Source organism: Populus trichocarpa, chromosome 11, assembly GCF_000002775.5.
Source record: "Populus trichocarpa isolate Nisqually-1 chromosome 11, P.trichocarpa_v4.1, whole genome shotgun sequence".
In the NCBI taxonomy this organism is placed as follows: Eukaryota; Viridiplantae; Streptophyta; class Magnoliopsida; order Malpighiales; family Salicaceae; genus Populus; species Populus trichocarpa.
In genome coordinates this window covers 14,186,274-14,258,362 of record NC_037295.2, presented here as the reverse complement: position 1 = coordinate 14,258,362, position 72,089 = coordinate 14,186,274, and the positions used below count along the sequence as shown (strand labels likewise).

At 31.8% G+C, this 72,089-nt stretch overlaps 5 protein-coding genes across 13 annotated transcripts; 2 read left to right on the top strand and 3 right to left on the bottom strand.

The window, feature by feature from the left end:
* Nucleotides 1-23,489: 23,489 nt before the first annotated feature.
* On the top strand, nt 23,490-27,866 carry LOC7455960 (uncharacterized). 6 transcript variants are annotated; one of them, XM_024611755.2, is made up of 7 exons: nt 23,490-23,692; nt 24,631-24,709; nt 24,874-25,298; nt 25,391-25,443; nt 25,838-25,875; nt 26,232-26,667; nt 27,310-27,866. In XM_024611755.2, the coding sequence occupies exons 2-7, from the start codon at nt 24,642-24,644 to the stop codon at nt 27,535-27,537; spliced, it is 1,248 nt and encodes a 415-aa protein (XP_024467523.1). In that variant the 5' UTR covers nt 23,490-23,692; nt 24,631-24,641; the 3' UTR covers nt 27,538-27,866. The 6 variants fall into 6 exon arrangements, with proteins under 6 accessions (XP_024467523.1, XP_002317468.2, XP_024467525.1 ...); XM_024611759.2 differs by having other exon boundaries at nt 23,496-23,692; nt 24,687-24,709; XM_002317432.4 differs by having other exon boundaries at nt 23,490-24,709.
* Nucleotides 27,867-28,835: 969 nt separating this feature from the next.
* Nucleotides 28,836-32,557, bottom strand: LOC7472357 (multiple organellar RNA editing factor 8, chloroplastic/mitochondrial). Its single transcript, XM_002316834.4, has 4 exons — nt 32,109-32,557; nt 30,865-30,962; nt 30,460-30,525; nt 28,836-29,705 (listed from the first exon to the last, which is right to left on the bottom strand). The coding sequence occupies exons 1-4, from the start codon at nt 32,504-32,506 to the stop codon at nt 29,026-29,028; spliced, it is 1,242 nt and encodes a 413-aa protein (XP_002316870.2). The 5' UTR covers nt 32,507-32,557; the 3' UTR covers nt 28,836-29,025.
* Nucleotides 32,558-43,098: 10,541 nt separating this feature from the next.
* On the top strand, nt 43,099-45,249 carry LOC7455959 (ABC transporter G family member 10). The gene has a single exon (XM_024581076.2). It carries the CDS (start codon nt 43,314-43,316, stop codon nt 45,150-45,152), a length of 1,839 nt encoding a protein of 612 aa, XP_024436844.1. The 5' UTR covers nt 43,099-43,313; the 3' UTR covers nt 45,153-45,249.
* A 2,308-nt stretch (nt 45,250-47,557) lies between these two features.
* On the bottom strand, nt 47,558-52,648 carry LOC7455958 (cold-responsive protein kinase 1). Of its 4 annotated transcripts, XM_052456915.1 has the most exons (8): nt 52,478-52,648; nt 51,087-51,210; nt 50,633-50,748; nt 50,310-50,520; nt 50,002-50,239; nt 49,339-49,489; nt 49,046-49,083; nt 47,558-48,161 (listed from the first exon to the last, which is right to left on the bottom strand). In XM_052456915.1, exons 2-8 carry the CDS (start codon nt 51,157-51,159, stop codon nt 47,759-47,761), a joined length of 1,230 nt encoding a protein of 409 aa, XP_052312875.1. In that variant the 5' UTR covers nt 51,160-51,210; nt 52,478-52,648; the 3' UTR covers nt 47,558-47,758. The 4 variants fall into 4 exon arrangements, with proteins under 4 accessions (XP_052312875.1, XP_002316869.4, XP_052312877.1 ...); XM_002316833.4 differs by lacking the exon at nt 49,046-49,083 and having other exon boundaries at nt 47,558-48,160; XM_052456917.1 differs by lacking the exons at nt 49,046-49,083; nt 52,478-52,648 and having other exon boundaries at nt 47,558-48,160; nt 50,633-50,973.
* A 3,446-nt stretch (nt 52,649-56,094) lies between these two features.
* LOC7455957 (protein DJ-1 homolog A) lies at nt 56,095-61,339 on the bottom strand. Its single transcript, XM_052445639.1, has 8 exons — nt 61,147-61,339; nt 60,873-61,073; nt 60,638-60,787; nt 60,373-60,558; nt 59,020-59,100; nt 57,940-58,140; nt 57,711-57,851; nt 56,095-56,471 (listed from the first exon to the last, which is right to left on the bottom strand). The coding sequence occupies exons 1-8, from the start codon at nt 61,306-61,308 to the stop codon at nt 56,265-56,267; spliced, it is 1,329 nt and encodes a 442-aa protein (XP_052301599.1). The 5' UTR covers nt 61,309-61,339; the 3' UTR covers nt 56,095-56,264.
* Between the last annotated feature and the right edge of the window lie 10,750 nt (nt 61,340-72,089).

The following is a 72,089-nucleotide window of genomic DNA, read 5'->3' as shown; positions in this document are numbered from 1 at the left end:
AGCATTCTACATGTTCATGTGTTCATAATGATGGAAATTGTTCATGCGATTTTTTTTAAAATTAGCACTTTTAAAAACAATTGATGACATAATGCAATTTGAAAATTTCTGGGTGAAATAGCATGATGTATACATGTCATGATTGAAAAACACAACTTTCAAACTTCTTGTTATTCATAATTGTTAAATTTCAATAAATAATTTGCAAAAATTGTTGTGTGTGAAGAGAAATAAGGGAAGAGAGAGATAAAAAATTAAAAAAAAATTCTAGAGATACAATGAAACTCCTATTACGATATTATTAATATTCATAAAAAAATTTTAATGAAACGAATCTAATAATATCATGAAAAAATCACAAACAATAAACAGAGTATACTATACTTTCTGTCAAAGACAAGCATGGCACACTTAGATTATTGTTGGAGTCATTTCTTGATATTATTAGATTCATTTATTTAAAATCTTTCTCTTGCAATCTAAACTTTGGTTTGCTTTTAAAGTTTTGTTTTTATTTTTTATTTTTCTCTCTCATATCTCCTCTATCCTCATGAGCAAAATTTTATAATTTTTTTTAAGTCACGGTTCTAAATAACAAGAAGCTTGAAATATCATATTTTTTAATCATAATATGTAAAAATTTTGATATTTTAATAATTATTTTAAAAAACTATATTATTTCACTCATATTTTTTTTATATAAAAAACATGCTAATAAAAAAAATATTCCTTTGAATGTGGGGTTCCCAAGATTTCATAAAGATCCTCTGTAAATTTCAAAAGTTCGTATATCTTTTCCTTTTTTTAATTATTTTTCTCACGAATAATTTATTGCATGAAAATGGAGGAGGGCGACTAGTCATTAATTTCAAATTATAAAAAGCAGTATAATTTTGTAGGTGAGTGGGGATTCAAAAGTTCGTATATAGATTTTTTTTTTTCTTTTAGTCCAACCGTATTTTTAAATATTTTTTAAAAAATTAGTTTTAAATTATTTTGATATATTAATATCAAAAATATATTTAAAAAATAAAAAATATATATTTTTTAATATGTTTTTTAAAAACAAATATTTAAAAAAATATCTTCCGCCAATCTCCCATACTTGGCCCTGTTCCTGCCAGCGGGTCAAAGTCATGCTAAAACATTGAATATTGACTAATTAATTAGCTTGGGTAGCAGTTTGGTTCGCTAAACAACAAAAGTTTGTGGTAATTACTTTTATAATAAATATTTTGAGATTTATTATAGAGTTTCACAGTTGAATAGTGAACCTCTCTTTCTCTTTCTTTTTCTTTTTAATTCAGTCTTCTTTTTATTTTAATTTTTTATTTTAATTTCATTATTTTAATTTTATTTTCAAACTTTTTTAATAATTATTCAAGTTGTTTTTGAATTAGCTAAATTGACTGGATCATATTAAGTCAACTCTTATATAATTTAATTTTAAACTCAAACTAAATAAGAAATTAGGTGAAGAGATTTTTTATGTTAACTTCATCATTTTCTCTCTCAATTTCATCCTCATATTTTATTTTATCAATTTGGTCGGATACTTTTAGACCGACTAAGTCGATCAGATCACATAAAAACAACTTTCACACGGTTTAATTATAAATTTGAACTAGATAAAAAACCAAATCATGAGGTTATAAGATTAATCCACCGGGACAAGTTTTATAAAAATACAAAATAACTCTTCACGACTTCAATATGTTTTGTTATACTAAAAAGAAAATTAATCCGACAAGCAACATAACATGTTATGTTCCTGTAATAGTAATTGACTAGCTAACTAACTAACTACCGAAATATATATATCCTGAAAATACTGTAATTATTAGATGCCCTATTTAATGACATTTGCTTGCTTTAATAAGGTGCACACTGTAGTTTCTATTGTTTGTATTATCAGTATTATTTTTTTTTAAAAAAATTGTTCTATGATGCTGTAGGTGCAGATTCCTATATATGGCGAGTTACCATCAATAATATCGGTCGACTATCATATATTAAAAAAAAAAAGGGTACAGATTCCTTTTTTTATCAACTAATTAGAGAGAGCTTTCATAGTTTATTATTGTAGAGCATACAACTTCCAATCGTGGTCTAACTGCCATATATATCCTCCATTCATGCTCTTTAATATAAAGAATGGCATTATATTATTAGTGGGTTTAGTCTCGTTAATGTCACGAATGGCCCTAATCCCTAAGCCACTGTAAGAGCATAATATTATATTTATTCATTACTTTAATATTACGAAACATTAATGGATAATTTTTTTTATTAACATGGATGTTCGGGCCAGCTTGCGCACACATTGACTAATCCCACGAGCCCTGAAGTTAACGATCATATAATCCTCTAGTGGCTATCATATTAGCAACCACAAGACTTGAAATTATAGTAATGATCGAGATGATCTTCTTTGGCATATGCCATAACATCCCGTCTTCAATTACTACTGTTCACAGGTCCACCATTCTAAAGCTTGTGAATGATCAAATCCCTAATCTTTAATATGTGATAAAGCATGAAAAAAAAATGTGTGTATAAGGTAGCAAAGCCCTAAGAATGCAAAGGCCGAGTTTAACTACCTAGAGTTGTAGTGCACTTTATTTCCGCAACTTTTAATTATTTGTTTTTCTTTAATTAGTCTTTCAGCTTTATTTTATTAGCTAATTAGGTTTAGGAAAGTAAATTAATGAGGAAACCGGAGATGAACTTGAATAAACTAGAACAATGGCGTCGGCAGGTGTACATTAATTAATCAACAGAATGGTGGATTTTATCGATCCCACTAAGCAATGCCTTGACCTTGCAGAGAGAAACTATACTTTTTTGAAGGGCTCCCACGAAATATATATCATGCAGATAAACACATGTGCTGTTTCTCCTTTTGTTTTGTGCTTTGCGTGAGTGTTCCATTTTCACAGCCTTTGGAGTTCATGATGATGTATGAACGCTCAGTGTATATAGTAAGGAGCACAGTGTGCAAAGCTCTTGTGTTATGGATCGAGGCCATTAACATTAACCGACCCACCTGTCTGTGATATTAAAAAGTATTCTACGTTTCAACTGTGTATGCATTATCTGTTGAACGTACAAATAGGTGCATGTCGATCGTGGCCGGTCACTTCACATAATTGCAAGTTGATTGGTGTTTCAAGTCGTAATCCATCCATCCATCCATCTATATATATATATATATATATATATAATTAAAGGAAAATATATGAGGTGAATAGTATGCAAACGTGCTGTTTACCGCCTCATGTTTTAACGGGGATAACACTAGTCATTGTTTTTTTAAATGTTATGGTATAAATTTAAGAGGAAAATATATAATGTGAGCATTGTTCCCCCTTATATTTTACAGTGGATAAGTTAATAAAATATTAAATCTGATTGAGTTTATAGTCCGGGTTCACCTCACAAGTTTTATTGTGGATGACACTTTTCACTTTTTTTTGTTTAAGAAAAATTATTTTCTTTTTTTTTGTTTCTATTTTTTAAAATTAATCTTAATCTTATTTTTATTTATTTTTAGATTAATATCTCGTTTTTTTTATGTTATTTAGAAATCCTATTTGAAATTATAATTATTTTTTAATCATGCATTTAATTTTTGAGGAGGTTTTTCTGATTAATCTATATTTTTTTAATCTTTTTGTATAGATGAACTTTATTTTTGAAAATAAAAAAAAAATTTATTTTCAAATAATATTTCTAATATGTGCATTCTTGTATATTATTTCTTTCCTTTTATTTTATTCAATCAATTTAATGTGTATCTATTTTTATTATCGTTTGATTGAATAAAAAAATTATTTTATTAACAAATTTAGCAAACACAATCGTGTAAATATCACGTTTTACGAAATTAAATATCTTGATTGACATATGTTTCTTGATTTTTTTTTATTTTTAGTCATCATTTATGGTTCTTTTTCACTTATTAACACATATAGTTCTTAATTTATTTGATTGCATGTATGTATAAATTTGTTTATTTTCACTTAGATTTTTTTAAATAAAAAAGGTGTTAAAAAAGTCTATATATAATATTTTTGTTGAGAAAAAAATATCTAACCTGCGGTGAAACACATGTCATATATATATAAATGGAGAGATCGTATCACAACGTGGAGCATATTTAAATTTTCTATTCTTCTTTTTTGTGAAAATTGTTTCTTATACATGTTTATATAGACTTCATGTCTTAATTATGTTAAAGAGACCTATGTTTAGAATAAATTATGTAAGATAACTTTAATATATCAAGCATATAAATGTAGAGAAAAATTAATAAGATACATCTCTTTTTTATCTTTTTTTATGATTGATTAAGTGTTGAACCAATTATCCAAAACAATTTATACCGTAAAGAATAAAGAGTCTTCTAATTTATACCAAACTTTATGGTTATTTTGTGTGGATGAAAGACATACGACTTTTCATCAATTTTTTTTTTTTTTGTTTTTTTTTTTTTGCTAGACTAGAAACCCTTTTTATATAACGTAATTCTTATACTTTCATCCATCATGGATGTGTTTGGCCCATTGGGCTCTAATCCTTAATTATCATTTAATTTAAAATCTACATGACATGGAGACTACCTTAAGAATATCTTTGTAACATTCTCTCACTTTGTCCATATGACGTCACCTTAAAAGTGACAATATCTTTATAGAGTTCAAAATATATAGTAGGTGGAAATACTCACACTTAAATAAAGAATATAACATATGAATCATAACAATCATATTTTATAATCAAGTGCTTCCTTTCATGTATTATAATATATTGCATCCTTAAAATAAGCACTTAATGAGCAAATAAATTTTATGAAAGAACTTCAATAAATGATGTAAAACCATCAACCCCATTACAATTATCTATATTGCATAAACTTTTGGGTGAATTTCGATACATTCATGAATGATCATCCATTACTTATATTAAACCTATATAGAATATTGATGACAACATGTATTAATTAATTATGTAAACTAAATATATTAGATAACATTGGTTTAACTTAAACTTATTCAATCTATTTTAATAGTACTCTTAAATCATTATCAACTATCTATATAAATTCACATTCCTACATATTTACCGAAATTTTCAACTCAACAATAAAATTAACAAAATATAAAACATACCCATTAAACAAGTCATTATTTGTTTCATTACAGAACACTTAAGTTACAAATTCAAAATCAATTTCATCAAATTATAAATAAATATAAATTTTCAAAATCTCAAACAAACCCTATCATGTACAAATCATATTCATACAAAAAATTTCTATGATAAAAAGCTATAAAACAAGTAAACACACAAACAAACTACATATACTATAAAAATATGCAATAAAAATTAATATTTTAAAATTGAGTTCAAGCAAAAAATAGATAGTTTTACTTACTTGATGTGGGGATTTTTTTTTAAAATTAAATCAGAATAGGGATACTGATAGATTAAGTGTTGGGGTGGCTAGATTTGTGATAGAAGGTTGATTTATGATAAAATAAAAGGGGGTTATGCTGTTTTTTTTTTTAGAGAGCTAATGGAGGAAGATAAAGAAATGAGAGAGGGGAAGAAGGGGGTCGCTCGCCAATTCATAACTTAATTATTACAATTGAAATATTTATGGATCAATTTTACTAATGAGTTTATTTCATCGATAATTCCATCTGTATAAATGAACTGTCATTATAACTTTTGGCCTTTTTTTTCATTATACTTTCCTCATTATATACCGATAAAATATTTTTGTCAGTATTTACTGAAAGACAAAGGAATAGACTGTTTTGTTGGTAAAGTTCACCGTAATCTACCAACTGAAATTTATAGTTAATATTTATGTTTGTATTTGTTAATTTTCTAGTTTCTGTGTTAACACAAGAATTACATTCTCATTAATAGAGGCTGGTTGAGGTATAATAATTAAGGGGTGAATTAATATGATTTGACAAATTATTGATGCCCGAGATCCATGAGAAGTGGAAAAATTCACGTGATTATAGTTATGCAGTCGACATGCATGGGATCTATCACATTATGAGAAATTTATCAAGCTTGACATCTTCGATTACAAATAAGTGAGGTTATATAATTATTTTCCAGAATTGATTAAGTCGGCACATGAGATATGTTTCCTTGGAGATTTTGATCGATTATGAATATATTTAGTGAGGGAAAGTCATCAATTGATGATTATATAGCCACACCCCCCCGTCAAATTAACCTTCCCCAAAGAAAACAAAAAGGAGCTTCAATTTAAGAACATAAGTACTTGAAATTAACACATTGATTATACGTCCTTAGTCTTTCAATGCACTAAATGCATGGAGAATAAATAAACCTACGGACCTTTTGACGGTTTTAAAGGATCGATGTTTAATTAAGTTGGATAATGATTATATATGCTAATTAAATTTCGAAATCTAAGTAATTCAATACAGCATGATCATCTTCCGCCACTGGGGCAAATCACCATCGTAGGGTCGCCGCACATGTAACACGTGCAAGGGACCACATGATTTGGGCACTCTATGTGTAAGGCATGTAGGATTGATCACCGTATGCACATGGTGCCACATGCTTATGTTTTGTTGTTTTGCCATCCAATATTAACGATCTTGATCAATTATTGTCAAGCAAGAACGAAGAATTAATGGGAAAAAAAAATCGGTGGGGTTTGTATACATCTTTTCTTTAATTAGCATGTTAATGTTTCAAATGACTAGCCGGATAACCAGAGTTTTATTAATTTAATTCTTGGTCAATGGAAAGGGGGGAAAAGAGTTTGTTTATTTCCTCCAATGGAGTATTTTATAACAAACGAAGACTTAAAAGGTAAGATTAGGTTAATCTGAATTAGGGTAGTTAATCAGCAAGCGTGGAAGTTGGGATACGAATCTTGAAATATATTGTTTTAAACTCCAATTCTCACTTGCTTTTGTATTGTTTGAACAGGATCTTTGACGATGAATAATTCATTGGAAACGGTCTCCGTTTATCTTCCATCATGTTCCCATGAGAAAACAAATCTTACAATGCATGAGACACAAGAACACATACTCTAATATATATATATATATATCGCCGCCAAAACCTTAAAAAGCGACATGAATTTTGCTAGATGAGTGTCTTTCTCAATTAGTTAATTGAAGTTCTTTATTATGCAACTTGCCATTTCTCTATCTATCGATAGCTAGCTAAAAAACTACTACGTACAATATATATATATATATATATATATATATATATATGTCTTAGATAGATAGATAGCATATAAGGTTAGTGTCTCTGGTGGTTATGGACAAGTTACCCAAAAAATAATTGGAGATAGCATTTTGTTGACGTTGTTGGACCAAACCGACTTTACCTGAAAAAACTGACTAACTGCCAAGACCAACGAACCTGGCAGGACCTCGTTTTTGTGTACATAATTAGACTGATCTATGAACTAATCATGCCGTTCCTTTAGACCACATGGAACGTTAATCTCTAAATTAATTTCCGTTTCTTTTGCCTGAATGGAAGGCTACACGTAAGGTTCAAGAAAACCATGGGTGCCTGCTCTGTCTTGGGACTCCCTCACTGAATATGTACATTGCATCATTCTGGTTAGAGAGAGAGAGAGAGAGAGAGAGAGAGAGAGAGAGAGAGATCAGGTGTCAAGACATGGTCTCTCGCCATGAGGTGTCAAGAAATGGTCTATCGATCGCCATGGCCCATTTGAAAGGATTGTTGTGGAGATCAGGCACATGGAGGGACAACAAAAGGAAAGGAAATGTGAGGTGGTTGGATATCTGAAAAACAAGAGTGGGGGTCTCTTTCTCTGTACAGAAAAGATTATTATTTTTTGACACGAGGACAGGTGAAGGAAGAACTCACTTATTAGGCTTGACGCAAAATTCATACAAGCATGTGTACCAAGTTTCAGTCAGTAGCAGATTAAAATACAAAATTCTGTGTGCCAATCATCCTATATAAACACATATAAGATTATTTTTTATTATTATTAATGTAAATATTCGAATCAGCTTGTATATATCTTAATTACGATGATGATATAAGTATTTAATAACCATAAAAGGATTATTTCTCTTTTTAGCTTCGTGTGACGTTGCAATCCGGGCCTTTGCTTGATTTTTATGGAAGGAAGAAGAGAGTCACTTGATTACGTTAATGAAGTTAACTTCCATGGATTGCAATTGAGTGGTCTACGTGCCATCAATAGCCAATATGCGATTGCCACATGTATGAATAATTATGAAAAAGAAAAAAAAATGTTCATGATCGTAACACAACACTACAAAACATATAATGCCAAGGTGTTTACGAATCCTGTTGGTCAGTCCTTCCAAGTGTCGAAGAACTTGCCGCAAGCCTACGTGGAAATTCACTTAGGTGGCATGTTGTCGTCATCCAATAGACACGTGGACGTCCCACTTTACATAGCTTTAGCTAGGCGATACCTAACTTTCAGTACTTCTCCGCTTCCCTATTTCTTGATGCAACACAGAGCCGGCTTCTGCTTTCAACTTACCCGCTTATTAAAATATCCTAAGATATATTTATTACTTATACTTTATGAAATAAAAATTGTTTTTATTTAATAATAAAAAAAAAAGAACACTACCTCCCAAATGAAAATCATTCAAGACCCTGTTCTATATCCATAAAAAATAATAGAAAAATATTTCTTAAATATTTTAAAAGATTTTATTCTGACCAAGACTCCTTTCCATGCCTAAACCGATTGATATTCTAGTTTTTTTTTAAAAAAAAAAGAAAAAGAAAAGGTAGGAGAGATAAAGACATGAGCATGCCGGGCGGTTTAACTTGTTCCAATTCCGTCCATACATGAAATGAGCTATAGGTGGGTGATGAGTGAGTATTGGATAGAAATTGTTTTGTGCTATAAATGTTTTTTTTTCTTTTTTTATGGGTTTGATATTTGGGTTACGTTTTTCATTGGTCTTCAGCAAAATGATATAATTGGGGGCAATAGCAGAGTGAGTGAGTGAGTGAGTGAGCATAAAGGCATATGATAAAATTGGACCTATCCAAAGGGCCAAATTGGGCTTCCAGATGCGGGTCCTTTGATGTCGAATTTTTGTCTGGGGGCCCACCTATTAGACTGTTTGGATCCGTCCGGTGGAATAACGGTTGTTTTTCAAAATAATTTTTACTTTGAAAAAATATCAAAACAATATGTTTTTATTTTTAAAATTTATTTTTAATATCAGCACTTCAAAACAATCCAAACACATTAAAAAAATATAATTTAAAAAAAAAAAAAAAAACTCAATTTGTTTTTTTAAAAGACAAGTTAATACTAACTTCCAAACATCCATTGTATGAAGTCTGTTCAGATGGTAAGGGTCATGTTGTCAGCTTTCTGTGTAGCGGCTATCCCTTCCCTTAAAAGAAAATATCGATGGCCCACTTTCTACTTTTCCAAACAGCTTCAACCTTCTTCCCCTTTTCCTCATGTTCATTGCTTTTAAAAATAACACACTCAGACATGTATTTGTTTTAAATTTGCAATTGCTAAAGCATTCAAATCAAATTTGTTCTTTGGATCATGGATTGTATAGTAGGAATGATCTCCTCTGTTGTATAATAATCAAAGCATTCAAGTCACTTCATTGAAGAAAATCATAAATTATATCTTCTTTTTAGAGGGGTTTCACAAAACTAATTATTCCTTCAAAATGACAGACTATATGAAGATTTCATTGTAATTTTAAATTATATCATTGAAGTCTTAAAACTAGAGTTTTTTATTATCTCAAATTAGCATAATGAACAAACTTATTTCTCAAACTAGCACAGTTAAAAATATAATTCTTATTTTAGTATAAAAATAATGGTCACGCATACGTGTCACCACCCAGTTAATTATTTTGAAGATAATTTTCATTTCTTTTCTTCTCCCCTTACTTCTTTCTTTTTTCCCATGCTTCTCCCTCCTCTCGGCACCACTCTCAACTTAGACAAGTTGATCTCTCTCTCCACCACATAAAATTGTTTCCCTCTCTTCCCTGCAACAGACCTCACCTTTCTCTCTAGCCATCTATCAGCGACAACCATCAATTTCTCTCCACCGTTGCCACCACCACCACCCATAAGCGCCTTATTTTAGCAATTTGATGTATATTCACCTTCCTCTTTATAAATTTGTTGTTTTACTTGGTTAATTTTTTAGGATAAGGGCTTTAGGGTTTATGTTAGAATTTTTGTTGATTTTGCCTAATTGAACTATAATTTGAGATTAACTACATATAAAATTAGTTAAGTGAGTATATATATTGTCTTATAAGTAATAATTTAATCTTTTCTAATATATTAGATGATTTTTTTAACCGTATTTATCATGCACGACGACGACATGTTTATGGTTCTGACGGTGCAAGCCCTTTGACGGGCTAGTTTGTTAGATGTTTAACTATGTAATTTAATTATTTTTTAATTGAATTGATATTGTTTATTGTAATGAAATATTTTAGTGTTGAAAATTATAAATTATTTTCTATGAAAATTAGGTGATTTTGTTTGCTTGAACTATAAGTGTTGTTTGTGTGATTATGTAAAACTATGTTTTTACTAAATTGAATACACAGTGGGGTGGAATTTTAATAAATCATGCATGTACTATGTGCACGAATTAAAGTTGCGCAATTGCTATATGTAAGACCACTGTTTCTGTAGTAGAATAACAATTATTATTTTTATACATGCTAGTTTAAGAAATAAATTTGCACACTGTTCTAACGATGAAAAAAAAAAACTATCTAGGTGGTGGTCCAGTGATAAGAGCTTGGGACCAAGAGGTTTGCTCCCCCTGTGGTCTCAGGTTCGAGTCCTGTGGTTGCTCATATGATGGTCACTGCAGGCTTACATGGTCGTTAACTTCAGGGCCCGTGGGATTAGTCGAGATGCGCGCAAGCTGGCCGTACACCCGCATTAAACTAAAAAAAAAAACTCTTTAACACTGTGCATAGATGTCACAGCGGGCAAGGCGCCTGTTATCTCTGCTGAAATGACCCTATAGAGCACCCATTCTGTATTGCTGCCATAGACTTCATGATAATACAATGGCCGGGTCAAATCATGGCAAGTGCTGCCATGAAAGAGGTAAAGCTAGTTTGGTCGGAGAATAATTCTACTTTCTTGCACCCAAATATGTTGCGATTGCCCTTGCATAGTGATTTTTCTTTTTCTTTTATTCAGTCTTCCATGGAGATCAATGATAGAAAATGAAAATCCATGTGAGAGACAACCTTGATATGTAATGGAAGGAGGCTCCACTCTCTTAGAAGCAAAAACCTTTGACACTTCAATTCTGTGATTAATTTGGGCATGTATAATTCCTCAAAAAATAAAAATAAAAATAAAAATAAAAATAAAAAGAGAAATCGATGAACTAATTATCCAATATTTTAGTGTTCATTTTTATAAATCTTCAAGTGTATAGGGTCATGGAGAGAGTGGCAGACTTGTAATGCAGCTAACCTAGCATGTATGTAATGCTTGTTAACATAATTTTAAGGAATGTAATTTAACTAGTCAGATTCTGAATTTGTTCATTAAAAATTATAAGTTAGAGTTTCATAAATCTCAAAATTAACTTAAGTTTACAGTTAGTTACATGAGCTCTTTTAAGTGCTACCATCAAATTCATATTAAAACACCATGCTCCTTGGAATATCCTGCTATTGATTCCATTCTAATCATGAAACAACGAGGGCCTCTGCCAACTTCTGCTTCAGACACGTCCATTATCGCACCAGACAAATTACCGTGCTTCCATTATTGTACACTTCGATCTCCGTCTGTAGTGCTTAATGTTCTGTAGTTATTCTCTCCAGAAAATAAGAAAATCGGAGCAGACAAATTTCCGTGCTTTCTTATCGCAAGCTTGGCTGCACTAGCAATGGAATCAAAGCGTACAACATTTTCAGACAGAAGCAATAAGGACATTTAGGATAAGTTCAATTCCAGATGGAGATGGAGGAAGCACTACTTGTCAACGAGGCTTATCTATCCTTTCGCTATTTATTATATACTGGTCCACCTATAGTAGATGATTCTTAATATATATCATTTAAATAATATATTTAATTAAATCAAGAGTTATTTTGAAACACACTTGAGGATATTTGAGAGTTTTACATTTATGGATGAAAATTATTTTCTATATGAAAGTTTAAATTATTTGGTGCTGGGTTCATTTTCATGGATAATCAAATCCAACATTGATTTTCTACGGAATATATCATTAATATATTAATTAATATATACTATAAGCACTTGACTTTCATAGTAGAAATGAATAGTGAAAAGTCAAGCTTTTTTATATTTTAATTCTATTTTTTTTAATTTTATCCTTTAATTTTGAGTTTATTAAGTCCTATACCTTGTAATATTATTTTTTACAAAAAAAAGAGGTTTATAAATTATAAATTTTTATACTAAATATATTGAAAGATAAAATTAAATTAAAAAAATCCTCATAAATTTTGAGGACTAAAATGTAAAAAGAGCCATTGTTCATTGTTACAATGAAAAGTCAATCACTTTTAGTATATGTTAATGCTATAGTGAAAAGCCAAGCCATTTTACTATATGTTAATAATTTGTTTTGAATATTTTTATGGGGTTATTCTGGTTTTATGATGCGAGACGCAAGTTTTGCAAGTATGTCGTGTTGACTCTGGTCATTTTTTTTTAATTGTTTTTTCTCAACTTCATCTTTTAACATTAAATTGATTAAGAATTAGGTTTTATAATTTTATTTAACTTGCGTTTTATGGATTTATCTCGATGTACTAACCCATGTTTGGCAAGTTAACCTAAGTTGACTCGATGTTTTTTTTGTTCCTTTTTATTTAATTTTTAATCTTTTTAATATTGGATTGATTTAATTATGATTTTGAATTTTTTTTATTTTTTTTATAAGGTTTTATAGTCTTATGATCTAGGTCATGAGTTGATCCGAGTCTATAGGATTATCAAAGTCTCATAACCTGAGTAGCAAACTTAACAAGTTAACCCGAGTTTATTCAAATAAATCTAATATATTATCGTTTTAATATTTAAAAGATATGTGATTTTGATTTTCTTAAGTAAAACTATATTTGTATTAGTTTTTTATATATATATATATAAAATGAAAATTGATCCCACACCTTTTGCGCGGGAAATGATCTATTACCACATAAACTAACTTGTTGCGACTTTTTAGAATCGTTTTGCCTTTTGAAAACATGATGTAGATTAATTTAACTCGTGCATTTTTCGAATCATTGGAACTCGATTCAATCCGAAAGATTTCAGAAAATCCCATCTATTCCCATTAACATTTACTTTATTTTAGTGTTTAATTAATCTGCATCACACTTCCCATATAGGCAAAATTAAAATAAAATTTGAAGTTAAAAACTAGTATGCTGACTCTTTTAAGATGGCCATGTAGGTACATGAGCTTATGTGTATACCCGTAATTAACTCTAGTAGGTTAATTGCAGTATAAGATTGCATTCTATATCATAATTCTAAGATTTGAGGATCTTACTAGATCAAGGTCTTGTGTACCTATAAAACTACATTATTTTAATAATTTATTATTATTTTTTATAGGGTTTTATGATCTCGTAATCCAGACCACAAGTTGATCTAAGTTTATAAGGTTATCAGAGTTTCATAACTTGGGTAATGAATTTATTTAATATATTATCATTTTAATATTTAAAGAATATGTTATTTAATTTTTTTAAATTAAACTATATTTTAGTTTGTTTAAATTGTCTTAAATCCTAGTAGGTTCACTAAGTTATATCAAATTAATTTATATATTAATCACTCGTGCCAAACTTAACATATTGTCAAATCAATGCTAAGCTAGACAGAGTTTAACAACTATATATTACCAAACTATGTGACCAACTAGATTGTCGTAAGGGAAGAAGAAGAGGATAGTGGCAAAGGCTCATTGTATTGGACAATGAACATATGTTACCTACCATTCATTTGAAAAGTTTCTATTAGGAAATGTAGGCAGTAGTTGTCGGATTGATCCCGTTCAATGAGTTGAAAATCAATTGAAGACCACTAATTACTATATATATATATATATATATATATATATATATATATATATATATATATATATAAAATCTTCCTCGCCTAACATCTTTATGAACTCCATGGTCATAAACTCGTGTTACTGCGATTTAGGAATATATATTATTCCACTTAATAATTCCTCTTTTATGATGACTCGAAATAAGAAGCTAATGATGAAGAAAAGAGAATAATTAATATGAAGAAGACGAGATGAAAATGAAGTTGTATTTGATAATGATATTTAAATAGAGTGGGAGTTTTTATATCATATTTGATATATAAAACAATATAAAATATAAAAATTGTTTTTTATCCTTTTATTATTTTCTCTTTTTATAACATATATATCTGAAACACTAGACAAAATATTCTTTTCTCATTCATTTCATTATTATGTGTGCTTTACTTCATTTTTCTAATAGTGACATGTTTTTTCATTTCACTTGCTAGCTAAAAATAAACTATATATTTTATAATTATTTTATTTTTAATGTAATCTTATAAACAATTTATTTATCTTATAAATGTATTGTAAGTTGTAATTTACAATGATTTTTTTTAATTGATCTAAATAAAAAAAATTATAATGCACTTTAATGTGTATGTGTAAATTTAGAATTGGTAGATAAAAAGAGAGAAAAAGATAATCAAGTCAAGATATGTTTGAGTTAAAAAAGACATATAACACATAGTTTATATAGTTAAAAAGTAGATTATTTTTATCTTCTATCTTGTCGGTCTTGTCAATTTTTAAAGAGATTCATTAGAATCTGACAAGTGCAATATCAATCATGAAAAATCAAATTTTTATTATTTAAAAAAAACAAAACCTTGAAGATATCTCAATTGTTCTAACCACAAGACGTACAAAAAGAAATTCTCAACACTTGAAGGCTATTCATTCTGTGGGAGAAAGGGACGAGGAAACATAATTATAACTCTAAACTCCTTTTCACCCTCTCCTCCCCACAATCGAGAAGAGAAGCCGAAAGTTCTTGAAAACAATTTGCTGCTCTCGCCTAATAATGCTAGGCATGTCCTTTGCTTTCCCCTAATTGTTAAAGGACATTAATTCCTTGTAAAGACTCGTAAAATCCCTCAATAATTAATTTTAACCCCATGCAAAATCGGTCCCACTTTATTCCCATTAAGATTGAAGATCAATCAGATGGTTTTCTCAAATCAATTTCTTGGAGACAAACCATACACGCTCTTCCAATCAAGATCGTTAATCTCAAGATATTTCCACCAAATCAATCCATTCCAAGGTCCAATCAAAACATTCCAAGAGATACTCTCTCTACAGACTCCACTCTCGTGGCCAAGCAAGCGCATCATGGCTGTCCATATCTTTGACCAGCTTCCCTGACTGGAGGACCAATAATTTCGCCCTTCTAGCAAACGTTAGAGCACTTCACAGCTTAAGAGTCAAAACTGCCGCCAGAGATCATAGTCGTTAATTCCCGCCACGTCAATCTTAGATTTTCCGACAATAATTCGACACATGGAAAAACGTGTCCGAAAATTTCAATAATCATACGCTTCATGACGCGTGTCCAACGCCGTGTTCTTGGCTCAAACTGATAAGCATGGGAACGCTTAATCTTAGCGATACAGTTATTTTTAAAAATATTTTTTAGTTCTAAATTATTATTTTTATTTTTTATTTAATTTTTTTTATATGTTGATATTAAAAGTATTTTTTAAAAAATATATAATTTTAATATATTTTTAGATAAAAAAAATATTTTAAAAACAACTTTTCTTGCACCGGAAAAAAAAGCACTAAACCAACTTTATGTAATGATTACTGTTGAAGAGAAAAAAAGTATGTACTGCTGTTGCCTTTATATACCGACCACACTGAGATTTGCTCCTCTTGCTAACGTTGGAGATCATGCCAGGACACACATTTGCACAGTGAAGGATGTTGATTGTTTTTTTTTCCTCTCCCCCTCTTTCTTTTATGGCCTTTACCTACCTTGATTTGGTCATTTACGAGTCTTTATAATTATATTTATGTTACGTTATTCTTTGGTGGCAGCAATTTTGGCTTCGGAAGTTTCCGAGAAATGCTCGTTGAAGGGAAAATAATTCGATAAGATCAATCAAATTCTTAATTTGTTCTATAATTTGGTATACATTTTGCTTGGTCTCACAAGGAAAGCTGTTTGAAAGCTACTCTTATCTCAAGATTCCTTAAATCCGTATTATAATAATCCATCTTGTAATAATAATAACAAATATAGTTGTTATGGATCAAATTATAACTTGAGTTGCATGGTATTTGGACATATAATAATCTATTACATTACGTACGTTTTCATACCAGTACTAGGAATCCGAGTAGGAGCTATGAATCCATTGAATTTTAATTTATCTTATCTAATATATTGGAAGACATTCATCAGAATCTCGGCATCACCAAGGACTAACCAAATGGATCTTTTCAACTTCTTAATTAGTACACGCAAGCTCTGTTTTGAATGTGTTTTGTGCGAGTTTTAGGTCATGAATTAGCGTATCAACTTTCTATACCTTTGACTATGTTTTTCGTCGAATGAAAATCTTCCTTGGACGTCAAGAAGTAAATGGATTTGTGCGCAGGAGACTAGTGAATGAAATGTCAAATTAGAATCCTTCACACAAACTCCTACATCTTTATATATGTTCTGGAATATTGTGAATTGGCATCCACTTAGGTTTCTCTCCTACCCATTTGTCCAAGCTCTAGCCTTTTTAATGGTTTTATTTCTTGAATGGAAAGCCTTACTTCGAAAAGAAAGACGTACAAATTAAATGGATTTGTTTGGGGGACTAAGAGAATATTTCAACGTTCACATGTATCTTGGCCTCCAAACCGTGTTAGGGGAAAAGCTCTAAAGCAAATGCAGGTGTGTGGCTAGTCTTGGTGGAGCTCCACTATGCCGATCAATGGATCTTTAATTATTTTGCTTAAAGTTGTCATGCTCTTGCTTGAGTTTCAACCAATGTATTGCTGCCAAATGTTTTCCAAGAAAGCACTGATCAGGAGAATTTGGAATCAAATATGCTACGTTTCTGACATTTCTTGGGCTCTTTTATTCTTACTGTTCTTTCTGGAATTTGGTCTTCTCGGTTGGTTTTACCTTTTCTATATTTTCCTTCCATGCGAGTTGACTCTTCCCGTCAAAATAGTTGCTAAGGGCTTCAAGATTGCCAAAAAAAAATTGGTTTTGAAGACAAAATTGACTGAGTATCTATGCTATTATCATGCATCGACAGGTTTGAAGTTAAGTTTTGAGATCGAGGATATATACAAGGTGCGGAGAAATATCCTCCGATATATAGTAATTAAGACGCTTTGGTCTTCTCATTGAAAAAGTAAAAAAGCTTACCATGTAATCCAGAATTACAAATAATCTTGGGATTTTCCACCCTTGGATCAAAAGAGACAGTTGCTTTATTATTTGTTTCAGGCCGGGTGACGGTTTTTCTTGGTTCACGGACGTCATGCATGATGTGATGCAGCATACTTTTGGTCGCTTCTAACATATTTTAACTCCCAAGTCTTCAAATTTTGATTTATATATTTTCGTTGGCTAAGAACTTTTTAAATGGATGAAATTCATATCTCATTGGCTAAACAGCACGTCTTGTTTGTTCTTTGATGGCTTTCCCCTTAGTTTAGAATGCTACTTAGACAATTGGCTCACGTTCCATTTCCATTGTCAGTTGAATTTTTTTATATAAAAAAAATCCAAGCATGGATAATGTATGTCCTAATAAAAACAAAGAAAAAACAGTAAAAAATACTAATCACTCATCTTAATTCATTAAACTTTCACTTTACATCATAAAATCAAGATAAATTCATAGAAAATAAATAAATATTAAATTTTATTTCTAATAAATCTAATATTGAAAGCTGAAATTAAAAAAAAAATCCATGAAATCGATATATAATTCAATACAAAACAAATAAAAAAAATCATAAAATCAAATTAAAACTTTGCAATTAGTGGCTCGATGCATTGCGAGAGCTTTGTTTTTTCATGGGATGAAATCCTTTCGTTAAATGAAATCGAAGCGGCAATTCAGGAACCAGAATTGGAAAAAGAAAATGAAGAAATATGTCCATTAGGCCCACATGGAGATATGTTATGCTTGGCTTGGCATTATTCTCTTTGCTTACTTTAGGTATCTCTTTCACTGAGTGAGCAAATGATGAACTGCCTTCGTTTTCAGCCATTTTCAACAGTCAAACTCCAGGCCTTGGGACAGCCCAGATTAATCGGTTTCCGGGCAGATGTGATCCACCCCATCAACACTAGAATTTATTAAAGGAATATAAGTAATACTCATTTTTTACCTTTATTTAAAAAAAAATACACTTTCCATAAAATTTTCTAAATTTCTCAAAAAACTCAGTTATTTCATAAATATTTTTATCTTTTTAGCTCATTTTGACCAGACAAGTCTCTAATGGAGTCGTCATCCTGTCGTGACATGCATGACGTCAAATGACGAATCTGCCTACTGGATTGAAGGGGATGTTTGGGGTAATCATAAAGTTATGGTTAGAGGGAGTCGCCACCTAACATCGTAGTTATTAGAAAACCTATGGCCTGAGAGAGTTTGGGTAAGGGACTAGTAGAGCAAAAGAAAAATATATTACCCCTAATGTACCTTAACAATGGTAAGTTGCATAGTTGATTGATTGTTAATCTAAGATATATTTCTATCTGTTGGTCTCATCTAAGGTTCAAGGTAAATATCTTATCGTAAAAAAATCTCAACCTTATCGGGTTAAATCATAACAGTACTAAGACCCAAATTTTAGTACTATATTTATTTTTTATTTTTGTATCTTTAATACCTGAGAGTATACTTTATAGTGTGATTTTACACCCAAAATATTTAGTCTATAGTTAAATCCTAACACTCCGAATATTAATTAAACAAATTAATTACTGTGGGATTTTTGGTATTTTGGTCAAATCCTAATGGATAATCATAAACTGGTTATGATGTTCATTTTGCATGACAAAATAAGATTTTGTTTTTTTAGAAAACATGTATGAAAAACCTTTTAGAATTTGGCCGTATGCATAAAAATAAAATATATTTTTGTGTTTTTGAAATGACAATTTTTTTTAACTTTTTTAGAATTTTTCAAAATTTTAGAGACAGCTAAGTATTTTTAATATCGAGTCCACATTTTACAATGTTAGTCTACAACCTAGTATTAAATGAAATTCTTAAAGAAAAATATGTTTTTGTGTTTTCTGAAACAAGGGAATTTTTTTTTATTTTTTTATTTTTTTTGAAATTTTTGTAGAATAATTTCAAAATGATCCTTGAATTTTTTTAGATTTTTTTAAAAATTTTAAGGGATTATTTGGCTAGACACAAAAATATAGACAAATTAAAATTTTTTAAAAAAGCTTAAGGCGTGCCAAACACAACCTTATTTCTTAAGGAAAAATGGGGCAGGCCAAACATGCTCTCAAGTCTGGGGTTGGGCTTAGCCCAGCCACGTGGGCTGAGGCTATTGGGCATGAGGCTATTGGGCATGAGGCCCAAGCCCACTCTATATGGGTTGGGATAAAGCCCAACCCAACTCATTTTGTTGGGCTGGAAAATGACCTGGCTAACCTTTTTTAAGAAGTGGGATGGATCCAGCCCAACCAGAAATGGTGGGCTCAAGTCCTACTTACAAAAATTGGTCACCGATCTAACCTGGTGACCAAGTTCCTGGCTTCTGCAGAACATGAATTATTTCATGCTCTGCATAAAACAATAAGGAATGAAAATAAAGAAAGAAGGGAAGTTACCTGGCCTAGAGGGGGGACGTTGTTGCGATGTTGTGGTGGTCAGGTGGAGGCGTAGTTAGCGGTGTTGGTGGCAGTGGAACCAAGAGAAGAGAAGGAAAACCCATGGGGTTGTAGGAGGAGATGGTGGTGGTGTAAGATGTTTTTTGGGTTCTTTTAGGATGGCGTGAACAATGGGTTATTATAGGGTATGGTAGAGGTGGTTTGGTTTCAGTTTTTTAAAGGTTTGATATGAAAGAAGGGCTGTCGGAAAATGGTGGCTTTTGGCTTTTTTGGGTTGGTACAGGGTCCTTTTTTATTACCCCTTTTCTCCTTCCCTCTTGCATGAAACTCACCTCTATTTATAAGAGGTGAGAGAATAGCATGAGGGGTTTCATGAGCATAGTTTGTGGTCATTGATTCGCCTAAGAAGGATCCATTTCGTTGGCCACAAACCAACAACCTGGTCCTGCAAAACCACATTGTAAGGCTGACCGGGTTAGGGGATTCAGGCCATTTTCCATTGATTTTTTGGATGACAAATCGACGGTTTTCGAGCTGAAGGTGCAGTACATTGTCAGGTCACGAGAGTGGTGTGTTTTTTTTTCTTGTATGGTGAAGGTATGAGAGGGAGGGAGGGAGGGAGGGAGGAGGGGGAGGCTGAAATGTGGCATCTGAGTTGCCATTTTTGGGTTCAATGGGGAAGATGATGAATAGTAGTCAGACAATGCGTCGTCTAACTTTTATTTTTGACTTGGCGTTGACCGAAACGACATTGTTTGTAACTAAAACATAGCCAAAACGTACCGCTTTATTTAAATGAATCAGTGTTGTTTTGGTGTTTAGTGTAAAATTAGGTTTTAAACTTCCTTTATTAATTTCAACCATCAAACTTTTAATTATTCAAGTAAGTCAATTGAATTTTGATTCTAAAAATCAATTCAATTTCACCTTTGTCAAGTTTCAAAAGCACCAACTAATTTCAATGCGTTTTTTATCTTGGTCTTTGGTTTTGGATATTTTTAATTTTATCATCAATTGACCTTCAAACTTTTAATTTCTTCAATTTCACCCATATTTTCAACTAAATTTAGTTGTTAAATTTGTGCACCTTTTCAAAAAGGTCCTTGGTCTTAAATTTCTTTAATTTGGCCCTTAATTGACCCCTAAACTTTGATTTTCTTGCAATTCTATCTCTGGTTTCACCCAATTGAGCTTAAAATAAATAAATATGATCCTCTAAAATTCCAATCTTCTCAATTAGATCTAAATTAAGCTTCCAAACTTAATTTGCCATTACATTTATCTTTGAATGGCATGTTTGGTCAAAATTCAGCAGAGCTCTCAAATAATCAATAAGCCTTTGAGCTTTATGACTTCTTAATATTGTTTTTTATTTTTTTTAATACCAGTCATGAGAAACTGATCAGGAGGGGCCTGCTAAACTATTCTGGTACATTCATCTTCTTGTAATCTCCATCGCTTATCTAGGCATTGATGTCCCTTTCTCAATATATCATGATGGTTACTTGATCAAAATGAAATGATAAACTCGATCCTTGCAAAATAAAAACTTGTTTTGGGTTGCCTATTGTATCCAATCTTTGTTGATCAATCCATGTTTATATTCATGATCCCCCTTGACTATGTGTTAGTATAAAATGGTAGTTTGACATATCAGTTTTCTACCATTTTCAGCTTATCCAATGATAAAAAAGCAAATCTCGACAATATGGGAGCGTGGGATGGATACGAATGATTTTGATACTTCTCTTGGTCTAGACCTTTATGAGGAAGAACTATTGGTTTATTAGACCAACTATAAGCTATTTTGTCCAAGGTGAATTTAGATAAAGATTAAGAGGATAGACTAGTAAGGAGAGACAATTCTATAGGCAAATTCGTTGTTAAATCCCTCTATGGTTTATTAAGCTCCTATCCTTCCATGGACATTATCTTATCCTTTGCTGGGATTTGGAAAAGGGATCATCCCACCTAAAGTAGAGGTCTTTTGTTGGATGTCCATCATCAACAAAATAAACACCAGTTGTATATTGGTCAGAAGAGGTATATTGGATGTCTCAGCTGTTAATTGCCCTATATATTTAGTTAAGGAAGATTATTTAATCACATCCTTGTGCATTGCCTTAATCATTACATCATTTGGTCCAAAGTCAATAATTGGTGGGGCTTAGCGTGGTGTTGCTTAAATAGTTTGTCAACCCTTTTTTCTCAGTGGGATTCTTTGGTCAATGACAAATTCCAAAAAAAGACATGGTTGATGCTATTTTTTTTAGTTTTATGATCCATTTGGTTATTTCGTAATGATGTGATCTTCAAGCAGAAGACCCTGGATTACGACACACTGTTCTTCCTTATTATTACTAGACTCTGTTTGTGGCTAAAGGCTATAGATTCTGATTTCCTCTATACGGCTTCAAATGTGTTAAGATTAGTAGATGGACTAATCTCCAAAAACATAGGTTGGTTGTCATATGGTCTCCCCCTAAAGCCAATAGCTTTAAATGGAATGTGGATGGATCTTCACTGGGAAAGCCTGAACCCTCAGGTATATGTGGTGAAGTTGCTACGAGTCAATTGGAAAATCGTAGTGAAGTTTTTTTTGTCTCATTGAAATCTCTCCCTTTACATGTATTATCCTTTTATTTAGCTAGGAGTCTCGATTAAGGGAGTGTTTGAGAGTATGATAATGATTGAAGTTTAAAATGTTTTTAAACATCATTTCACATGATATTATTAAAAAAAATCAAACTGGGTCATAATTAATTAAAACAATATCATTTCAAGATTTGTTGTTTTAAAACAAATTAAAATTATTTTTTTAAAAAATCAAACCAAGTTTCACATGGGTTTTGACATAATTAATTAGATTATGAGTAAGCTCATCGGATTAACTGGGTCAACTCCACCCAACCCAAGCCAGGTATGTCTAACTGGGTTTAATAATATTGGTTTTAAATGAGCTTAGATTGACAACAAGAGGGTGTTGCGCGTTTCTTGTTTCATTTTTAAATCCCAAGTGACATATCTCATCCTTTCTGGCTACAGCAAACCAAGATTGAAAAATTCTACAATCTTCTAAATTCAGAATAAAATAATAATAATTTTAAAGATATGTTTTCATAATTTTTCTATTAGGATGAAAATGACATGATTAAAATTTTAAAAAATTTATGATACTTACTAGATATTTACAGTATAAAAAATAATTATATATATATATATATATAAAGAAGAAAATAACAAGAGAGAATTAAAAAATTTAAGCTCACATGTTTTTTTAATCTCTTTTTTTATATTGTTCTCTCATATATTATAATTATCTAATAGCCACAGTTTAAACATCATAAAATTTGGATATAGAAATATCAGGATTCATATTATAAAAAAAAGAAGAAAAAAAAGAAGAAGAAGAAGTGTAAGCCGTGGGAGAAGGCCTGATACAGAAGCATAATAGTAAGCATTTGATGATGCAGGCTTTGGTACCAAAACTTTTGTCAAGCCCATTGAGAAAGATACCCAATCCTCGAAATGTTTGGACAATATCAGTTCCCTCTCCCATTCCTTAGCTTCACTATCTGATCTCCACATTGCTTCTAAAATTAATAAATTTGTTTATAAAGTTTCAGTTTTCCAGAAATGATCTCTCAACTGGAACACTAACTCACTCTCTCACTAGGTTTCTGGAGCAGAGACAATGCATTGAGAATGCCATTCTTTCATTTGTAAGTTTCTGTCTTGGTATACTTGAAGACTTGTTTCTGGAGATGGGTTTTCTGTAAATTCTGTTCTTGTTTCTCAATAGTGAAGCATTGCTAGCTGAAGACTATAGGTAAAGCGAAAAGGAATGATTAGAAACTTCAGTTCATTGAAATTACTTAATTACTATTCTCAGGTCTTTGTGCTCTAAAAGGTTCCTTCTATTTCCATCTTGAACATAAAGAAACGGCCTTTAAGTCCTTCTTCTTTTCTTTTAATCTTATGGGTTTTGTCTATTCTTTGAAATGATGAATGGGCTTCTTCTTTTTTGTTACGATGAAACCACAAATGATTTATGCTTTTGCTAGCATTGATAGCGTGATGCTTTGCTGTAACTAGAGGAACTTGACTCTCTTAATGTTTTTAGTGGCATTGTCTGTTATGTTTGATTTGTAGTTTGAGAATGAAGCTGTCAATTTCAGATATAACCATAGGTTTTGGTTTCATGAGGTTCCATTAGCACGAGTCAAGTTTTTTAACATGAAAGAAAGAAGAGAGTGTGCAATAAATGGACCGGAACTTGGAATTCCCTGTAAATTTTCCCCCATTAGTGGATCTTGATTAAATTTGGCGATTTTAGTTAATTTCTCTGACTTCTATGGCACTTGAGAAACAATTTAACTACCCTTAAAGGAAAAATGTTTGTAGAGCTGATCATGACACATGGTCATCCATTGGAACACTATTTAGCTGCGCTGCTATTGAAATTGATGTATCTGCGGAACTTAAAATGCCACCCATAATACATATAAAATTAGGTTCACGTTTTGTGATTTCAGAGGCAATGGGCGATTATTTGGTTGTATTTGTCTTTCAAATCTCCCATTAAGTTTTGTGTATATCATTCATCAAGTTCTCATATACAGGGAGATGTCATTTTATTGATAATTGTTTGCATTTGAAGGATTCAATTGAATGATTTATCCAGTTTGTTGTTTTCTCTTGCAAAATTCTTTGAAGGGCTTCATCAGATTGACATCATGGTAAGTTCTAGATTACTTGTCTGCGTCCCTTGCAGTCATAGTAATTAGGGATGTCTGCAACTTGTATATTTTGAATGGATGGTTCTAATTAGGATGTGACAATAGTATCTGGATAGGTAGTTCTATAAGATGTGTGACTCTGGTTTCTTTCAACCATCTGTCAGGAGCTTGTCTGTTCCACATCTACCATGCAACCATGTCTCAAACAATCTTTTGTGGCCAACTCTGGGTTATGTGTTGGAACACACACATTTTCAACCAAATGTACAGCAGTCAAACCATCGTAACTCTATCGTGATGAACACATGTCCCATATGTGCATCTATTAGTACCTTCCCAAGAGTTTATGATTCTGCAGCCTTGCAAATCAGTGTTAGTGTCAGGGAGACAACAGGTTCTAGCAAGCATTTCCATTCAAAAATTAGCCTAGATTCAGCTGAGAAGCAGACTCTCATCAAGGAGGTTCAACTGGATGGGTACCGTGACACTGCAGAAAGTATCAATGACCTTCCCAAAAAGGGAAAAGGAAAGAAAAAACATGGGAACAAAGGGAGAATTCCCTGGAACAAAGGCAGAAAACATACTTCAGGTAACTCTCATTTCAATTTTACATTGAATTAGTCCCACTGAGGCTTAGTGAAGTTGATTAATTCTGTGGTTTTAATTTCATTTATTGTTTAGAGACCCGTGCACTCATCAAGCAAAGAACAATTGAAGCCTTGACAAACCCCCAGGTGAAGTCATGTAAGGATTAGTTAGTTTTCTCACAGTTTGTCTTCTGTACATGGGAATTCTTGGAACAGTATGGGTTCCTACTGCATGGTTTAGCTATAATACTACACAGTTGTTTTCTCAAATTTTGGATCTTCATTGATGAGTATGGTCACTCGGAGATGTTGCAGCTCGTAGAATAGTAATAAAACTTACTGTTACTACTAAAAACTCTTTTTTTTTTCTCTTGACAAAAGCTTTGAATTTGTTTCCTGCTTGATTTATTCTTTATTTCTCAGTCAGAGACAGTGATGAATAATCCTCCCTCTCTCTCCTCTTAGATAATTAATTGTCTTACATTGTATATTACTCTTCTTTTTCGTCTAAAACTTCATCTCGTTCCATTGCAACTTTCAGGTTAGGAAGAAGATGTCAGGACATCCCCATGCTCATAGGTACAGTTGATGCCCTCTGGTCACAATCTTTATAAATATACTAAGCAATGTTGTGAAAGTTGTATGTGGAAAAAGGGGACTGCCAAATAGATGATGCTCTACATAAGCCAGATTTCTGTTGACATCCACCTGCAATTACATGGATAATGACTGCAAATTGAAGCTTATAATAACTTTGGATATGGTCTATGCTAAATTAACTCAGTAGATGATTTTGTGAAAACTTGACTGTTTAAATGGAACTTTAAGGATTACTGGCTTTAATATTTGCTGGGAGTATTCTATAACCTCTATAGGCTCTGCAACCACACAAGTTTTTCAGACTGAAAATCACAATTCCAACCAATTCCTTGCAGCGAAGCGATCCGGGCAAAGATAAGCTCTTCACTCAGACAAATTTGGGGTAAACGTTTGAAATGGAAAAGGCTGAGAGAGAAATTCTTTCTTTCATGGTCTAAAAGCATAGCAAGAGCAGCTAAGGAAGGAGGCATTGACCAACAAGAGCTAGACTGGGATGGCTATGATAAAATAGAAGAAGAAATAACTCTCAAGCAGCTTCAAGGTGCCATTGAAAAGGCAAAGGCAGAGGAGAGAGCAAAGAGAACAGTTGAGAGAGAAGCAAAGGAAAGGGAAGAAAAGATGGCGAGGGTTGCTCAAAAAAGAGAGAAGCGGGAAGAGAAAGTGAAGGCAAGAGAAGAAGCAAAGAGAAAGGCACACAGAGAATCAAAGAGAAAAACAGAAGAGTCATCATCTGTTGCCAGAAAGCTGACACTTAAGCGGAGATTAACAAAGGTAACATACAGGCTACAGTGCAACTTGAAAAAACCACACTACCAATTTGAGGATTAGTGTATGACATTTATATTTTGGGATGCACATTGATTCAAAGAATTGAATTAGGAATAGTTGATTCTGATTGACTCAGTAGATTTGGAATCATGTAGATTGACTCAATAGATTAGAAATCATATTTTTAGAAGTTAACTTGGAATTAATTCTTAGAATGGTACAAAGTTAATTGGTAATTCCATAACTGTTAGAAATTGATGCAAAACAGTATTAACTGGTAGAAGATACAAAACAAGACAAATACAAGGAGGGGAATCTTATGAAATGGTTTATATGTTGGAGTCGCACCATGGAAGACGTTTACACTGCAGACAATCTTGTACACTGTTTAGCTATTCATATACTTCAACCCTTTTTGCTAAAACCTAATATATAGAGGCTGGACATGCTATTACGATCCAATTGCTATCTTTGTTCTTGGTATCTTTCGCATGAAACAAGCAATTCCATGATGAGACCATGCTTTGTGGGGTTCCTATACATCAAATGTTGTTCACATTAATGTTTATTGTTTAAATATTTTTTGTCTCTTTCTCTTTTTTTTTTATATGTTTGTCATAACAAGGCTATATGTTTTCTCTCTAGATTCGAAAAAGAAAATCCATTAATGATCAGATGATTCGCCAAGGGGCATCATTGACTTCTCATAGCCGAGCTTGGGAGAAAATCGATGTAGAGATTAAAAAGAGCGAAAAAATTCAAAGAGAAGGCTCACTTGCTGAACAGATCCGAGATGCCAAGAACAAAAGAACTGAATCCATTACTAGGGAAGCTTTGGCAGAACCATCTACGCAGCATTTATTTGCTGGGTGATGAATGCAGTAAGAGTTGCATTATGTGCAGTAACAGAGAAACTCAAGTTGCACTTTTCTAATTATGACTTCCATCTACTTGCTGTTTTTGCTTATGGTTGAGCAATTGTCAGCTGCGCAGAAGCTCTCTGTGAAGGGATGAAATCTGGGCCTTTACTATAAAGGATATGTACTAGAGTTGACTCTAGATCTCAGATTTCCAGCACTAACAGTTGTTTCTCTTCCATGTCCCATGGCAAAAATTTGAGCTATATTTATCGTTTTTCTTTTTTTCCCGTCACCTTTTCACAGAAATAGGAAGTTAGCAACCCCAATTTTTTATTTTTTTTTATCTAAATCTATTTATTTGCTAATTTTGGCATTAAGTGGAATTCCAAATCATCCTTTTACACTACAACTCAGTTGAGGAACTTAAGCTGTTGTGTTCACATTTCTGTCGGGAACAAAATTCAAACCATGTATGAAAATATTTAAAGAAGCGATTTTGGCAGCACAGCAGGAGAATGTAGCCCCAGGCAGAATCCCTGGATTGTAATTTTGACGAGTATGTTACTGTTTCAGCTAATTTTTGAGAATATTCTTGCTGTTCTCTCATAGAAATCTGAAGTTGATTTTTAAGAATAGAAAATACATTAAAATAATATTTTTTTATTTTTAAAAATTAATTTTAATATCAAAATAAAAATAAATAAATTTTATTGAAACTCCAGTACAAATAATCAAATTTTATTGAAATACTGGTACAAATACAGCCCCAACAGGGTCAAATCGATCAAATTAATAGTATGGCTTGCATAGCATGCACTTTATGAATCACAAATGATAATAATGCATGAGAAGAAATCAGGAGAGATAACACAGCAGTCCTGCACCACTCTTGGGCTCGCAAAACCACAATCTAATATCCCGAAAGCAATTTCTTGCACTTTCAAAAGCGTCCATCATCTGTTCCTCCCACATTCAAGGAGATAGAAGATACGCTCAAGAGCAATCTGAAAGAGATTTGACTGCAGCAAACAAGGGAGCTATGAGTTATACCGCTTCAGGACTGGCTTGTACTTGTGGGGAGAGGCTTCCTTTTTTTCACTGATGATACTGGATCCTTTCCTTAAACTTATAAGCTACCAATCCGGACGTTAAACCAGGTCTTAAACAGCTTCATGACAGGCAAATATGGAACAGACTAAAGGCAGCAAAACACGGGGTAGACAACAATAATTCTATCCTTTTTAAATGCTACCTCGTACCTGCTGACAGCTTTCAATATCCAACAGACAGACTAGGCACTGAATCCTACCATTAAAATCGCAAGATAGAAAATCAGATATTAAAGCATGCCTTAAACAGCATCGTGCCAGGTAAAGTGAAAAGTACCATCAACACCACAAGTCCTAGAAATTTGAAATATCTTGCATATCTACACAGCATCAAGAATATGGTCTATTCAGGGGATTATATAAGCTGCATAAGTGTTTCAACCATGCATGCTTCAATCCCTGCTTGGAGGGTAGCTGTTCTGGTAGTTTGGTGGCCCACCTTGATAGCCTCCATCATTAGGCCCACTCTGGAAGTTGTGCTGCATGTTCCCAGGCATGTCACTGGACCATCCTCCCATGTTGTTCTGTGGAGGCATGTTGTTCTGTGGGGGAATGTAGTTGTTTTGAGGGGGCACATAGTTTTGCGGCGGCATGTTGTTCTGCAGGGGCATGTTGTTCTGTGGTGGCATGTAGTTTTGTGGTGGCATGTTCTGTGGCCCTCTATTCATATTGTTCTGTTGCCCACCTGCATAGTTATTAGGCCGTGGTCCACCTGGTCCACCAATGTTCGGGGGTCCACCCATGTTATAGTTGTTAGGCGGTGGTCCACCTGGTCCCACCCTGTAGCTGTTCTGTGGCGACGGTGGCAGTCCACCTTGTCTGCCCATGTTTTGTGGTTGTCCAGCCACATTGGGAGCAGGGTTTTGCATAGCCTGATTAGCCATAGGAGGAGGCGGAGCTCCATCGCGCTGCTGCATGTTTTCCCTTCTTCTGTCGAAATTTCTTGATCTGTCGACGTTACGAGGTCGATCATTGCGCCTATTTCTTTCATTTGCCCTCGCATTGTTCCTTATCCATTCCTCATGATATTTTGGGTCATAGGGCACAGCTTTCCCATCAATAAATGGCTCCCCTAAAAGGAAAAAAGCCATCATGCAACAATCAAGTACAGTATAGTGTCATGACTTGCTAATCACAGAATAAATAGTAACAATCATGACTTAAGGATAAAAGGAGGCATTCATCATCACAGTTTCAAATGAAAAGAAATGATCAATTCTGAAACGTGCGACTCTGCAGAAATAGACCACAATCCTAGCAGTATGAAAACATAATCAGGGCACCATCATCTTACCCTAACTCGGAAAAGGAAAACATGCTGCTTTCTTTGTGCACTTGCATTTAAAATGAGGATTGTTAACCTTTTATTAACAATTACATGCAATCGTTTGACAACTGTGTCAGAGACTATTTGGCGAGATACGATCTTGATGGAATTTTGCATTGTTTATCTTCTATTTTTGAAAAATAAGGAAAACCAAGACTGGCAACTCAAATGTGATTACCACAAAGCAAAGCCAATCCAGCAAAATATTGCCTGCAGACCCTAGTGAGGTTACAGAAATTCTAGTACAATCCTCATTTGGTCAAAGTCTAAGGTTTAAATAGCTTCCAACCTAACCAGAACAAGCTTCAACAATTGTAGATTGAGAAGCAAAATATTCAAAATGATTTCTTGGTGCACAAAACATTTAAGCCAGAAGTTTCCTTAAGGATAAAAAAGATACTAAAAAATAAGATGCATGTAGTACTACTAAATGCAATAAAACACGCATCTACAACAATATAGTGGTATCACATACAAAAAAGGGGAAAATATCCCTTACCTCCATAATCTTTGTTCTTCACATCTAAGTATGAATCTGGAAGAACCCAGCGAACATTTTTCAATTCTGGAAAAATGACCAACAGAGCACATCCATCACATTCAAACTTCAAAAAAGAAACATCCTATACCAATCAATTCTATGCAGTGGCCATTTTTGGTTACCCTTTTTCAAGATTTTGAAAGGGACCAAATGTCATCTTGATAAGGTGAAGGGAGGTAATTTACATCTAGGATTTAACACAGGTTAAATACATATTTTAAGAATCCAAGTTAAGGGTTTTGTTGGGTTAAAATGGACCAAATGCAAGATATTATTCATGAAGAAGAGGAACAGTTTTAATCCTTGGTAAGGCCAGGGCCAACCCCAGCCCCCCTTTGCCTCACAGCTTGAAAGAAGATATACCTTTGATCTTGTATGAAACCTCTTCGGACACCAGAGCTCCAAAGGCAAAGTAGCATCGAGTAGAAACTGAATAGATCTTTTTCCTCGCTTCTTCCTCACTGTCATACAGCCACAAAAATTAAATAACCAAGACTTCACACGTCACAAAAACCCATTTAATTCCAGATTCCTCCGGTGAGATAAAAAAAACATTTCTACAGCTCCCCTAAACTGAAAGAGCACAGATAGACATGCTAAATATTAAAAGCAGCAAGGAATATTCAAACTCTGAGAATAGCACTCACTTACTGTAATCTAAAACACAAATCAAATATTAAGCTATAAAACACAATTCCCATCGAAGTCAGATAAAAGAACAATTAAGCAATCAAACTCCTGATTCTTAGAGAAGTGTAATTAAAATGCACTTAAACCCCTCTAGCAATAGGTTAGGTACAATTCATAAACCTCAAACACACTTACAAAACAGCAAACTGCAACCTTTCAAAGTATAACTAATCATAAAGAAACCACAAAATACATCAACAACATGGATGGAAGCATGCACAGACCCTAAATAATAAGCAACCAAATGCAACACATAAATACATAAAATACAATAAAAAATGACAAAAACAATTAACTCACAGCTAGCTTAGAACAAATTCTGAGATAAAAATGACATCAATTCTACATGTAGAGGTGATTTATATTCAGTTCTAATTCAATCCCTCCATTTGGAACCAATTTAAATATTATTTGGATTTAGCCTAACACTTCTATTTGATGTAAATTAATAAATAAATAACATTATAATTTGCTGGCAGTGAAGAGCTGAAAGCTATATTTGGTAGGTTTCAAAAACAACGTATTGCGGAGCATTTTGGATAATGGAAATATACAACGACTATTTGTATGGGATTCCAAGTAAATAACACTCTTTTGGGTGCGGTTATGAATTATATGGAAATCACATTTTTTTTAATTCATTGACTTCATTTCAAGATGTAAATTTAGTTCCAAAATTGAGAATTGCTAAAAAATAAAGAATTGAAATCATTTATCGCCAATTCTTGGGTTTCCATACAGTCTGTTAAATTGAAAATGAAATAAAAATTAATCAATATACAAAGCCCATAATTTCTAAAAAAACGAATATCAATATTTCATCTACTAAAACTAACAATTAACACACAAAAAATTAAGTAAAAAAACAATTAAAGTGAATGAGAAATAAAATTAAGGAGTAAACTTTAATAAATTACCTTCCAACAACTTCAGCAAGGGTTTTAATATAAGAATCGATGATCTCGTCACGAGTAGGATCTCCTTCAGGCTTATCCATGACGACGAGCCAATGCTCAAAATCGCAGCCATCAAGCAAGATAGTCTCTTTTGGAGGTCTGTTGGACCAGTTAGGGCTTGGGTCGTTAAGAGAAGACGATGATGGGTTGACAGAAAACGACCTGGATGAAATCCGAGAGACAGAGCGATTGATGTTGGCTGCAGCGGAGAGAGGACGAAGAGCACGGCGGAGGAGAGTGGAGGAGGCGGAGGAAGTGGCGGAGAGGGAAGTGAAGGGTCGGGAGAGAATGGAGGAGATTATTGTTTTGGAGGTGATTTTTTGGAGGAGGAGGGAACGAGTGAGGAGAGAAGTCGCCATTTCTGGAACTGAAACCCTGATGGAGATAAAAGAGGTAGGGTTTTAGATGGGGTTTTATAGAGGAAGATAAGGAAATGCCCTTCCATTTTATTGGAATGGCATTTCGGTGATGTCAAAATTAAAATATCTTATGCTTCTGTTTTTGGTTTATTTTTTAAGGAAGAAGGTGTTAAATTTGAAAAATTATATAACGACCAGGTGCATTTGTTTGTAAATAATTTATTTTTCAATGTAATAAAAAAATCTGAAATTTAATTTAATAAAAAAAACCTAAAAGAAGTATTGTTTTTACTATGCAGGAACTCACAAAATATTATTTTTTATTATAGTTATTTTTTTTAATTTTATCATTCAATATTTAATTTATTGGAGATTAGATTTTATGATTTATTGTGATTTATTTTCTAAGTAATTTCTCAATCTCATAACTCGTGTTACGGGTTTGGCGAGTTGACTTGAGTTTTTTTTTTCAATTTCATTCTCTAATATTGGTTGATTAGGAATTATGTTTCATGATTTGTTTCAATTTACTATATATAAGGTTATCTCAGTCTCATGACCCGAGTCATAAGTTTCGCAAGTTAATCTTAGTATACTCGAGTCATTTTATTACGTCCTTTTTCATATTGGATTTTTTTCTAATTTCATCTTTCAACAATAGGTTGATTGAGAGTTAAACTTCATAATTTGTTTCGATTTTCTTTCTATGGGATTATCCTAGTCTCATGACCCAGGTCATGAGTTTGACAGGTTAACCTGAGTTTACTCAAGTTGGTTTTTTTGTTTACTTTTTATGAGGTTATCTTAGTCTCATGACTTGGGACATAGGTTTGACAAGTTAACCCAAGTTGACTCAGGTCGGTTTTTTTTGTCTTATTTTTTAATTTATATTTTTTTTCAATTTCATCTTTCAACATTTGGTTGATTAAGAATTAGGCTTTATAATTTTTTTTGATTTACTTTCTATGAGGTTATTCTAGTCTCATGACCTAGGTTACGGGTTTGGTTGGTTGACTAGGGTTGACTCAGGTTATTTTAAATTATTTTTTTTCAATTTCATCCTTCAATATTGGATTAAAAGTGAATTGGACCTCCTATTTTATTTTTATTTTCTTTATATGGAGTTATCATGGTTTCATAACCCAGGTCATAGATTTGGCAAGTTAATCCAAGTTAATCAAATATGTTATCGTCTCAATTTGTATGTGAATAGCAAGTAGTAGAAAAGAACAATTTAGTTCCTACTTTACCCTACAAAATCTTTCAAAAGTAACTAAGAAACTTAACATCATGATAAGAAAACATGTTTTTAAGAACCATATGAAGTCAAACTATATCCCTAAAGAATAGGCTTGCTATTTTATGACTGAAATAATCATGTGGCCCTACTCTCTTATAACTATGGATCTTATGCTATCCAAACCTAGCACCTTATTCATGATCAAAATCCTCAACCTCTTAATCTATATTTTTAGCTATAGATTCCACCAGAGGTGAAATAGTTCTTCTTACATGTCTTCTACCCCTGAGACCTTTATGGACTAGCCCATCTTGAAGACTAGCTACTTCGGTTCTTAATCCATCTATCCCATTTGAAACCTTTCTAAATTTCTTATTCATCTTATCTAATTGTTGTTGCTTAGTCAAATAACCATATTCCAGATTATTCTTCTACTTCGACGGTGATGATCCATTTTTTGTTAACATCATCAAAATCTAAAAATCATGTTAATAGCAATAAAAAATATTCCCCCGCGCACTTTTTCGCGTGTTTACATTCAATAGATGTCACTCATCTCGTGTTTCACATAATTTTTCTACTTTTTCACTATAGTATGCTCATCTTTTGCTTTTTACCACTTAATCTTAAAAATCTTAGTTCTTTAAAGAACTCATTCACAACAAGTTAGAAAAATTAATTACTTAGTGATGCAATCCAAAAAACATATATAGACTCAGAAAGCAATAAAAAAACCAAAAACTTTTATTACAAAACTACGAATGCAAAATCACGAATAACAAAGCAAATTCATGTGAAATATGAACAAAATAAAGACATGAAAAAAAATTACTAGAATAAGAAAACTAATGAAACAAGACTTAAATAACTCAAACAAAGAAAATACATTATTTTTGGATTGATTTTTGTGTAGCAAACCCGAAATCAACAACAAAAGAATTTTTTGATGCAAAGTTACCCATTATGAATATTTTTTTTTGTAAATTACATTTATAACCCAAAAAGTATATCTAAATAATCCCAGGATCAAGACATGTCATTAAGATATCCCAATAATAAAGAATTTTTATATTTGAGTTGCCAAATCCAAGATTTGAAAAAAAAAAGCCTTAATTTTTTGGCTAAACTCTACTTTTTCCTTGATGAAATTTCTTTGATCTTTCTTCATCTTTTTTTTTTTAATTGTAGACAATTAGATCACAAATAATATTCCATATTTTTAATGTTTGATGCAACCAGGTTTTAGATGGTAACAACGATAAAATAACATGGAAACTAAAAGATAAAGAGATATAACATGATTTTAGAGTCTTGCTCTAACAATAACTAATATGAACCCTATGTATATAAAGATCCAAAAACTCATAGTCAAATTGACCCTTCCCAAGAAAGCTAAATTCAAGTTTTATGATTGAGCTTGACACAATGATAACCTATACTGAGACATCAAAACTATAGAAATCAAACCCCCACCCAACACCGATGAAAAGGCATGAAAAAAAAATATAAATGATGCTACGAAACTTGGTTAATTCTTTGATAAGTCAGAGTAGTTCAATGAAGAATCAAATTAAAAAACATTCCCTCACAATCACATAATAAATTATTTTGAAATCAAAGTCTGTAAAAAAAGACATAAATACAAGCTAAATAGCCTTATTTATAATAGGTAAAAACATCTTAAACGAGGTTGCAAAAAAAAAAAGAGTTCTTCACAAAATAAAATAAAAAATCCTAAATCAATTAGAAAACTAATACAAATCTTGCATGATAACTTATAGACCTTATCACAAGACCTTACTGGTGTTTGATTGACTTTTAACCTAATATAAAACAATACCTCTAAAAACTTCTGGTAAAATTTTAGCCCGATATACAAATCAGATAAAAAATTATTCTTGTCAGCATAAAATTATGCATTAGAAAAGCTAAGCTAAACCCATGAAATAGATGGATTATGTTCTCCTTGTACATTAATTAAATTGATTAAAGTCTAATCATCACTTGTTGAAGATGTAGCTTTCTTGAAAGTCACCTTTACCCAAATAATCTAAATAAGTCTATTGAATGTATCTTTGAGCTTCTTCGTCATTGATCTTATAATTGGCCCAACTGGAACTTTTAAATAATTATTTGGTGTTGTTTAGATCATATTAACAATTTGTAACAATGTCAAAGAGTTCCTTGATATGTTTGATTTTCACATGATTTTTTCATACCCTTACTTTTAATTTTATACTATTTTATCTTAAATATTTTAATTTTATATAGTTTTTATTTTTATATAAGAACAAATAAATTCATGAAATCATGAGCTTTGAAGTGAAAATTCAGCATTCGATCCTTAAATTCTAGCGAAACATTAGCTTGAATTAGATTTAGGCTCATGGTATTGAGGAAGCCCATTTAAAAGAAAATTAAATGAGAAAATATTCTTTGAAGAGTTCAGGTTGAATTGTGTACACACTTTGGAAAAGAAAGGAATGAGGAAAGTGAAATCTCTTATTGTAAGAATAAGGAAATTCCCTTACTAGAAATTTCAGTAACAAGTCTTGATAAATAAGGCATAACTTTTTCTATAAATATCTAAATTAAGTTCTCTTAGTTTCAAAATAACACTAAGAGGAAGATCTATGACTTTTATGTTTATCTTTTTCTCAAAATAAATCGATCTAATGGAGAAAATAGGGTTAGAAGTAAGAGGTCAGAATTTACTAGTTTTGGAAAGAAAATAAATAAACAAGTAAAAGGAGATTTTGGACCAAAGAAAGAGACAAAATCAAGGAAGTGGCCATGACTAAAGCTGATAAAAGATGTTATTTTTACCATTAAAAGGAGAAGAGAGACTAAAAGTAGAGAACCAGAAGAAACTAGGCATTGTAGTGGAGTTTTTCTTCAACCTATTCCAAGCAAAAGAGTTTTATTCTTCACCTTAATTTTCCTTTGATGTATTCCAATAAGAACATGGTTTATAAGAGATTCATTATGAACTAGATTTTATTTTTCTATGGGTTTAATGTAGTTTAGTTTTGATTATATAGTTTAAATTCCAAGTTATTTTATTTTCAATTTTTTCATGTTGAATGTCTATCCTTGATCTTATTGTTTATATTTTTCTAGCCAATTATTGTTTAATCTATTGAATCATAATGAGACTAGGGGTTTTGATTAGAAGCTTTCAAAATTAAACACCATTAGTTGAACAAAAGATAAAGAAACTTTACCGCAATTAGAGTGTGTTTGGTATTGCGGTAGCTGTTGTGGTTGTGGTTTGAAAAAAATTGTTTTATAAAAAGTACTTTTAGTTGAGGTTGGTTTGAAAAAATAGGTGTTTGGTTAAAACTATGGTTGAAATTGAGGTTGAATAAAAAGTAGTTTTAATGTGTTTGGTTAAAAATGCTTTTGAAATTGAGGTTATAAAATAATTTTAATATATATATATATATATATATATATTAATATTTATGGTTTTTAATTTAAATATTATAGATTAACTATTGCTATTACATCATGAAATAAATAATACTTAAATATTTTTTATTGTTCCATTAAACTATCTACAATTCCATAATGTATGAAATACATCCGACAAGGACTACAGTTTTCATAAATTTCTTAAGAGCGCAACAACATCAGGTAAAATATAATCAGAAACAAAATTAGGATTGCGATCAAATTCTGCAAATGCTACGTTTTTAACACTAGTTAATGTAGTGTCATTGAATAATATTTAACACTAGTTTTTCGAATAAAACACAATATCTGTGAAATTTTATTGGATTTTTTTTATTTTACTGGGTCACACCCGGTTCAATGCATTTAGATTTGGAACGGACTCGGGTCAATGCATTTAGGTTTGGATCGGACCCGGTCCGACCCATTAGCCCAGCCCGGTCACTGGCCCAAGCCAGTGACCCGGCTGGGCAAAGCAACACGCGTGTACTAAATTCACGCGTGTTGCTACACTGTTCAAGTGAATTAAAATTCACTTGAACAGTGTAATGGTGATAAAAGCAAAGCGGGAGGAAGATGAAAGTTGAGCACTTTTCTATTCCTCTGTTCTGCTCATTCTCCTCTCACAGTGTCTACTTGGTGCTGGAGTTGGACTCTTTCCCTGTTTTCCCCAGCCCCTCATTCTCCTTCTTCTTTTTCTTCTTCTTCTTCACTTCCATGTCTCCACTGTTCACGTGAACAGTAGAGACATGGAAGTGCAGAAGAAGAAGAAGAAAAAGTGCGCGCCTCTGGTTACTGGAAGGAAGTTCAGTTGCGCGCCTCTGGTTACTGTGCTGTAACACAGTTTGCTAAAAAAGCAGCTCCAAGCTGCTTCTTCTCCCCCTGCGTTGTAAACGCAGAAAACAATGGGGTCCATGCACAGTAAATCCCGCTTTTTCCTTTACCAAACAGCTTAAATATGCGGTTTACTCAAAACACAGCCGCAACAACGTAAACAAACGCTACCTTAGTGTGGTTATAGATTAAGAAAAATACAAAGAATTTAATGAATCTTCAATTAATTTAATTTACATAAATATATGTTGAATTATTAGGTGAAGATATTATTAATGTTATTCGAGAAAAAAACATTAAATAATTAAAGGATCTTTTAATCATCAATATAAAGATTTGAAATTTTATAACAATGAATAATAAATCGTGTGAGATCAATTAAGTGAAATCTAAAGCTCTAGATTTATTTTTTCATTATCTCTACAACCTTAATTTTTATTTTTTGTTCTTTTAATTTATTTTTGTCAAATACTTTAGTTTAATCATGTGCTTAACTTTATAAAACTTTAGTTTTATTTCTAAATAGTGATAATTTAGTAAATTTTAATACTCAATAGAATAATTAGTCCATATGGGTTTAACACTCTAATTGTTCTTTGGTGTTGTAATTCTCACTAATTAGATCAATTTCTTTGTTTTGTAGAATGATCTTTTGTGATTAAATTTTCATTGTGTTTATTGTTTTTTAGAATGATGTTTTCAGAATGTCACCTATATTTAATTAAAATAATAAATAATTAAATTAAATCAAAATTTAGTAAATCATTAATTTGGAGCTTAGTTATGTTTTTTTTTTAATATTGGATCCTAGGTTATTTGTCTTATATATGTTATCTTTAACTTCTAAAGGAATGAATTTATGCTTTTTGACAAGCTAAACTAATATTAAAAAAGAACTCTTAATGAAAAGTTAGCATAAATTTTATATTCATATCTATATAAAAACAAAACTCTTCAAAATAAAAGAATTTATAAAAACCATAATACTAATATAATCATGTTAAATTTTAACAAGGCCCTTCACATCAATTATCTTATATATTTGTTTTATGTATATATCTTATTTTTTTAAAAGAATTTCATTAGACAAAAGTAATTCACAAATATAGTATTATGACAATAATTTTAATAAGAGAATAAATTTTGTAATATTATCTAAGTGTACAAGATCCGATGTTTTTTTTTTTTTGGAGTTCTTTCTCAATATTTTTTTAATTATAGATATCACTAAACATAAATAATCAAAATAAAAATAAAAATAAAAATTAGATCACAGGTCTATTATATTTTTAAATTTTACAATATTTACTAATATTAAAAACCATTTCATTAAACTAAACAAATCATAAAACAGTTAATATATGGGGACAATGTTATGACAAATGAAACTTCTTATACTAAACACAGATGAAACTAATGATGTTTTCAATTAATAATTATAATGTAAATTAGAAAAAAAGTAAAAAATAAAATAAAATAATTTTTTTTCCCAAAGCAACATCATTTTGCATTGTAAAGCTGGAAAATTATTAAATAAAATTGAAAGCCATGAAGCAAAGTTATAAAAATTACTTCAATTCTTAAGTGTAAAACTACATCATTTGTTATCTAAAAACTAAGTGGTTTTGCTATCTAAAACACTGCACTGTTAATATGAATAATGAAAGACAATAATTTTCTTTGGGACTATATTAATTAACTAGCTAGTTGACCATGCTATGCTGCAGTCAAAAAAAAATTCTAATGTAAAAAACATATAAAGATATTATTGACGTGTTTTCTAGCATAAAAAATAAAAATAATAATTGTTATTGAAAACTTGATGCATACATTTAATAAAACAAATAATAGAGAATCATTCGCATAAATGAAAGTTGAAGAAAATTGTTAATGATAACTAAGTATTAAGTCGGGGAGTTGAGAGATAAATATAAATTAAGATATTTGATTTCATAGCATGAGCTCTTTAAAAGTTTTTTGTTTAATTATTTGAAAATATTTTTTAATTTTTTATAAGAAGAGAAATAATCTAAATTCTATTAAAACAAAATAATATACCAATATGATTCCTCCTTTTATTATAAATATTTTTTCCACAAAAAAAAATATAACTTTTTTGTTCTATGATCTCTTTTTAACAAAAATCAAAAGCAATGAAAACATATATAAAAAAATTTGGACAATTGGAAACAATAATAATAAAAAATATCTCTAATTAAAACTCATTTAATTTATTAACACGATCCTTTTTTTTTTTTACATTTTTAACCAAAATATTTATTTGTCAATAAACATCTTTTTTTGTTTTTTACATTTTTAACCAAAATATTTATTTGTCAATAAACATCTTATCATATTCATAAAAGCAAGTTTAACTTAAATAAAAATAATATAATAATAATTTTGACTAATAAAAAATATAAGAAAAATACACTGCTTATGCATTGTCGTGGGAACTTTCTTGCCAGAGTTATTAAACCTGCCTTAGCGGCTTAACATGGAGATCCCCTGAACCATCCCATTACTTGGCCTGAGTTTAAAATCAAATCGGGTTGAGTTTCCCTAACGTGACCTATAAAACCAAGCAGACCTAAACGTGATCTGGTCAACCCTATCAAAACTTGGATTGACTTAAAAGAAATTCAATACAATGTTGTTTGAAATTAAAAAAAAATATCTTTAAAAAATATCAGAATAGGCGAAGCTGAAATTTAAGAAGTTGAATCTGATCAGTGAGAAGAGACTAACAACAATTTGTCATCATAACTTATACCAAAGCAGAATGGCTATGGCATACAACAAGAAGGTCAGGACAAAAGTATTCAAAAAAGGAGACCTGGTATTGAAAAAGACCTTATCAACATCGAAAGAGGATCAGAGCAAATAGACACCAAACTATAAATGACGATATGTGGTGAAGAAAGCCTTTTCTAGAGGAATCTTGATTTTGACCAAGATGGACAGAGATGATTTACTTAAGCCTATAAACTCTGATGTTATAAAGAAATACTATGCATAATATACTTTGTTAATAAATCAAAAAAGATAAAAGTTTGGCCTGGAATTCTTTGATGCACTTTCCTTTTGTAAACTTTGAAAAAATCCATACGATCTCGTAGACTAAAAAAACCTCATTTTTATGTCTTTACAAAAGATCAAAAAGTTTTTGCAAAATCAAAGTTATTAGTACAAATTCTGAAGTCAAGTTGGTGTTTGTTTCAACAACCAAGTTTTGGTAATTCAAGTGATCTTACAGTGAGATGAACAAATAAAATAAACCAAACACTGCTTAAAATAACTTTGAAGCCAAGTTTTAATTGAACGAATAATGATTCATAATGAAAACAATTTTGCATATCCAATCAATCACAATGGATAAGAGCAAAGCTTACTAATCCTAAACATAAGCGTTTGAAATGAGAAAATATCATCTTTGATAATCCTTTCACAATAATTAGAAAAATCTTAAAAAATATTAAAATGACAATGTTTTGGATTGACTTGAACTAAATTAACTAGTCAAACTATGATCCGAGTCTTGTACCATTTAGGTTTAATAACTTTGTTTTCTAGATCTATTTTTTTTTTATCAAATTACATGATAATAAAAATAGACATGTGTATAAAAGCAACCAACAAATAATGAAAAAAGAAATCTTCAAGAGGGTGCAAAAGGAGCTATTGTTAATCTTATAAAAAGAATGTCATAATCTAATTCAAAACCCAAGTAAAAATTGAATGGTATTTGATAAAATATATCTCTAATATATTTTTTTATCAATTAATCTTGATGAAGTTTAATTAAAATAGAAGAAGAAAAAAAAATCATAAAAACCAAACAAAAAAAAGGCATGCTAGCATGTGTGGCCCATAATAAAAGAAGCCAAATGAGTATGGGTCTACAAGGTCGGACCAGTATGCATGACCATCCATTTTTTACTTTTAAATGGGCGAACAAGGTGCTTTTTTTAGAAAAACAAATTAGATGACGTGACGTCTATAGTGATATGATTCGGGCTCCATCTTTTTTTTACCAAAAAAACTCGTTTTCAACCCCTTTTCACCTAAAATTGTATAAGAAACATCCCCACAAATCTCAATAAACTCATATTTAACCTCAAACCAACATTTAATCAATCAAAAAACTTAAAAATTATCCCAATTCAAAAACAATTTTGAGCCTCAATAGACTTTTTCGGCAAGATGAAGGGTGTAAACATTTTAATGAAACTCCTATCATCAAATAAAACTCGCTGACACCAATAATGTTTTTTTTTTTAGCCAGATTGGCCAATCAACTACTTTCTCTTTGCTCTATCAATTTTGTATGGCATTCTTTTTTTTCACTCAAATCTAAGGAATGAATTGAGAATAAAATAATGTTTTTTTTAATCTAAACTTAAAAGGATCAAAGCAATTTATTTTTTTAAGAATAATGTTTTTAAAGTCACGCCTAATGAAAAGAGGTTGTTTTTTGTTTCATTGTCAATTTTGGCAATGAAGTTTTAATTTTCATGACAATAAAACTAAATTTTATTGTACTAAATCAATAATCAATCTAATATAAAAATACCCATAAAAAGTTAATAAAAAAATTATCAGCCCTAAATCATAAACACACTTTTTAAAAATAAAATTAAAAAAAGAATCAAATTAGAAAATTCTCCAAACACTAAAAAATTAGAAATTCTCCAAACACTAAACAAAAGAGAAATATTAAAATTCATAGTGACTCCTCTCATAATCTATAATGTTTTCAAGTGCCCAATTTTTTTTTTGAAAAAATTTGTAGTTTAATATTAATTTCCCTGTGAGGAGTACACAAATCCCAATTTGACCATTTTAGCATCCTAGCATTACACATCGATTTTTCAGGCCATTTTTATTATTTTACAACCAATATATGGAGCTGGCAATTTCGGGTAGGGAAGATGGTAAGGCCACCTACACCAACCTTACACAGTCAATAATCAGCTCACCTGAAATACTTCATGACCAACATTTTTTGCTCTTTCTTTCTTCCATTCTTGAGTTTTCTTGCAACTCTCCAACTCTCCAAACCTCAACCAGAAATCCACTTCCCCGAACGAAAATAGAAATCGCTACCAAGTTAAGTCCATTGCGTAAACTGCCTAAGCCCATGCATGCCATTTTTTTCAAGCTTAGTGTCTAACACCCAGTTTGGTGAGTTAGCTCATCTCCCGTCTTTTCTTCGCATATCTTGCATATGCTATCTTCATCTTCTTCCGCTTGGACTTTCTTTAGACCTCTATCCTCTCAATGGAATTGCCAGTGAAGGCACCAGTGTCTGGTGGCCAGAAAACTTCGTATACAATAGAAACCAAAAAATTGTCCTACAAGTTATGCAGCAAATTTGATGAGTTCAAGTGGATCTGTTGTGGAGAGACTCCAAGAGGAGTTCCAAAATTCATTCTGAGAGACGTGAGCTGTGCAGCTAGGCCCGGAGAGATCACCGCAATTGCTGGTCCTAGTGGAGCAGGGAAGACCACATTACTAGAGATCCTTGCTGGAAAGATATCTTCATGTAAGGTGTCTGGTCAAGTTCTGGTAAATAGCCAGCCAATGAAAGAAAAACATTTTCGGAGAATATCCGGGTATGTGACTCAAGATGATTCTCTATTTCCATCTCTAACAGTTAAAGAAACACTACTGTACAGTGCACTTTTAAGGCTTCCAGGAGGGAAAAAAGAGGCTGCTAATAGGGTGAGAAGGCTACTGAAGGAGCTTGGACTGGAACATATTGCAGATTCAAGGATAGGTGAGGGATCAAATTGGGGCATTTCCGGTGGCGAAAGGCGTAGAGTTTCGATTGGAGTTGATTTAGTCCATGACCCTGCCGTTGTTTTCATTGATGAACCAACTTCAGGTCTGGATTCAGCATCAGCTCTTCATGTATCGACTCTGCTCAAGTCAATGGTGGTAAATCAAGGTAAGACCATTGTTTTAACCATCCACCAACCAGGTTTTCGAATACTCGAGCTGTTTGATCGCTTTGTTTTGCTTTCCAATGGATATGCTGTCCATGATGGCTCATTGCATTCTCTTGAAGAAAGACTGAAGTTTTCTGGTCATCAAATTCCTCTCCATGTCAACGTGCTTGAGTTTTCCATCGATGCCATAGAAAGCCTGGAAATGCAAAATGCAGTGTTAATCACCAATGAATGCTCTCATGAGACCAGAAATGAGGGAGGCCATACCATGAGGACCCCAAACTTTAACAATCATCAAGAAAAGCCTCTCTGCTATCCTAATTCTATATTGGGGGAGGTTTTGATACTAGGACAAAGGTTTTGCAGCAACATTTTCAGAACGAAGCAACTATTTGCTACAAGAGTGATACAAGCGCTGGTCGCTGGACTAATACTTGGAACCATATACTTGAATGTTGGAAAGAAAACAGGGCAAGTTGCTTTGCAGACTCGAATCGGGTTTTTTGTCTTCAGTCTCACCTTCTTGCTATCTTCCACAACAGAAGGCCTGCCTATCTTTTTGCAAGAAAGAAGAATACTGACGAGAGAGACCTCAAGAGGAGCTTATAGAGTTTCTTCTTATGTTCTATCAAACACCCTCATCTTTCTTCCTTTCCTTTTAATGGTTGCTCTTCTCTACTCTACCCCTGTTTACTGGCTTGTCGGATTGAGGAGGGCAACTGATGGATTTCTGTACTTTTCTCTAGTGGTGTGGATGGTGATTTTGATGTCGAATTCGTTCGTAGCTTGTTTCAGTGCACTAGTGCCTAACTTCATAATGGGGACGTCAGTGATTTCAGGACTGATGGGATCCTTCTTTCTTTTCTCCGGTTACTTCATATCGAAGAATAAGATTCCTAGTTACTGGATTTTCATGCACTATCTGAGTTTATTCAAGTACCCCTTTGAATGTTTTTTAATAAATGAATATGGAGGAGAGCAAGGCAACATGAGGTGCATAGAGTACGATAAAGGGGAATGCAAACTTTATGGAAGTGGGTTCCTCAGACAGCGAGGCCTGAAAGATTCACGAAAATGGAGCAATTTAGCTGTGATGTTGGGTTTTATTATTGGGTACAGAGTGCTATGTTTTGTGATTTTGTGGTTTAGATGTTACAGAAGAAGATGAAATTGTTCATCAGCCTTTTGTTCCTGTTTTTATTGTTTTTACTCGATATTCTTCGAAGATCAAGCCAGCCTCCATAATCTCTCTACATTACTTGTCTATTTACATGTGATAATAAGTAAAAGATAACAAAAATAATTATCCATGTATATGCTTTGATAAAAAGAGAAGCTTGCCCAGTTTTTGTTTGCCAAAAATTCAAACGAGTGCAAGAATTTCAAGTACTGGATCCATATCTTCATGGATTTTGCTTGCAGGGGACAAAACAGACACAGAAAAGCTGAAAGAATGCTCAAGTAGTCAAATGCGAGGATCATTTCAATACTACTGTAACTGTGAAAGGATAGCTTTTGCTCATACGAATACGAGACAACATCTACAAAATCAAAGAACAAAAATTTATCTTCTAAGAAGTCGTCCTCATAAATTTTATAAATGCCCAGCTCAGATTTCTTGAAATCGTTTACTTTTACCGCATAAGTTTTGGTGCTTTGACACAAGCTAATCACTTTTTGGTAGCTTAAAATGACAGCGTTGACAGCATAAAAGAAATTAAGTGATGAAATTAAAAAAAAAATAAAAAAATAACAATTAAAAAAAATAGGACTAAATCTGGTATAAAAAATTAAATAAAATAAATTATGAAAGGTGAAATTAAAAAATAAAATAAATCAAGAAAATGATAAAAAGACAAAAAGCAATAAAAATAATGAGGACCAAATTAGATAAAAAAAAAAATTAAATAAAATCAAATGATAAAGGATAGAATTGAAAAACAAAATAAAACACGAAAAGCATTAAAAGAAAGACAAATAACAATCAAAAGAATGAGAACAAAAAATGATATAAATACAAACTGACATGACACATTTAATCTTTAGAAGGGCCGGCATGAAACCTGAGGCAAGGAGAGAAAAAAGAGCAGGGAGAAGAAAAATAATTCGTCGAAGCCATACCGCTCGGAAGAACTCGGTGCGCCACTACCAACACCACTGGGAAAGGTGGAGTTTGGAGATCAAACGACATCGTATATGCCAATTATTTTTCTTAATAATATTTTATATATACTAAAATACAAAATTGCACCTAAATCAACTTAATTTATAAAAAAATAAAATAAAAATACAAAAAAAAAAGCTTGATAATAATATTTTTAGAAGTAATTTAATTATTTTATCGTGACTGTAAAAAGGACAAAAAGCCGATGATGTCAATTTATTAATTTTTTACTTCTAAAGATAAACAAGTCATTTTATTATGCTAAAGAATTTGAAGACAGTGTCTTGTGTTTCTAATCAACATGATAACGAGAAAGGCTTTTTTTAGAAGGGCAAAACTGTTATTTTTTCATTTCAATCCATAACTATAAGTGTATTATCGACGATGAGATGCTAAGCCCTTTTAGTTTTTTCTAATTTAATTTTGATTTTAATAGCTTTCTTATTTATCTTTTTCATTACGCTTATGTTTTTATTATCCTTGAATGTGTTGGTCAAAGGGAGAAATCTTTATTTGATATGAAACCATTCAAAGCTCCTGGTCCAGAGATGGGTTCCAGCCTTTCTTCTACCAATCTCAATGGCATGTTGTTGGTCCCTCAGTTTGCAAATATGTTCGTCAGATTATAGATGGTTCAGTTAATGTGGTAGACATCAAGTAAACTTACTTGGTCTTAATTCAAAAATGTCCTAATCCAGAGCTTCTACACCAATTCGTCCACTTGGACTCTGCAATGTCAACTTCAAGAACTAAGCTCCTCGTGAGCAGACACAAAAATCTATTGCCGAATTCGGTCACCAAGTTTCAGAGCAGCTTTGTTCCAGGGAGGCAGATTACATATGATATTATTGTGACTCAGGAGATCATTCATTTTATGAGAAGCATGAAAGGAAGAAAAGGCTCATGATCGTCTCAAGTGGGATTTCATCAGTTTCAGATAATATCCCTTGGCGCCAGACCTCAATTCCAAAGATCACCGAGAGCCCTCAGCAGTTGGGATCATCTTCTCCTTGATTCATATTTTGTTTAGATGCACCTCGTTTTGGAGGCTGCATTTGCCGCTTCTTGTTTTATTCGTTTTCCTTGGCATTCATGCTTATATTATGAATATTGTCCACATTGAACAACAACAAATTCAAGTCCTGCTTAAGTGGATAGATAGATGCTCAAGTCACAGCAGCAACAAGATGGAGCTGAGGCCGGCTACTATAAATAGTATGCCTATTATAATTCTTAACTGTTGCAAGCTATTTCCCAAAGTCTTCAGCTAAGCTACAGACCAGCGCCCACTAATAGAAGACTGAAAGTCTACTGTGATAAAGAGCTCTGCTTAATGCCTGCATTCTTTCTAGACCCAAAGAAAAAAAAAAAAAAGAGCAACAAAAATGGTGATAATATGACACTGATAATGTTAGTAAATCTTTTCAGATCACTTCATATTTCTCTTCTTTATTAAGAAAAAAAAGGGAGGAAAGAAAATCATCTTTTTTTACAAAAGAATTTACGCGGAGATTCTCACTCCCAGAAAAGTTAACACTACCAAAAAATCTCTTTTGAAAGCAAACCTGGCTCTCATATTTGCTCCCAACAATAAGACTTGGAGAATGCTGTTAATTTCCCCGGTCATATATAGAACTGAAGGTCATGGTAGCGTGTGAAGTGTCCACTCCTGATGATGAAGATGAATTTTCGACCTTGACTGAAGTCGAGGATGAATTCTTCATTTCCCACTTGTTATTCTGGTCTTTTCCACCTTCGTGTTTCGGCATTTTGTCACCTTTAAAACTCGTGAATTCAGACAGCAAGCCAGGCCTTGATATCTTGTCATTCACTTCTATCTCACCCATTAACATCATGACAACAGTAGACATGGATGGACGCTGCTTTGGCACGTCTTGGATGCAAAGAAGACCTATCTTCAGGTAATTGCAAGCCTCTTCGACATCATAATCCCCAGCCAACGATGTGTCCACCAAATTAACCAGCTCCAGATTCTGATAAAAATCCCATACCTGCAGATTGCATCTTTACTCAACAAGATCTCTGTGTGGCCAAATTCAAAAGACAACTACTTTGAAGCCCGTTAAAACTTGATTTGAGAAATGAAATAAGATTATTGCACCATTTAAGCTGAAAAGCCATTGATTACTGAAAGAATCGCTAAATAAGAGCTGACTGCTCCTCTTTTTCTTTTTTAAACCTAGAACGAACTGCTTTAGGAAACAGACATCTATAGAGGATCTAATAACTGCTTTAGGAATCGATTGCAAAATCCATTCAGCTCTAACTGACATGAGGAATTGGGAAGTAAGGGTTATGAAACTAGAGCAGGGCAGAAAAGGAAAGACCGATGCTTCATATGAGAAATAATGCTTGTATACTGACTCCCTAAAATAATAAAGAGCTCAAAGTTCAAGACGTAGAATTGTAGATTGAAGATGGAATGGTGTTTCTAGTTTGAAATGGGCAATTGATCCATCCAACATAGAGCAAAAATGAGCATTTATTCTAGAGGGTTTTGATGGCTGACGCTTCAACTTGAAGTGATCTGCAAAGATACATTTGCAGTGTTATTCTACAGAATAATGCATAAGAAACGACATCAGAACAGCACTCCCCCAACACGAAGTTCAACATAAGTAACATTTGTCTCATTGGAAAAAGAATTGGCTACCTAATTAAAACTGAAAGCTGTTTTTGTCTTCTAATCCTATGGATTCCTATATTACAAGGAAATTACTGAACACCACCAATGTACTCCATATCATCACAAGTCAAGAAAGCCCACATGGAACACCATGAAGAAAACATCATGGTCATATGCACAAAATAAGAGCGCACTCTAAGACTCCATACCATTTGAAAATGAAGAGTTGGTCCTTTTACATGAACTCAACAGAGAAAGGAAACCGAGTGTAGCCAATGCAAATGCAGCCTACAAAGATGTATCACTTTAGGAAAATACAGCATAACTGAAATAAATGTTAGATGCAGGAATCGATAACCCAGCTTGTGAGTAGTCAGATTGAAGCAATTTAACTTGTATGTACTCAGTAATGATTAGCTATCAAGGAAAGAAACTCTGCTCTTTGTTAAAGAGAATTATCTTTAATATTCTATTAAGAATAAGACCTGAATTTTCTTTAAAAGCACTGAAGACAAAATTGTAGTGAGTTCAAAAGGCTCATACCCTTTCAACCAGATATTGCTCTTCTAGAGGAAATCGCCTATTTGTGTTGGACCTCCCACAAACGATTTCCAACAATAGAACACCAAAACTGTAAATATCAGCTTTCCTTGTCAACTGACCTCGAATTGCATATTCTGGCGCCAGATATCCTCTGCACATGTGAAACAAGAACATGAAATTGTTTAGCTATGGCTCCACAGACAATTTGGTCAAATATGCAAAAAGAAATTCTATTTAGCTATGGCTCAAATCCATATCGTCAAAGTCTCATATTATCACTTTTCGATAAGCATACTACATATTTTGGCAGGCTCCACAGTAGCTTGTCTCAATTTAATTTCTGCATATTAAATTGTTCAATTAAATCATAATGCATAAAAAATTAAGAGTAATAACAGTCTGTTCACCCAACTTATGAAGGAAGGTATGGGCCATTGTTAGATGATCACACCCACCTCAGAGATATATAGCATGGGAAATATATGAGAGGAAATGCACTAGTATGACATTGTTGAGGCCATCCATCTTATTTGTTAAGGCAACTAAGAAGCAACAATTAGGCTAAACACTAGTAAAACAAACTTCTAGGAGTTGCATGTCATTTTACAAAGAATCAAATACAATACCTGTTAGAAGAAAGTATAACAGAGTTTATGAACTTACGCAGTTCCAGCAACGTTTGTGCTAATATGAGTCAGGTTGGCTGGGAAAAGTTTTGCAAGACCAAAGTCTGAAATCTTGGGTTCGAGTTCATCATCAAGGAGAACATTACTTGCTTTAATATCCCTATGAACAATATGTGGCTGGACTTCCTCGTGAAGGAATGCAAGCCCTCGTGCAACTCCAATGCATATTTTGCGCCTTGTAGGCCAATTGAATTGGATATTGCTATGGCCTCCACCTAAAAGATGAAGGAAATTTATAACATGAGCTGTTTGCAAACAAAAATCATGAATGAATGGTGGGCTTACCAAGAAGTGTTTGTGCAAGGCTGTTATTCTTAAGATAGCCATAGACCAAAATCCTATGGTTTCCCTCTGCACAATAACCATACAATTTAACCAGGTTGTTGTGCTTTATATCTGCAATCACTTTTATTTCTGTCAAGAACTCCTTTAAACCTTGCCTTGATTCAGCTGACAGTACCTTTACGGCAGCCATGGTGCCATCTTTGAGCATTCCCTGTCCATTAAATCACTGGAATTCAGATCAAGGAGCAATTTAATAGCAACGCATTAAAACCCTCAGAATCCCCTAAGAGGTTGTTTACAAAGCCATAAGCATGTAAAATCACCTTGTAAACAGAGCCAAAACCTCCCTCTCCAACTTTATTGGCTGGATTAAAATTGTCAGTGGCCATTCGCAATTCCCTGTAAGTGTAAGAGCAAGTGTTCTGTGCCCATGAAACCTCTGTACCATATAAATCCATCATAAGTTTTTTCATAGTACATAGGATAAAAAAAATTAATATGAGCACTGAGCTTTGTGTGTGATTGAGAAAGTGCCCATTTTGCCGAAGAAGAAAAGGAGAGGGAAAAAAACAAGAAGGAAAAGCAAGTCAGAGAATCGTGCTGTGCGCAGCTTATGTGACGACTGCTATTTCACATCAGAAACTTTTTGGTCATAGAAATAGGCCTGAGAGAAATTGATTCAGTAAATTCTCAGACCATCATAATAAAAGGAAGAGTGTCAGTTAACGAATATTTTCTCTTTAACAGAGACAACAATTAGTCTATTCAGTTGCATACCATCATCAACTTCTGTGGTTTGTGTAGCTCTGGAAACTCCCTTCCTTTTGCAAAAAAAAGAAAAACAACTCATCAGCAGATTGTTAGGATGGACAAATGCCTCCACCAAAATCAAGTCCCAGCCCTGCAAAAAATTAAATCATGAATCATTATGAAATCCCATTCACGTAAGCCTATTCTTGCACAATCAAAACTTGATAGTTATTTCCTGACAGATTGAAAAGACAAAGGTATGGAGTCATTTGTCAGTCAAATGATGATGGCAACGACAATCATATTGCAAATGTTCTTTTTTCCCCTCTTAATCAATACGTTATGCGCATGCAAACAGATAGCACATTCTCACAGTTTCTCATACTTTATAGAAGGTAAACAATGAATACGAAATGCAAGCTTTTTGCCATAGAAAAAAGAATCTGGTACCGAAAGGACTTAAATATGAGTGCCCAAACTACCAGCAAAGCAAATTACAGGAAATACTGTAATGCTTTTTCCATAACAGGCATTCAAATTTTCAAAGAAGATCCTGATCACATTTAGACACCAGTAAGAATATTCCTTACTGAGAATCTGAAAACTATAAAATACTCTTCCAGTTTTAGTATTCTGAAGGTATTAAATTGAAGTATAAAACTGTTGGCAAACCAATAATTGAACCCAAAAAAACGATTGAGTTATTTGGCAGATTCCAATTTCTAAAGCATCCAAATGACCATGGCGTCTCAATAACTTGACAGTCTTCCATAAACGTTTTAAGCAAAATACTGAGAAAAATATTTGTATGAATTAAAAGACCTAAAAAGCACTTGAAGCAGACCCAAATCAGATTCCTTGAACACAAATATCTTCAAAGTGCATGAGTAAATAAGCACAACAAATTCAAACAAGGGCACTAAGACAATGGTCTTTGAACAACCAAAACGAGAAATAAAGAGAAAACATAAAGAACAAAACTTGAATCAAATGAACGTGGTGATGTTCATTGAGCTGAACCAGATGACTCCATTATGGGATTGAACTAAAAACATGGATCAGAACTTATGAGTTAAACTTGTACATGGGATTTGCACAATTTAAGCCCTTGATAACAAGACTCTTCATCCAAGAGATTCTAAAGCCAGCAGGAAATAATAATGTCAGCCCTACCCTACTGTCTAATCATCTAGCTTACTAGTTCAACATCATTAAACAAAGGATTGAGAAGCAAGAAACTTTCTTTCTTGTTCCTTTGATTGCTGAAAAGACACAAAACTAAAAAGGAAAAATAAAGATTCCGACTTTGTTGTTTAAGCCGTTGTTGAAATACAAGTTCATGACTTTTCTTTGTATCTCCATTGTGCAACAGTTTATTGGCAATAAAAAAGATAAGCAAATAAATGGCTCTAGATCACCTTAGTCGGTTGGTGTTGGCTAATGGCAGTAGCAGAAATGGATAGATCAAAGCAAGTTGTAATGCAGGCAGAAGCAGATGAGGGGGAGAGGAAGAGTCTTATAGAAATCCGGTCGTTCAGGTAAGAGAACAGAAAAAAAAAAGAAATATAGACTTTTAGACGGTAGCCTCCATAAATCCAAACTAGGAATTGAGTTACAAAACAAAAAGTCAAAGTCTCCAACCTTTAGTTAATTATTGTTTTTTAAAATAGATTTTATATTAAAAATATATTTTTTAAAAAAAAAAATTATTTTTAAGATTAACAAATAAATAAATTAAAATAAAACGAAAAAATAAACAGCGTTGTTTTTACTTCCTTACTTAATATTTACTGAATCCCACCCGTACGTCTGTTATATATAAACTAACATTTGTAAGGAGAAAAATATATGTGGTTAATGTTCTTGAAGGCTTAACTGGTGACGTGGTATGTTGATTTTGCTCAGGGTAAATGGAAATATTTTTTAAAAAAAAATTATTTTTAATTATAACATATTAAAATAATTTAAAAATATATAAAAAAATAATTTTTATAAAACACTGTTCGGAAAGCCTAAATATAGCTAAGTGTTAAAAACATAATATTCTGGATATCAACTATGTAAAATCAATTTACAGTAAATTCTTTTTTGGGAAGATAATTGCTTGACATATGTTTATATTTTATTTTTAGTGTTGAATCCTTTTTTTCAAATCTAATTGCTTCCAATTTATCCGTTAATTTAGAATCATTCTCTAATCTATCATTCTGTCAAATTTCTCATCCAAAGAGATGAAAATACCGACATGTGATTCTTTTTCTTCGAATTTACTTATTTTAATAAATTAGTTGGGTTCAGATTTTTAAATGAGTTTTTCCATTAATTTGGGTGTGTGTATTAAAATGATAGATTGGAAGATAATCTAAAATATAAGAATAAATTAGGATTAATGAGACTTTTTAAAAAAAAAATTAATGTGGAAGATTGGTCAGCGTGCGCATACCTCGACTAATTTTAAAGATCCTAAAATTAATAACCATATAAACTTCTAGTGGCCCTAAAATTTATAGGACTCGAACCGGTAATCTCTAAGGAACAAACTCATAATCTAATTAGTTAAGTTATGTATCCCTTATGGTTGAAGAATAGACTTGTTAAAATATATGTGTGTGTATAAATTGAGGTAATTTCTTAAAATAATGATATAATTTTTTAAAATGTGTTTGATATTGTGGTAGCTTTTGTGATTGTGGTTTGAAAAAAGTTGTTTTATAAAAATTACTTTTAGTTGAGGTTGGTTTGGTATATATATATGTTTGGTTAAAACTGTGGTTGAATTTATGGTTGAACAAAAAGTAGTTTAATGTGTTTTGTTAAAAAATTATTTTTCAAATTGAGGTTATAAAATAATATATATATATATATATATATATATATATATATATTGATGGTTTTTAATTTACATATTGTAGATTTAACTATTGCTATTACATCATGAAATAAATAATACTTTATATAAAATATTTTTTATTGTTCAATTAAACTATATATAATTCCATCACGTATGAAATACATCCGACAAGGACTATAGTTTTCTTGGTTTCTTAAGTGTGCAACAACATCAGGTAAAATATAATCAGGAACAAAATTAGAATTGCGATCAAATTCTGCAAATGGTACGTCATCAATAAAACACAATTAAAAATAAAAAATAAAATTTAAATTTTTTTACTGGGTCGAACCCAGTTCAATGCATTTAGCTTTAGACCGGATCTGGTCCGGCCGGAACAGTAGAGACATGCACTACTGTTCACGTGAACAGTGGTGCATGTCTCCACACTGAAAGTAGCATTGTGCTGCTTTCAGTGAGTCTGTGTTTTTAACGCAAAAATTGTTGGGCCCATGCACAGTGAATTAAATTTTCAGCCGTTATCAAATATTTATTTTTCGTGGTTGACTTTAAACGCAGAAGCAACAACAAAAACAAACGGTCTCACGTGAGTATCTCTTGGTCAAGTTAGATCTCTCATACTTGGAGTCTTTAATGATTGTCGTTCAAACTCTGAAGTTGCTGCGCTTTTCGAGTGTGTTGTTGATTTAGTATTTTAAAAAAAATTTAAAAAAAAAATAAATGTATTTTTTAATTAATTGTTTTATAATTTTAAATTATTTTAATATATGGTATATTATCTTAATTAAAAATTTTAAATTATTTTAAAATATAATTTTAAATACTATATTAAAAATAAATTAAAAATTAAAAAAATATTATTTTAATATATTTTCAAATAAAAAATATTACATTCTCCGTCATTACATTCTGCTGCTTTCATTGTCTAGAGTTCAATCTATAGATTACTAGTAAAGCGTTGAATCAATAAATAATATTTAAAAGGTTAAAAACTTGACAAAATAAGAAGAGTTTTAAAAGAAAGAGGATGGGAGCATCTGCAAATTTTTTATTTATTCAAAATGTCTATTAATATATGAACTGTGAGTTTCTGTCGTGAGACTGTTCTTACGGGTCCCAGCATGACATAGTTTCCACCAAACTCTATACAGGCAGTTCATGTTCATACGAAGAAGAAGAAGAAGACGACGAGGAGTAGCCCTATCAATCTAAGAGCCTGTTTAGTATTGTAGTAACTGTTGTAGTTATGGTTTAAAAAGAATTATTTTATAAAAAGTACTTTTAGTTGAGGTTGGTTTGAAAAAATAGATGTTTGGTTAAAACTGTGATTGAAATTGAGATTGAAGAAAAGGTAGTTTAATGTTCACGTAAACAGTGCAATTCACTCGTGAACAGTGCAAACAGTGCAGTGAATTGCACTGTCCGCAGGTTTTTAATCCGCTACAGTGCATGCAAAGCAGGTTTTCGTAGCTTTTCCTTTCCAGCGTTTTAAACGCAAAAAACACGTGGACCCCATGCACAGTAAAGTGATTTTTGTTATTACCAACCGGCTGCGAACTGCGTTTTAAATAAAACGCAGCAGCAACCGCGTAGACAAACACTCTCTAAAAATATAAAAAAAATCAAATTTTACCTGATATCCATTTAGAACACAATACCATCAAATGATGGTGTTTCTCAAATATTTTTCTTTCTTATATCTCACGCAAATAAAGATCAATCACAACTCGCTAATCGACAAGGCAATTCAGTTCCGACCAGTCAAATGATAATGACTGCAGCGATTAATAGGCTGGAATTTTGAGACACCCCGAACGGGAGAGAGTTTCTTTCTGTCCCTTTCTTGAGGTGTAGGCACCTGCAAGGAGTAATTTGAAAGTTCTAAATGCCCTACCATCTTTATAGAACACGGCTCCCAGTCCGAAGAGCAGTTCGAGGAAGCTTCCCGTCATTATTGAATTCTCGTCCCTATTTCGAAAGACTAAAGGAGGATAAGAAAATGACCTCCTTTCCCCAATCTTTCCGGTTAGTTTCGAGGAAAAGAAGACTCATTTAAACCATAGACAAACCCCTTCGATGCAATAGACGGGCAGTAGGAGGCCAATGAATCCAATCAACCCTGCAAGACTGAAGCGACCAGTATGATTGCTCGGAGATGGATTTACAGAAACATAAAATCAAATCAGTGTTTTAAAGCCAGTTATTTATATCCTCTAAAGAAAAGAAAATGCTCATTTGTACAGGGAATGACAGCAATTGAATTCATAATCAAATATGAATTCAATTATTCCATTTTCTTATATCGAATACATGTTTCAAGGAGCCGAAAATAGACTGTTACAAACATAATAGCACTATGGATGTGTGAAAAGCATTGGCTTTGCGAGCTCCAGCGCTTTATCACGCCCAAACAGCTTCTCCACGATTCCCAGGGCAAACTCCATTGTGGTGCCAGGACCTCTGCTGGTGATGAGGTTGCCATCAACCACAACCCTATTTTCGATCTCACTTGGATCCGACAGCTTGTTACACATTGCAGGAAAAGCTGTGGCCTTTTTACCCTGCACCAAAGGAAAACAAATTTGTGATCTCAAAGCAGTGCCAGCATTTTCTCAGACCGAAAATGGGAGGGTGGGGGGGAAGACTTGTGCATCACTATGATGTACCCAGTTTATTAAGTAGGACACAGTTTCATATGCTAAGTGTGTAAACTAGTATAAGATCCAATACATGAAATGCAGGATCAATTTGGTTCTGGATTATGTCGGCCTTACAAGTGGAAATTAACTTGGCCCTTGTAGCTTCTACAGACTTTCAATACCATCTCAATACCTCAAACAACACCATTAATTAATAGTTTACAACCATTCCTCATTGCTATTTAGGATGTCATAAATATGCAAAGAAATGAATATGAAATGCTCCTGCAAGGTCATCTGAGCTATTTGACACCAATTAGCTCCAGATGATAATTAAAGTAGTAGGCTAAGATTTTTATCTCTGAAACAAGAAACATAAAGATATAATTATAATGATCTCAAGTAAAATTGTCCATCTCATAATATGCAATAGTAAGCCACATTACTTCAAACACCTTGAAATCCAGAATTTTCACTCCAGTGGTGTCAATGGTGAAGAAATGAGCTATCTAAATGGTATTAGAAGGCAAATGGCATTAGAAGGCAAATGGCATATGCTACAACATCATGACAAATTTAGTTCTGAGCCACTTGGCAGCTAAGTTTGCAAGGCCACGTGGCTTTTTGAATGTGATTTGAATCTGACCATTCAGAGTCAAGGTTTACATGAGCTGAAGAACCAGCAATTTTTCTACTATCATATCTCTCAAGTAAATCTCTCTTTGGAGGTTCAATGTAAATATTTGGACCAAGTTGTTTCCATTTTACACACTTTAAAGATGTGCTACAAGTAAAACATGTTTAATTCATTAGGGTAAGAATGTTTCTTTCGTGTCTGTGGGGAGGCGGGCAAATTGTTTTTGGTGAAAGGACCAACTAGCTCCAAAGAGACATTAGAGGCAAGAATATGGTAACAAAAAATGATAAAATCTAGCACAAATAGAGGTGGCCAAGTAGCCTGATCCAAATGATAAGCAAGTAACCAGGTACGTAATAATTACCACATAAATAATCATAAACACCAAAAGCAATCAGAACCTAACAGCTCTAAAATCAACTTGTGCTATCTTGATTAAACCAGATAGATAATATTAAATAACTCGATGTTTTACAAGAAATGTTGCTGATGCTCAATTAAATTGATGCTGGTCATGGTGATACCTTGAGTAAGCCATGAGGCTCCAAGACTAAAGCTGGAGATGCACACATAGCTCCATATGGTCTATTTGATTCCCTCTGCTTCTTTAGCATATTCACCAGCTTTTCGGACTTCGCAAATGCTTGGGCACCACCAAGCCCACCCTGCCACAATGCAATTATGCAAAAGTTTTGGTAAGTGGTAATGCCAATAGATGCCTATCACCAAAACAGGAAAAATAAAACAACTTACTGGCAAGACAATTAGGTCATATGAAAGTTTAGCAGCCTCATCAAGGAGCATATCTGCCTCTAGTTTAACTTTACGAGAGGCCAAAATTTCCAAGCTGTCCTCAACTGAGGCCACCACTACATTTACTTTAGCTCGTCGCAGAATGTCAATGATTATAATAGCTTCCATTTCCTCTGTGCCATTAGCAATGGGTACAAGAACCTGCAAGGAAAGAAAATTTAAATATACATAAAACATCAAACACATTTTCCACAAACAAACAAATGATGTCAATTTGCATAAGTGGCAATGTCATAACATTGAAGGATGGCAAAGGGTTGAAGATTAACTTCAAGGCATTAATTAATTGCTTCCCATCATTTGGATATGAATTATGACCATCAGAAAGTATGATAACCGCTTTCTCACCCACACTTCAAAAAAAAAAAAACAAGCTATTTATGATTATTCAAAATTTACTTCTTATCTAGTTCTGACCTCAGGAAAAAACCAGTCGGATGAACTCAGGTCACTGGACCAGTCAAGATAAAGCATTGCAAATTATTACTTCAAGAAGTCTTGACTCTATAGTAATGGAATTGGGCTTTACAATATATCATATGCCAAGACATTACTAAGAATCCGAATAACTTCAGCAATAGTTACAACAGTTGTGGATACAAAGTCCCTTGGCAATTAGTTTATGTGGTATAAATTATACGTTTCCACTTCTTGCATCTTACATTTATGGAGATGAATAAGATTTGCTCTTTCACAAATCTGAACCACAGTTGTTAGACAATGCCTCTCATTGTATGAGACACACCATCCACAGTATAAAACATAGTAGTTATTATTTAACAAGTCCTTGTTGACAATAGATAACATTAGACTGTAAGAATTTACCCCCTCAGCCACAGTAGCTACTCAAAAATTGCACCAGACATCACTGAAGCCAATAAATTTCATGTTTGCTTATTATATATTGATCTATACATGTATAACTGATAAAAAAGAATGAAGATTGCCATGATGAATGGTTGGGGGAAACTGGGAGTTAAAGATGAAGAACAAGGAAAATAAAAGTTGCTGAAATCTAACCTGAGGAACATTGTCAAAGGTCCACTGCATTGGATTTAGTTCTTTTATGCTATATTCATCCCCATGGTTGGAACGCATCACCTACATACAAGATAACAGTAATGAATAGCCCAATGCAGATATATTATCAAGTAAAAACACATTACATGTACGGAAGAATTTAATGCAGAAAAATTCAAGAAATGTGTGTTCAAAACTGAAGGAGCATTTCTCCATGCAGATAATCATCGACAGCCAAGGATACTATCATGCTACAAACTATATTTAAGATAGAAGAAAACAATAACTAAAGCACAGGCCTTACATTTCTTTCATTGATAGCTGATAAATACGTTAGAGAGCACAAAACAGAAGACAAGACTCAAAATAGATGAAGAGCACAAAAGAAACCCCAGCAAAAGGAAAAAGAAAAAACACTAACACTGACCACCAAAACCAGAAAAGAAGAATAGAAAGCACAAGCAAACCAATTTATCTCAGACAAGGATTTAAATAAACACAAGAACTTCTTTCATCTCACTACAAACACCCAAAGACACAATAACACGGAATCTTATCGCAATCACTGTTTAATTTTAATACTTTTGGAAGACACAGTAGAATTGTGGTGAAGAAACACACACTAAACTATCCTGCTCTTTCCCACTTCCCTTTTAATAACTTCTGAGGCAAGAATGCTTAAATCAAATACTCAATCACACATTCAACCACTCTACAAAGATCAGAGCTCTAGTTTGAAAATCTTTTATATATATAGCCTTCATGTCTAAATTCTCAACCTATAACTCAAAGCAAAAAACTAAAGATTCCATTAGACCAACAATATTTTTAAGGGTAGCATACATTTATAGATTTCTCAACATCATCTCCGAGTGCTCTTATGTGCACCCTTCAGTTTTGCTCCAAACTCCTCTCTGCACACTTCGCTGAACTTAGGGTGTCAAAGCTCAAAACAGTTCATCATTTGCGGTAGGACTTGAAGTTATTCTTTTAATCTTCAAGTATATCACTTCATATAATATTAACCTCAAAACCCATAAAGTATGACATTAAGACGCCAATAACTCTAATTGATTCATATATAGTAAATGGCAAGTGCGAATCAATATTTGCAATTAGAATTCTTGAACTCATAGTCACATCTACTCTTTACTAGTTCAAGTGCAAAATTCAATATGCAAACAAGCAGGGTTTTTTTTTTTTTTGACATGAAACATAATCTCTATTGAGTGGTATTGGATAGAACAAAGCAACCTGATTAGTTTGGTACATACTTAAATCACGGTTACAACCATCAAACACGAATATTAATTAAAGCAAACAAAAAATACAAGTCCAGAGAAAATGTATTACCAAAGGCCCCGAAACCTCATCAGCTTTCTCTTTCCCAAACAATTTCTCAACTAAAGCAACAGCAAACTCCATAGTAGTTCCTGGTCCACGACTTGTCACCACATTCCCCTCTTCGTGCACTCTCGATTCAACAGTTATTGCACCACTTGATTTCAATTCATCCATAAAAAACGGATGACAAGTCGCCTATCCCAAAAAATTAAAAAAATATATATATTTGATTTTCATTAACAAATTAGGATCAATGATCAAACACTACACTCACTTTCAATCCATTTAGCAAACCCCAAGAACCAAACGCAACTGCAGGAGAAGCACAGACCGCCGCGTAAAGTTTCCCATCCTCTACTTGTTTCTTCACTAATTTTTCTAAAAGTTGACAATTTTTAAAATTTGTGGCACCAGGTATCCCTCCCTACATGAAATAAATTAATTAATTAAAAAAAAAACACAAAGGGCGTACATAAAAATAGAGACAATAACTAAAGATATATATTTACAGGGAGAGTAATGAGGTCGAAAACGGCGTCGCTGCACTCAGAAAGAAGAGAATCAGCAACGAGTTTAACATCGTAAGTCGCGTCAACACGAATCTGTTTCTCAATGGAAGCGACCGTCACGTCGGCACCTCCTCTCCTTAAGACGTCGATAGTTATGACGGCCTCAATCGGCTCCGTTCCATTGGCAATCGGCACCAAAACCTGAGACAGAAATTCCATGGTTAATAAACATCGATCACTTTTGACATAAAAAACAACACGTCGTTTGAAAAACCTTCTTGGTGGTGGAAGCCATCGGAGTTGCTGCAGTGGCTTTGATCGATGAGAAAGAGAAACGAGGATTACGGAAAGAAGGGAAGTTGAGTTTCGATTTTTCTGAAGTGGAGTAGAGAACAGAGTGAGGAGGAGGGATTACGTGGCGTAATAATATTGACATTTTTCTTTGTTAATTTTTAATTTTATTTTTAATAATAACTTGATTGATGGAGCTAAAACAAAACGTGTCTTCTGCTTTTGAATTTCGAGCTCGCCCTGGGGCTGTGTGAGCTGATTCAGATTTGTGGGTGTGATGTGGACACGTCATCCGTTTGATCAAAATGGACTTTATCTTTGCTATTTGGCGGGGCCAGGGCTCATTTCGTAAAAGCATCCCTGCGTTATTTCGGTTTGTTTTAAAAATATATTTATTTTAAAAAGTATTAAATTAATATATTTTTTATTGGTTATTTTGATATATTAATATTAAAAATAAAAAAATTTAAAAAAAATATTTTAACATATTTCTAAATAAAAAATATTTTTAAAAAATATCATATATTAAAATACCAAACATACTTATAATATTATAACAAAACAACTACAATATAAGGTTTTTTTTATTGAATACTCCAACACAAATCACTCTTCACTGCAATGATATAGTTTTCTTTTTCAAAAAAAAAAGGCTTTGAATTGAATTTGGAGCATTTGTGTCTTTTTATATGATGTATTAATCATTTAATAATTATAGGGATATACATGTCTTATCTATAATTTTTTAAAACAATTAAATGATTTAATTACCTATAATCTCAAAAAAAAAAAACGGGTAATTACGTTTTCTTATCCTGAATTATTCATCTTTTAATAAATAAAGTTTATGGCGCATACTTATCATGCGCTTGCACGTTTTAGAAAGCTCGTATGGAACCTCTTAGTTGCAAAACTAGCCCTTTCACCATGTTGACGGGTGTTCGTATTGGTAAGATAGATTGTTGCCAATAGATTTTTCTTTGTTTTTTTTCTTCTTTTCTCTCTCCTTTCCCATAAAATACAGGCTTGTCTTTTTTATATATTTCAATTTCAGTCCTTATTCTTTTCATTTTTAATTTTTCTTTTTGACCATTTTATAGAAGTTTTTTTTTTCAATTTAGTCATTCAATTCTAATTTGGTATTTGTTTTTCAATTTAGTCCTTATTATTTAAATTTTTTATTTTTTTCCTTTGGTCATCTTGTAAAAGTTTTATTTATTTCAATTTAATTTTCAATTCTAATTTGTCATATAAAATATTTTTCAATTTGGTCCTTCTTCTTTTAATTTCTAATTTGTTTTCTTGGCTTTTTTGTCAAGGTTTTGGTGGTTTTCAATTTCATCATTCAATCCAAGTTTCTTGCATTTTGTTTTTTCTAATTTGATCCTTATACTTTTAGTTTTTTTGTCCTTTCGTTAATTTTTTTTCCAGTTTAATCCTTTGATTAAAGAATTGTTCTTGCCCTCTAATTTATTTTAATTTTAATTGTAACCCTTATTCTTTTAATTGCTATTTTTATTTTAGACCCTTTTATGTAATTGATTTTTTTTCTAATTTCATCATTTAACATTTGATTTTTTAAGATTAGACTTCTTGTTTTTTCCCATGTATGGTGCTTCTGGTGTAATAACTAGTGTCACGGGTCTGAAAAGTTATCTATTGCATTGTTTTCAAACTCAACCCGAAGATCAGTCCAAGGCAAGTTCCAAGTCATGTGGATTGACCCGGGTTAACCCATGTTAGGTGGGATGACCCGGTTCAACCCATTTTTTAAAAAAATTATAAACATGTAAAAACAACATCAATTTGAAAAGAAAAAAGAAAGAAAGAAAGAAAAAAAAATCAACGAGTTTTGAATGGTTTTTTTTAGGGCTAATTGTGTTCCAGGTCAATCTCGTTTCTTAATTGAATCATACCAAGTCAATTCATTCCTTATTTTTGTTAGAACTTGTCCTAGTCTAAGTCTTGGATCACCCGAGTCATGGGTCAAACTAGAAGAGAACATAATAAATGGGAAATACAGCATAATTAGTAAATGAAATGGAAGGGAAGTTTACCATTCGATGAAGAGAATGAATTAATTTGGAAGGATGACATCATTTTAATGTTCTTATAAAAGGACTAATGATGATTTGTGTATTTTTTAAAGTTGTAGAAAATCTATTTGAAGCAATGGACATGAACATACACATGTTTATCATGTATTCTATTTATTTATATGCTTTATAGGTACATCTCATCCATTACCTAAGTTATAATACTATACACGGATCTTTCTAATCATCTTATATTAGGTAGAATTTTATAAAAAAAAACCTCACCTATATTATGTAATTACTATATGTAATTAAGTTAAAATACTATGTGCATTGTAAGAAAGATGCAAGGATGTTTCTTGGTTATATTGGGAATGTTTGTGTATATTCAAAGAAATTCCTTGCCATGCCTTATATATGTACGTTGTGATTAATCATATTGTGATGAAATTGATGTGTGGTGAGCCTGAGGTCACTTTTGTGATGATGAGTTTTTTACTTGAGTTATCTTGGATAGGGCTTTTATGTAGGGAAAACTCTATCAAAATCTCAATATATAAATGTATTAAGATTTTGAAGTTGACATTTCAAAATGTGCAAGAAGAAATTAAAGATATAAACTAATGTTTCATCCATCAAAGTGTATATACTATGATGCAATATATATTATAAGTATAAGTGAACCTAAACAAAATCCAAGGATTTTTAGAGAATCAAATAAGAATTGAATTGTGAAGAATCATTTATAAGATTCTAGAGATTAAATTGGTTGAAATGTTTTGGAGAAATAGATTGACCAAAATATAAAAAATAGTTGGAGATTTCCAGTGACTAAAATGGTGTGAGACTGTTTTGGGAAAAAAATGGTCTGACTGTTTAAAAAAAAATTATAAACCATTTTACAAGAAAATAATCACTTGGAAGAGTAAGTTAGCTTATAAAATTCCAAGTTCTTACACCAAAGATCCTCCCCCACCCTAGCTTATAACACATAATCTCAAGGTTAAGGATGAAAATAGGTGACACGTTATTCCTCCCTTTCTTTTAATTAGGGTTTTGGGATTTTAGACTGAGCGATGTCATTTGGTTTTAAAATTAGGGATTTCTTCAATTAAAAGAAACTACGTTATTTTAGAAAAGACTAAATTGGTCATAGAATTTTTAGCTCCTCTCGATTGTAGTTCTTGATTTGTGAAAATCCTCAATCCAATCCTAAATTGGGCTTTATTTTTGCAAATCCTTTCAATTTTTCCCTCAGTCATTCTTCATTGGGCATTTGAATTTTGGCATGTGTTACAATATAGTCCTTGGTTTCTCAAATTATGTAATTTCAACCAAATTGACTCTTTATTTTCAAATTTCTCTTCAACTAAGTCCCTAATTAAAACTAAAAATGCCCTTCTAATTCTAAAACCTTTTCAATTGAATTATTGGACCTTTAATTCTTTTATTTTTAGTCAAATTGACTCCCAAGTTTAATTTTTTTTCTTCAATTGAGCCCCTGGTTGAATTAATTAAAACCTCCTAAACTTCCACCACCTTTCATTTTGGTCATTGGATTGCAAATTTAACTAATTTCCCCCTAAATTCTAATTTTTACCTTCAATTGAGTTCCTAATTAACTGAATTGGACTTCCTAGCTTTTCCATCTTTTCTATTTTGGTCTTTTAATTTGTGCAATTATGACTAATTTCAACCATTTTCCTTAATTTTCTTTCATCAAACCCTAAACCCATTTTAATCTTTGACTTACTGTAAATTAAATCCTTGTTTATTTGCAACCAAAAACCTCTTATTTGCATTTGTTTTTGTTTGAAGCGTGATTGTTTTTTCTGAAAAAGACATTTTTTATTGTTTTGAAAATTTTAGGAAATTAGGTTATGACAACTCACTAAATAAAACGTAAATTTTAGAAATTTGACAATAATAGTTAGACAAAAGAGAAAACAAAAACAAAAAGGAAGAAGGACATCAGGGATCTTACAAACCCTAAAACTCTCATAATCACAAAAAGTCAATAGAGAAAAAAAATAGAGTAAAAAGGAGAAGTAGAGTAGGGAAGGGCATTAAAAGAAAGAAATAAAACATAGAAATCTTACCATCATAAATTTCAATTGAGAATAAAAGAAAAGAGAGAAAGGGAGGAGTGGTGAATGAGCGAGGTGTGAAGTAATATATATATATATATATATATATAAAAGGAGGAGGGATAACACATGCTAGGAAAAAAAAGGATGGATATACAATATTAAAATCCAAAACAAATAAGCTTAACAAAAAACAAATCAAGGGTAAAAAGGTATTTATACTATTAAGATCTATAATACACATGAGTCTGTCTCCACAATGAATATCTTACCTCTTTTAGTTTTTTTAATTAAAAAAGGAACATTGTGTGCTCTCAAAAGTATTCATAACATTGAATAGCTCCCCTATAAGTTAACAAAGTTTTAATCCCAATTATACCACCTAATTTGATGAAATTTTTTTAATGAATTGAAGTGAATATAATTCTAAATTATATGGCTATTATGGGTTTGTGTTAGTGGAGATCTTGCTAATCTATTTCATTAAGTTTTCTTATCATATTAGTTGACCATGTACGTGCTCTAATTGTTTGTGCTTTGGTTTTGGATTTTATATTTTTGTAAATCTTCCTCTCATATTATTTCATGATTTGTTTTTGCATTGCATTTGGTTGATTTAAAAAGATATTTTTAAATTTTTTAAATCCAACTCTTTCTCAACCTCATAGAAAAGTAATAAATGCCAATATTTGTGTTATTTCATAATTAGTTACAATAGTTGGTTAGATCTATTTTGAAGTTTTTTTTATCTTCATCAACAATACAAATACTTATTTGTTATTAAAATTGGTTGCGTTTAGCACCAATTCTTATCGATATTAAAGCCTTTATAAATGATATAAAATTTTTGGAAAGATTAACTCAAGTAATTTGTTTTATGAACTTAAAATTATTTATTTTATATTCTAGTTTTCTAACATATGTTTAATCTAACAATTTATAATTTTATTGAATTTGTTGAAAGTTGCAACTAATTGTAGTTTGGTGCAATGTCATAATACAATTGTTTCATGTAACTAGCTAACTTTACCTTGCTACCAAATTGTTTTTTTTTTCATGTATTGCACATGTTTTTTGTTTTTTGTTTTTTGTTTTTTTAGACATTTGTATCTTACAGGAATGTTTTTTTCTAGCTAAAAACTCTCTATGATTTTATTGATAACCTCTAATATCTAGTTTTTGTTTTTATAGCATTGACCTTGGATGTTGTGTGGATCTTTTAGGATATTGGTTGGTTCTTTTTGGGATCTTTTTACCACTGTTGTTGCTAGATCTTTTGATTGGTTTTCTTTTCTTTTCTTAGATTTAAAAAATACAGAGATGAATATTGTTGTGCTTGGCATGGTTAGTTAATCACATGGCTTGATTACGGATATTTTTTGCTAGACAATATTTGTTCTTTATATATATAAAAAAAAAAGAGAGATTAAAGCCAAAAAGAAAATACAAAGTAGAATACCATATGAGCAGAAATAATGAAAGTAGCAGGGAGAATGAAAGTAGTAATTTGAATGTTTATTTTGAATTTACAAAAGACATAACAAAAGAATGAAAGTTGCATGAAGTAAAAGTGTTCTATTAATTGTTAAAAAAAGCCTAAAAATCGAAGCTCAATTTTAGTATAGAACTAATGGTTTCAAATGATTATAAGCCAGTCCATCAAGTAATTTAAAGAAGCTTAAGCCCATTAAAAAAAAAGCATAAAAACCCAATTAAAAAGCTTGTTGGTTGCCTAGTTTATAAGGGAAAAAAAACAAAAAAGACCTCAACCAAATCAATCAGGTTCATCATGCATCAATTTTTAATTGGGCTCGGTACATAATTTACAAAATTAAAAAAAAATGTTCGATTTTTTTTTTACCCCAAGCAGAATCAACAACGATTTTGAACCCTATAATGCTATATTAAACATCTACTTCTTGGAAAACAAAAAAAAAAGATATAATAAACTTTTATTGAAGGGGTAGAGAATATGACCCTATTTGTTTTTGCGTTTCAAAAGTGTTTTTGAGAAAATTTGAATTTTTTTATTTTTTCTTTGCTTCAAATTAATATTTTTTTTGGTGTTTTCAGATCATTTTGATGCGTTGATGTCAAAAATAATTTTTTAAAAGTAAAAAAGTATTATTTTAATACATTTCTGAGTAAAAAATATTTTAAAAAACAACCACAATCACATACCTAAAAACCTCAAAGCAGAGGAGCTTGAAACAGATTTAGGTAGCAGGAATGAAAGGAAAGCAAAAAACAGTAAAGGGTACCTCATAAAACCTCAAGAAATAATAGCAATAAAAAAATAACATAAAAGGCAAGAAAAAAATGAGAACCAATAAAAGACTTCGACCACCATCTAACCCAAGAAAGTTTAAAAAAAAAGGATTGAAAGTAAGGTGAGGGTACATAAACTCAGTAGTGATGAAATAAACATGTACAAAATGATTGCAATCACGTCATGGAACAAAAAAATAACAATGACATTAGGTAAAAGTCTAATAAAGACCTCAAGAAATAAAAATAAAAAAAAAATGATTAACACATAAATGAAAAAAAAAAACTAAAAAGAGCAATACAGCTAGTTAGGACCGAAAAACAACCTGAATAATGAATAAAAGTAAAGCAAAAACCTCAACAACAATGAATGAAAAGGAATGAGAGAAGAAAAAAACATGGAATAAAAAAGAAGAGAGAAGAATATATATATATATATATATATATATATATATATATATATATATTTGTTAAGAAAAATAGAGAAAATAGTTAAAAATGGGTCCTTAAAAACAAATTCCAATATTTCCTTAGCATGGGTCCATAATAAAGCACAATATTAGATGAATATGGAAAAAAAAACAATCTAATAAAGCACAACTGAACCCAAACTATTTAAATTCAAAATGAAGAAAATCAAGCAAACCAATTCTATTGACACAGTCAATTGTTTTCTTTTTTAAGTCATGGAAGCTACAGTAAAGCATCCAGGGACACTTTCCTGGCTATTCATTCAACAAATATAAACTCTAAAAAGTAGTCATGACAATAACATATCCCTATCCATTTTCTTCGTCTTTTTGTCATTGCAATTAGGGTTTGGTACAGGTCTGTTACACATAGCTTAACCACAAGATCAAGACAGGTTAACTAAAAGTAGTCATGATGTGACAGATTAACTAAAAGTAGTCAAGACGTGATGACGGATCTCGAGCACCAAACCAATACACCTCTCCTATTAGAGTAAGGTCTTGGTTATTTTTGCATTTTAAAAAAATTTTTGAAATTTTTTTTTAAAAAATTAAATCAATATTTTTTAGTGTTTTTAGATAATTTTGATGCGCTGATGTCAAAAATAATTTTTTTTAAAAAAAACATTATTTTGATATAAATTCCTAGGTAAGAACATGTGGGATATTTCATTATTTATTTATGAATAGAAAAATCTCATTCCGACAACCTTGAGAACTAGATGATGAAGTATTTCTTATGATATTTCTTTCAATAACTCATGACCTTGCCTAATTCCTTGAGTTTCTTAGTTTGATTTTTGAAGCAAGTATTCAAGAGAATCCATTCTTTCATAAAGATACAAAAGATGTCACCTCAAGTGTAATGTTGATTGATGTACAAATTTATCTTCGATATAATAGTAAATTTCAATGTCAAATAAATCATATTTAATAATAATCATCGATTAAAAAATATAATCATTTTTCATTAAAATCCATTATTATTCCATGCCATTTGATATATCAACACAACAATGAAAGTTTATATCAATATGTTATTCTTTGAAAATAAAAATTATATTGTTATAAACATAAACACAAGTTCTATTTTTAAGTCTTTCTAAACTATGGAACATTAAAAAAAAATTGTTTTTCAAAGTCTCGACCATAAAAATAAGGGTTTTATTTATTTCTTTTGTTATCTTCAATTTAAGACAAACAATATCTTTGTTTTCTATTTTTGAAATCTATATATATATATATATATATATATATATAGTTGCTCACTCGGTAGCGAGTTTGGCCTGTCAAGGCTAGTAGCGCCTAATCTTTTTTGTTTTGTTTTTTTTTCAATTTTTATTATTTTTTAAAATAATATCCTTTTTCTTTTTTATATCCTTTTCACTTTGCATGAATTTTTTTATTTTAATTAATGCACTCTCTCTTATGTTTTAAATTGTATAGTTCACCAAAATAGTAGTTATTTTTTTAAATTATTTTGTAATTTTATAATGTTTCAAAGAGATTATTGTATTTTATGTTTAATTTTTTTCCTTTTATATTTTATATAAATAAACTACTTTTGCATGATATATTTATAAAAATAAGAATCATAAGTTCATGGTAAGAAAAAATAGCCTATAAGATAAAAATAAAATAATATATATAAGTTAAAAAAGAAAAGTTGGGGTTAAATATATACATATTCATAAGTCTTTTGCTTCTAGGAGAAATATTAGCCTTTTATTTTAGTATTTAATTAGCATTGACAACTCTTTCTTAGTTTATCGGTTCATATATATTTTAATTTATTTTATTAATCTTAAACAACATCTTTATGTTTCTCAATAAAAAATCATGATACTGGAAAAGGCATCCATAACATTGGCACATTCTTTTATTTTTTTAGAAATTAACTTTAAATCATACATGCGACGTAGAGCGGGCTATAAAACTAGTGATATTACTATTTATCACTCCATTATCATATCCAAAGCATAGGTACATCAATGACTAAATTAATTTGAATAAAGTTAAGTGAATCACTCGTTGTCTTTGGACGATGCATGTAATCCACACTGGTAATCATTAGTGATTTTTTTTGGTATCGTTAAATTCATCTCTTCAAGATCTTTTTATTGGTACCATAGGTGTTGTTATTGGAGCTTCGATATGCCTTTAAGATCTCTTTCTTTCTTTCTTTTTCCTTTTCTTTTCTTTTTTCTCTCTCATCCTTGAAATTTTTACGAGCCTATTTTAACCATTTTCTTCAAATGCCATACTTTTATGTTTTTTAAGGATTAAGACAACTTTAACACCTAAAAGGCGATGAATTGGATGTATTACTAATATTAAGAAATAATGCAAATTTCTTCAAGTTAACATAATAACCAATAATATAATTAAAGTACTTAAAGTAAAGAGAGAAGGGAAGAGAATATGCAAACTTGTTTTTAACGTGGTTTGGATCCACACCTCAAGTACCAAACTGTACTTGAGTGTTGTATTTCTTCACTAGTCCAAGCTCAAGGGTAAAATAGTCACTTGATGAATCCATTCCAAGCTTTTACACCACTTGAAGATATTTTCTTTTTAAGATTTTTTCCACTTGAAAATATGTTTTATTAAAGATTTTTTCCTTAGTGAAATTACCTAACCAATACTAAGCATTTTTACCTAACTCTTACATGTTTAAAAGGATGATTTTGTTATCACAACTAATTCTTTTAATAAATTGAGTAATATAATTAAAAGGCTTAATATCTGAATATCTCATAAGATACCACTTATAGGATTTGAAGTGTTTAAATGTAGTGGGAATAAGATTAAACACTCATGTGATACAATATGAAGGTTTAATAGCACAAATTAGAGTATGATTAAGGATTGATGATTTTAAAATATTTTTACTCTTAGAGTAGCTTGTATATCATATATGTTTGGAATCCCTTTCTAATTTTGTAATTATATATATATAGTTGTTACAGCCCTACTAACAGCTAAAACAATCAACCGGTTCATATAGTTCACCAATATAGTAGTTATTTTTTTTTTGTAATTTTATAATGTTTCAAATAGATTATTGTAGTTATGTTTAATTTTGTGATGTTTATATTCTTACCATTTTTGTCCATATCAAGTTTTATTGATGATCGTATGAGTGTGTCGGTTTCTTTAACACGTTCCATCCTAAATCTTTTTAAAAGATCCTTGATGTAAATGCTTTGATTCATGAATATGTCATCATTTGTTTGTTTGATTTGCAATCCAAGGATGAAGTCCAACTCTTCCATCATACTCATTTCAAAATTCATCTTGCATGCACTTTACAAAATCCTTATGAAGAGATTTAATAGTAGCACCGAATATGATATCATCAACATAGATTTGTATAATCAAGATATTTTTTTCCTTTTCTTTTTGTAAAAAGGGCGGTTTAAAATCATTTTCAATAAGACTTAAGTCTACCATACCATGCTCTACGTGCTTATTTTAAATCATATAAGGCCTTTTCGAGTTTGAAAACATGATCAAGAAAATCAAAATTTTCAAAAACTTGTGGTTGCTCAACATACATTTGGAAAAATGTGAAGTTAACATGACAAACGTAGGCTAAAAACATTCTTATTGATTCTAGTATAGTTATCGGTGCAAGGTTTCTTTATAATCAATACTTTTTCTTGATTATAACATTTGATAATTAGTCTAGCTTTGTTTCTAACTATTGTGTCATGTATCAACTTTGTTCCTAAACACCCATTTTGTTCATTTTACAGATTGACTGCTAGATCTATGGACTTGTTCCCAAGCATCATTTCTTTCAAATTGGTTTAACTCATCTTGTGTAGCTAAAATTCCTTTTTCATCATTTTCGACTTCTAAAAATGATTTAGGTTCAATTTGAGAAATAAATGCAAAAATAACCACTTATTTTCTAAGAGATGTTCTAGTCTTAGTTCCTTCAAAATAATTACCAATAATTAACTTAGGAGGATGAGAGCTTACATACTTTAGCTCATTTAGAGGTACGAAGGAGTAACTTACCATCTCTTATTGTTTGCTTAAGTTTAGTTGGTCTTTATC

What these genes read in the sequence shown, in the direction of transcription:
- LOC7455960 (XM_024611755.2), top strand. Translation starts at nt 24,642, where the DNA reads ATGATTTATCCAGTTTGTTGTTTTCTCTTGCAAAATTCTTTGAAGGGC. An exon ending in AGGCAGAAAACATACTTCAG is followed by an intron (nt 25,299 to 25,390) that starts GTAACTCTCATT and finishes TTTATTGTTTAG; the next exon opens with AGACCCGTGCACTCATCAAG. An exon ending in AAGCCTTGACAAACCCCCAG is followed by an intron (nt 25,444 to 25,837) that starts GTGAAGTCATGT and finishes TGCAACTTTCAG; the next exon opens with GTTAGGAAGAAGATGTCAGG.
- LOC7472357 (XM_002316834.4), bottom strand. Translation starts at nt 32,506, where the DNA reads ATGGCGACTTCTCTCCTCACTCGTTCCCTCCTCCTCCAAAAAATCACC. An exon ending in CTTGCTGAAGTTGTTGGAAG is followed by an intron (nt 30,963 to 32,108) that starts GTAATTTATTAA and finishes GCTGTATGACAG; the next exon opens with TGAGGAAGAAGCGAGGAAAA. An exon ending in GGTTTCATACAAGATCAAAG is followed by an intron (nt 30,526 to 30,864) that starts GTATATCTTCTT and finishes TCATTTTTCCAG; the next exon opens with AATTGAAAAATGTTCGCTGG.
- LOC7455959 (XM_024581076.2), top strand. Translation starts at nt 43,314, where the DNA reads ATGGAATTGCCAGTGAAGGCACCAGTGTCTGGTGGCCAGAAAACTTCG.
- LOC7455958 (XM_052456915.1), bottom strand. Translation starts at nt 51,159, where the DNA reads ATGAGTTGTTTTTCTTTTTTTTGCAAAAGGAAGGGAGTTTCCAGAGCT. An exon ending in AACCACAGAAGTTGATGATG is followed by an intron (nt 50,749 to 51,086) that starts GTATGCAACTGA and finishes TATATGGTACAG; the next exon opens with AGGTTTCATGGGCACAGAAC. An exon ending in CCTTGCACAAACACTTCTTG is followed by an intron (nt 50,240 to 50,309) that starts GTAAGCCCACCA and finishes TTCATCTTTTAG; the next exon opens with GTGGAGGCCATAGCAATATC.
- LOC7455957 (XM_052445639.1), bottom strand. Translation starts at nt 61,308, where the DNA reads ATGTCAATATTATTACGCCACGTAATCCCTCCTCCTCACTCTGTTCTC. An exon ending in GTTTGCTAAATGGATTGAAA is followed by an intron (nt 60,559 to 60,637) that starts GTGAGTGTAGTG and finishes TTTTTGGGATAG; the next exon opens with GCGACTTGTCATCCGTTTTT. An exon ending in ATGAGGTTTCGGGGCCTTTG is followed by an intron (nt 59,101 to 60,372) that starts GTAATACATTTT and finishes TCTTGTATGTAG; the next exon opens with GTGATGCGTTCCAACCATGG.